The 71,576-nt window shown below is 46.9% G+C and overlaps 1 protein-coding gene across 1 annotated transcript; it reads left to right on the forward strand.

Moving 5' to 3' along the window:
• Nucleotides 1–11,864: 11,864 nt before the first annotated feature.
• Nucleotides 11,865–56,343, forward strand: LOC142313077 (oocyte zinc finger protein XlCOF7.1-like). Its single transcript, XM_075352062.1, has 5 exons — nucleotides 11,865–11,997; nucleotides 12,081–12,178; nucleotides 12,376–12,466; nucleotides 19,423–19,878; nucleotides 56,309–56,343. The coding sequence occupies exons 1-5, from the start codon at nucleotides 11,865–11,867 to the stop codon at nucleotides 56,341–56,343; spliced, it is 813 nt and encodes a 270-aa protein (XP_075208177.1).
• The last annotated feature ends 15,233 nt before the right edge of the window (nucleotides 56,344–71,576 follow it).

A 71,576-nucleotide genomic window follows, 5' to 3' on the forward strand; every position in this document is an offset into this window, starting at 1 on the left:
ACAGCCGCTCTGTATAGAGAAAGCTAAACCCCAGTGGCTACAAGGACCTGGACCCTCTGCCCCCTGGGAATCAGCCGCTCTGTATAGAGATAGCTAAACCCCAGTGGCTACAAGGACCTGGTCCCTCTGCCCCCTGGGAAACAGCCACTCTGTATAGAGAAAGCTAAACCCCAGTGGCTACAAGGGCCTGGTCCCTCTGCCCCCTGGGAAACAGCCGCTCTATATAGAGATAGCTAAACCCCAGTGGCTACAAGGACCTGGTCCCTCTGCCACCTGGAAACAGCCGCTCTGTATAGAGAAAGCTAAACCCCAGTGGCTACAAGGACCTGGTCCCTCTGCCCCCTGGGAATCAGCCGCTCTGTATAGAGATAGCTAAATCCCAGTGGCTACAAGGACCTGGTCCCTCTGCCCCCTGGGAAACAGCCGCTCTGTATAGAGAAAGCTAAATCCCAGTGGCTACAAGGACCTGGTCCCTCTGCCACCTGGAAACAGCCGCTCTGTATAGAGAAAGCTAAATCCCAGTGGCTACAAGGACCTGGTCCCTCTGCCCCCTGGGAAACACCTGCTCTGTATAGAGAAAGCTAAATCCCAGTGGCTACAAGGACCTGGTCCCTCTGCCCCCTGGGAAACAGCCGCTCTGTATAGAGAAAGCTAAATCCCAGTGGTTACAAGGACCTGGTCCCTTTGCCCCCTGGAAACAGCCGCTCTGTATAGAGAAAGCTAAATCCCAGTGGTTACAAGGACCTGGTCCCTCTGCCACCTGGGAAACAGCCGCTCTGTATAGAGAAAGCTAAATCCCAGTGGTTACAAGGACCTGGTCCCTCTGCCCCCTGGGAAACAGCCGCTCTGTATAGAGAAAGCTAAATCCCAGTGGCTACAAGAACCCGGTCCCTCTGCCCCCTGGGAAACAGCCGCTCTGTATAGAGAAAGCTAAATCCCAGTGGCTACAAGGACCCGGTCCCTCTGCCACCTGGGAAACAGACGCTCTGTATACAGAATGCTAAATCCCAGTGGCTACAAGGACCTGGTCCCTCTGCCCCCTGGGAAACAGCCGCTCTGTATAGAGAAAGCTAAATCCCAGTGGCTACAAGGACCTGGTCCCTCTGCCCCCTGGGAAACAGCCGCTCTGTATAGAGAAAGCTAAATCCCAGTGGCTACAAGGACCTGGTCCCTCTGCCCCCTGGGAAACAGCCGCTCTGTATAGAGAAAGCTAAATCCCAGTGGTTACAAGGACCTGGTCCCTCTGCCCCCTGGGAAACAGCCACTCTGTATAGAGAAAGCTAAATCCCAGTGGTTACAAGGACCTGGTCCCTCTGCCCCCTGGGAAATAGCCGCTCTGTATAGAGAAAGCTAAATCCCAGTGGCTACAAGGACCTGGTCCCTCTGCCCCCTGGGAAACAGCCGCTCTGTATAGAGAAAGCTAAATCCCAGTGGTTACAAGGACCTGGTCCCTCTACCCCTTGGGAAACAGCCGCTCTGTATAGAGAAAGCTAAATCCCAGTGGTTACAAGGACCTGGTCCCTCTGCCCCCTGGGAAACAGCCGCTCTGTATAGAGAAAGCTAAACCCCAGTGGTTACAAGGACCTGGTCCCTCTGCCCCCTGGGAAACAGCCGCTCTGTATAGAGAAAGCTAAACTCCAGTGGTTACAAGGACCTGGTCCCTCTGCCCCCTGGAAACAGCCGACTCTGAATAGAGAAAGCTAAATCCCAGTGGCTACAAGGACCTGGTCCCTCTGCCCCCTGGGAATCAGCCGCTCTGTATAGAGATAGCTAAACCCCAGTGGCTACAAGGACCTGGTCCCTCTGCCACCTGGAAACAGCCGCTCTGTATAGAGAAAGCTAAATCCCAGTGGCTACAAGGACCTGGTCCCTCTGCCCCCTGGGAAACAGCCGCTCTGTATAGAGAAAGCTAAATCCCAGTGGCTACAAGGACCTGGTCCCTCTGCCCACTGGGAAACAGCCGCTCTGTATAGAGAAAGCTAAATCCCAGTGGCTACAAGGACCTGGTCCCTCTGCCCCCTGGGAAACAGCCGCTCTGTATAGAGAAAGCTAAATCCCAGTGGTTACAAGGACCTGGTCCCTCTGCCCCTTGGGAAACAGCCGCTCTGTATAGAGAAAGCTAAATCCCAGTGGTTACAAGGACCTGGTCCCTCTGCCCCCTGGGAAACAGCCGCTCTGTATAGAGAAAGCTAAACCCCAGTGGTTACAAGGACCTGGTCCCTCTGCCCTCTGGGAAACAGCTGCTCTGTATAGAGAAAGCTAAATCCCAGTGGCTACAAGGACCTGGTCCCTCTGCCCCCTGGGAATCAGCCCCTCTGTATAGAGATAGCTAAACCCCAGTGGCTACAAGGACCTGGTCCCTCTGCCACCTGGAAACAGCCGCTCTGTATAGAGAAAGCTAAATCCCAGTGGCTACAAGGACCTGGTCCCTCTGCCCCCTGGGAAACAGCCGCTCTGTATAGAGAAAGCTAAATCCCAGTGGCTACAAGGACCTGGTCCCTCTGCCCCCTGGGAAACAGCCGCTCTGTATAGAGAAAGCTAAATCCCAGTGGTTACAAGGACCTGGTCCCTTTGCCCCCTGGAAACAGCCGCTCTGTATAGAGAAAGCTAAATCCCAGTGGTTACAAGGACCTGGTCCCTCTGCCACCTGGGAAACAGCCGCTCTGTATAGAGAAAGCTAAATCCCAGTGGTTACAAGGACCTGGTCCCTCTGCCCCCTGGGAAACAGCCGCTCTGTATAGAGAAAGCTAAATCCCAGTGGCTACAAGGACCTGGTCCCTCTGCCCCCTGGGAAACAGCCGCTCTGTATAGAGAAAGCTAAATCCCAGTGGCTACAAGGACCCGGTCCCTCTGCCACCTGGGAAACAGACGCTCTGTATACAGAATGCTAAATCCCAGTGGCTACAAGGACCTGGTCCCTCTGCCCCCTGGGAAACAGCCGCTCTGTATAGAGAAAGCTAAATCCCAGTGGCTACAAGGACCTGGTCCCTCTGCCCCCTGGGAAACAGCCGCTCTGTATAGAGAAAGCTAAATCCCAGTGGCTACAAGGACCTGGTCCCTCTGCCCCCTGGAAACAGCCGCTCTGTATAGAGAAAGCTAAACCCCAGTGGCTACAAGGACCTGGTCCCTCTGCCCCTTGGGAAACAGCCGCTCTGTATAGAGAAAGCTAAATCCCAGTGGCTACAAGGACCTGGTCCCTCTGCCCCTTGGGAAACAGCCGCTCTGTATAGAGAAAGCTAAATCCCAGTGGTTACAAGGACCTGGTCCTTCTGCCCCTTGGGAAACAGCTGCTCTGTATAGAGAAAGCTAAATCCCAGTGGTTACAAGGACCTGGTCCCTCTGCCCCTTGGGAAACAGCCGCTCTGTATAGAGAAAGCTAAATCCCAGTGGCTACAAGGACCTGGTCCCTCTGCCCCCTGGGAAACAGCCGCTCTGTATACAGAATGCTAAATCCCAGTGGCTACAAGGACCTGGTCCCTCTGCCCCCTGGGAAACAGCCGCTCTGTATAGAGAAAGCTAAATCCCAGTGGCTACAAGGACCTGGTCCCTCTGCCCCCTGGGAAACAGCCGCTCTGTATAGAGAAAGCTAAATCCCAGTGGCTACAAGGACCTGGTCCCTCTGCCCCCTGGGAAACAGCCGCTCTGTATAGAGAAAGCTAAATCCCAGTGGTTACAAGGACCTGGTCCCTCTGCCCCCTGGGAAACAGCCGCTCTGTATAGAGAAAGCTAAATCCCAGTGGTTACAAGGACCTGGTCCCTCTGCCCCCTGGGAAATAGCCGCTCTGTATAGAGAAAGCTAAATCCCAGTGGCTACAAGGACCTGGTCCCTCTGCCCCCTGGGAAACAGCCGCTCTGTATAGAGAAAGCTAAATCCCAGTGGTTACAAGGACCTGGTCCCTCTACCCCTTGGGAAACAGCCGCTCTGTATAGAGAAAGCTAAATCCCAGTGGTTACAAGGACCTGGTCCCTCTGCCCCCTGGGAAACAGCCGCTCTGTATAGAGAAAGCTAAACCCCAGTGGTTACAAGGACCTGGTCCCTCTGCCCCCTGGGAAACAGCCGCTCTGTATAGAGAAAGCTAAACTCCAGTGGTTACAAGGACCTGGTCCCTCTGCCCCCTGGAAACAGCCGACTCTGAATAGAGAAAGCTAAATCCCAGTGGCTACAAGGACCTGGTCCCTCTGCCCCCTGGGAATCAGCCGCTCTGTATAGAGATAGCTAAACCCCAGTGGCTACAAGGACCTGGTCCCTCTGCCACCTGGAAACAGCCGCTCTGTATAGAGAAAGCTAAATCCCAGTGGCTACAAGGACCTGGTCCCTCTGCCCCCTGGGAAACAGCCGCTCTGTATAGAGAAAGCTAAATCCCAGTGGCTACAAGGACCTGGTCCCTCTGCCCACTGGGAAACAGCCGCTCTGTATAGAGAAAGCTAAATCCCAGTGGCTACAAGGACCTGGTCCCTCTGCCCCCTGGGAAACAGCCGCTCTGTATAGAGAAAGCTAAATCCCAGTGGTTACAAGGACCTGGTCCCTCTGCCCCTTGGGAAACAGCCGCTCTGTATAGAGAAAGCTAAATCCCAGTGGTTACAAGGACCTGGTCCCTCTGCCCCCTGGAAAACAGCCGCTCTGTATAGAGAAAGCTAAATCCCAGTGGCTACAAGGACCTGGTCCCTCTGCCCCCTGGGAATCAGCCCCTCTGTATAGAGATAGCTAAACCCCAGTGGCTACAAGGACCTGGTCCCTCTGCCACCTGGAAACAGCCGCTCTGTATAGAGAAAGCTAAATCCCAGTGGCTACAAGGACCTGGTCCCTCTGCCCCCTGGGAAACAGCCGCTCTGTATAGAGAAAGCTAAATCCCAGTGGCTACAAGGACCTGGTCCCTCTGCCCCCTGGGAAACAGCCGCTCTGTATAGAGAAAGCTAAATCCCAGTGGTTACAAGGACCTGGTCCCTTTGCCCCCTGGAAACAGCCGCTCTGTATAGAGAAAGCTAAATCCCAGTGGTTACAAGGACCTGGTCCCTCTGCCACCTGGGAAACAGCCGCTCTGTATAGAGAAAGCTAAATCCCAGTGGTTACAAGGACCTGGTCCCTCTGCCCCCTGGGAAACAGCCGCTCTGTATAGAGAAAGCTAAATCCCAGTGGCTACAAGGACCTGGTCCCTCTGCCCCCTGGGAAACAGCCGCTCTGTATAGAGAAAGCTAAATCCCAGTGGCTACAAGGACCCGGTCCCTCTGCCACCTGGGAAATAGCTGCTCTGTATAGAGAAAGCTAAATCCCAGTGGCTACAAGGACCTGGTCCCTCTGCCCCCTGGGAAACAGCCGCTCTGTATAGAGAAAGCTAAATCCCAGTGGCTACAAGGACCTGGTCCCTCTGCCCCCTGGAAACAGCCGCTCTGTATAGAGAAAGCTAAACCCCAGTGGCTACAAGGACCTGGTCCCTCTGCCCCTTGGGAAACAGCCGCTCTGTATAGAGAAAGCTAAATCCCAGTGGCTACAAGGACCTGGTCCCTCTGCCCCTTGGGAAACAGCCGCTCTGTATAGAGAAAGCTAAATCCCAGTGGTTACAAGGACCTGGTCCTTCTGCCCCTTGGGAAACAGCTGCTCTGTATAGAGAAAGCTAAATCCCAGTGGTTACAAGGACCTGGTCCCTCTGCCCCTTGGGAAACAGCCGCTCTGTATAGAGAAAGCTAAACCCCAGTGGCTACAAGGACCTGGACCCTCTGCCCCCTGGGAATCAGCCGCTCTGTATAGAGATAGCTAAACCCCAGTGGCTACAAGGACCTGGTCCCTCTGCCCCCTGGGAAACAGCCACTCTGTATAGAGAAAGCTAAACCCCAGTGGCTACAAGGGCCTGGTCCCTCTGCCCCCTGGGAAACAGCCGCTCTATATAGAGATAGCTAAACCCCAGTGGCTACAAGGACCTGGTCCCTCTGCCACCTGGAAACAGCCGCTCTGTATAGAGAAAGCTAAACCCCAGTGGCTACAAGGACCTGGTCCCTCTGCCCCCTGGGAATCAGCCGCTCTGTATAGAGATAGCTAAATCCCAGTGGCTACAAGGACCTGGTCCCTCTGCCCCCTGGGAAACAGCCGCTCTGTATAGAGAAAGCTAAATCCCAGTGGCTACAAGGACCTGGTCCCTCTGCCCCCTGGGAAACAGCCGCTCTGTATAGAGAAAGCTAAATCCCAGTGGTTACAAGGACCTGGTCCCTCTGCCCCCTGGGAAACAGCCACTCTGTATAGAGAGAGCTAAACCCCAGTGGTTACAAGGACCTGGTCCCTCTGCCCCTTGGGAAACAGCCGCTCTGTATAGAGAAAGCTAAATCCCAGTGGTTACAAGGACCTGGTCCCTCTGCCCCCTGGGAAACAGCCGCTCTGTATAGAGAAAGCTAAACCCCAGTGGTTACAAGGACCTGGTCCCTCTGCCCCCTGGGAAACAGCCGCTCTGTATAGAGAAAGCTAAATCCCAGTGGCTACAAGGACCTGGTCCCTCTGCCCCCTGGAAACAGCCGTTCTGTATAGAGAAAGCTAAACCCCAGTGGCTACAAGGACCTGGTCCCTCTGCCACCTGGGAAACAGCCGCTCTGTATAGAGAAAGCTAAATCCCAGTGGCTACAAGGACCTGGTCCCTCTGCCCCGTGGGAAACAGCCGCTCTGTATAGAGAGAAAGCTAAATCCCAGTGGCTACAAGGACCTGGTCCCTCTGCCCCTTGGGAAACAGCCGCTCTGTATAGAGAAATCTAAATCCCAGTGGTTACAAGGACCTGGTCCCTCTGCCTTTTGGGAAACAGCTGCTCTGTATAGAGAAAGCTAAATCCCAGTGGCTACAAGGACCTGGTCTCTCTGCCCCCTGGAAACAGCCGCTCTGTATAGAGAGAAAGCTAAATCCCAGTGGCTACAAGGACCTGGTCTCTCTGCCCCCTGGAAACAGCCGCTCTGTATAGAGAAAGCTAAACCCCAGTGGCTACAAGGACCTGGTCCCTCTGCCCCCTGGGAAACAGCCGCTCTGTATAGAGAAAGCTAAATCCCAGTGGCTACAAGGACCTGGTCCCTCTGCCACCTGGGAAACAGCCGCTCTGTAGAGAGAAAGCTAAATCCCAGTGGCTACAAGGACCTGGTCCCTCTGCCCCCTGGGAAACAGCCGCTCTGTATAGAGAAAGCTAAACCCCAGTGGCTACAAGGACCTGGTCCCTCTGCCACCTGGGAAACAGCCGCTCTGTATAGAGAAAGCTAAACCCCAGTGGCTACAAGGACCTGGTCTCTCTGCCCCCTGGGAAACAGCCGCTCTGTATAGAGAAAGCTAAACCCCAGTGGCTACAAGGACCTGGTCCCTCTGCCACCTGGGAAACAGCCGCTCTGTATAGAGAAAGCTAAATCCCAGTGGCTACAAGGACCTGGTCCCTCTGCCCCCTGGGAAACAGCCGCTCTGTATAGAGAAAGCTAAATCCCAGTGGCTACAAGGACCTGGTCCCTCTGCCCCCTGGGAATCAGCCGCTCTGTATAGAGATAGCTAAATCCCAGTGGCTACAAGGACCTGGTCCCTCTGCCACCTGGAAACAGCCGCTCTGTATAGAGAAAGCTAAATCCCAGTGGCTACCAGGACCTGGTCCCTCTGCCCCCTGGGAAACAGCCGCTCTGTATAGAGAAAGCTAAATCCCAGTGGCTACAAGGACCTGGTCCCTCTGCCCCCTGGGAAACAGCCGCTCTGTATAGAGAAAGCTAAACCCCAGTGGCTACAAGGACCTGGTCCCTCTGCCCCCTGGGAAACAGCCGCTCTGTATAGAGAAAGCTAAACCCCAGTGGCTACAAGGACCTGGTCCCTCTGCCCCCTGGGAAACAGCCGCTCTGTATAGAGAAAGCTAAACCCCAGTGGCTACAAGGACTTGGTCCTTGTAGCCACTGGGATTTAGCCACAACCAGTCCTGCATACAGTGAGGAGCTGATCATGTGACCCCTGACTCCTCCCCTCCATGTGACATCATCACAGGTCCTGTAAGCACAGAGCAGCCATATATCTAGTGTGCGGCTCTGCAGGTGGGTGTTTCTCCATGTGTATGGGCACATATTGTATATAGGAGGGTATATGGAGATCAGGTATATAGGAGGCTATGTGGGGCTCACAGAGTATACAGAAAGCTATCTGGGGTCATAAAGTCTATGAGGCTATATGGGGCTCATGCTGTATATAGGAGACTTACAATTTTTGGCTATAAGTAAAGACTTTTTTTCTGGCCACTCTTCCATAAAGGCCGGCTCTATGGAGTGTACGGCTTATTGTGGTTGTATGGGCAGATACTCCGGTCTCTGCTTGGGAACTCTGTAGCTCCTTCAAGGTCATCTTTGGTCTCTGCGCTGCCTCTGATTAATGCCCTCCTTGTCTGGGCTGAGAGGTTTGGTGGGCAGCCTCTCTTGTTGTGGTAACATTTTCTTTCCATTTGATGATTAGAACCCAACCCTGACTTGTACTTGTCACCACTTTATCTCTGACTTGTGTGGAGATCTCCTTGGTCTTCGTGGTGTTTGGAGATCGCCTTGGTCTTCGTGGTGTTGTTTGGAGATTTCCTTGGTCTTCGTGGTGTTGTTTGGAGATCTCCTTGGTCTCCGTGGTGTTGTTTGGAGATCTCCTTGGTCTCCGTGGTGTTGTTTGGAGATCTCCTTGGTCTCCGTGGTGTTGTTTGGAGATCTCCTTGGTCTTCGTGGTGTTGTTTGGAGATCTCCTTGGTCTCCGTGGTGTTGTTTGGAGATCTCCTTGGTCTTCGTGGTGTTGTTTTGGAGATCTCCTTGGTCTTCGTCGTCTTGTTTGGAGATCTCCTTGGTCTTCGTGGTGTTGTTTGGAGATCTCCTTGGTCTTCGTGGTGTTGTTTTGGAGATCGCCTTGGTCTCCGTGGTGTTGTTTGGAGATCTCCTTGGTCTCCGTGGTGTTGTTTGGAGATCTCCTTGGTCTCCGTGGTGTTGTTTGGAGATCTCCTTGGTCTCCGTGGTGTTGTTTGGAGATCTCCTTGGTCTCCGTGGTGTTGTTTTGGAGATCTCCTTGGTCTCCGTGGCGTTGTTTGGAGATCTCCTTGGTCTCCGTGGTGTTGTTTGGAGATCTCCTTGGTCTCCGTGGTGTTGTTTGGAGATCTCCTTGGTCTCCGTGGTGTTGTTTGGAGATCTCCTTGGTCTCCGTGGTGTTGTTTGGAGATCTCCTTGGTCTCCGTGGTGTTGTTTGGAGATCTCCTTGGTCTCCGTGGTGTTGTTTGGAGATCTCCTTGGTCTCCGTGGTGTTGTTTGGAGATCTCCTTGGTCTCCGTGGTGTTGTTTGGAGATCTCCTTGGTCTCCGTGGTGTTGTTTGGAGATCTCCTTGGTCTCCGTGGTGTTGTTTGGAGATCTCCTTGGTCTCCGTGGTGTTGTTTGGAGATCTCCTTGGTCTCCGTGGTGTTGTTTGGAGATCTCCTTGGTCTCCGTGGTGTTGTTTGGAGATCTCCTTGGTCTCCGTGGTGTTGTTTGGAGATCTCCTTGGTCTCCGTGGTGTTGTTTGGAGATCTCCTTGGTCTCCGTGGTGTTGTTTGGAGATCTCCTTGGTCTCCGTGGTGTTGTTTGGAGATCTCCTTGGTCTCCGTGGTGTTGTTTGGAGATCTCCTTGGTCTCCGTGGTGTTGTTTGGAGATCTCCTTGGTCTCCGTGGTGTTGTTTGGAGATCTCCTTGGTCTCCGTGGTGTTGTTTGGAGATCTCCTTGGTCTCCGTGGTGTTGTTTGGAGATCTCCTTGGTCTCCGTGGTGTTGTTTGGAGATCTCCTTGGTCTCCGTGGTGTTGTTTGGAGATCTCCTTGGTCTCCGTGGTGTTGTTTGGAGATCTCCTTGGTCTCCGTGGTGTTGTTTGGAGATCTCCTTGGTCTCCGTGGTGTTGTTTGGAGATCTCCTTGGTCTCCGTGGTGTTGTTTGGAGATCTCCTTGGTCTCCGTGGTGTTGTTTGGAGATCTCCTTGGTCTCCGTGGTGTTGTTTGGAGATCTCCTTGGTCTCCGTGGTGTTGTTTGGAGATCTCCTTGGTCTCCGTGGTGTTGTTTGTTTAGTGGTGTCTCTTTCTTAATGATGTTGCATCCTCTGTGGTCTTTCAAAGGAGGTGTGTATATACTGACAGACCCCGGGACACTTAGATTGCACAGATGGTGCTGACGGCTTCTCCCCTGACTCCCCCATACACCAACACTCCAGCTTTCCTGTGTTCTCTATGAGAGAGACGCTTCCAGACTCCTGGAGCGGAGGATTATCTCCAGGAAGAAGAAACGGATCAGTCTGTGAAGTTCAGCATGCCGGACCCTTCTCTGCCCTGACGTCATCTGTCGGGAGGCTCCATATATATTATACAACGACCGATGCCCTCCACAATCAGCAGCCGCCGCTGACTTTAGTCTGATGTGTTTGGGGCCTAAGAGCTTATTGGACGCAGCCTCTGGCAGAGATTAATAGACTTTGTACATTGCAGACCCAAAAAACATTATTAGGCCTCTAACTATATTAACAACAAAGCAGTTCCCCCCCCCAGAATCAAGAAAGGATGGGATAAGGGGAGCAGTGAGAACCTGCTTAATTTTCTGGCCTTTACCATGTAATATACAGAAGCCTAAAGGGAAAATGCCTTCCACAAAACATAACATGGGTTAGAAAAAAAAAAGAAAAATGCCTAAACTAAACCCACGTCCATGTAGACATTTTCCTCTCTATTTAGTGGTGGTGATGGAGTCAGTGACGGACTCCGGCCAGATATCTTTATAGAGACGCAGTAGAGGATGAAGATGTTGTCCTCATCATGGAGTCGTTATTTCTCCTCTCACGTGTAATGAATTTCTCCTGCAGTTTTGCTGATGCCGATTCCAGTGTCGGTAAATGAGAGGAGAATTAGTGATATGGAAGATGAGTCTGAGAAACGTATTCAGCTGCCGACTCCGAGGAGGAAACTGCTTGTTGTGTGTGGCCTAAATATATAAGATTTATTAGTAGATAGAAAGAACTGACTACTGTAAAATACTAACAATAGTGACACATAACGCTCCCCCATTACTCCTGGGCCCCGCTGCTTGGGTCCCCCGCCAGTCTCTGGATTTCCTGTCAGTTTAGTCACTGATAACAAACGTGATCTCTGCCGTCAATCAATAGCTGAAGCATTGACCAAAATTACCAGTGATTGGGAGCGGAGGAGACGTCTTAGTCAGGAATTCAATTTATGTTCCAGTCCATACGATACAAGAGCGAACAACTTCTACACGTTCTGTCTCCTCATATGTTTCCCCTTATTATCTCCAGTAATCATATTATTACAGCGGATTCTTTATGATGTTACATCGTCATCTTCTCCCCATTCAGGTCTCTACAATATCGGATCCTCTCAGTGGAGATCTTCTATAGAAGAGAATTGTCCTGATTGCCCCGTGAAGGATGGATATGGACAGGGACAAGATGGCGGAGAGGATATTACACCTCACCCTAGAGATCCTCTTCCGGCTTACTGGAGAGGTGAGAGATTCTGATGACGTCACATTACATCATTCTTATCTATGGGAATAACAGATGGACAGAACTGGAGAGGTGAGGACTCTGGAAATGTCTGGAGTGAGATTTATTACTGTGTCTCTCTATAACCAGGATTACACAGTAGTGAAGAAGACCACTAGTGAGCGCTGTCAGGCCCCTGTGTCTGAGGGATGGGGAAGACCCCTGAGCCCAATCACGGGGCCTCCACCTCATCCCCCGATACATGAGGACATCAATGACCAGAAGATCCTAGAACTCACCTACAAGATGATTGAGCTGCTGACTGGAGAGGTGACACTGCTGGGAATGCTGGGACATTATACAGTAACGCTATGAAGGGATCGGGGGTGACGCTATCATTGTATGTGTCAGGTTCCTATAAGGTGTCAGGACGTCACCGTCTATTTCTCCATGGAGGAGTGGGAGTATTTAGAAGGACACAAAGATCTGTACAAGGACGTCATGATGGAGGTTCCCCAGCCCCTCACATCACCAGGTAATAGACAGGACTAAATACACACGGCCTATAATTATCTGTATGTAAGGAATTAATTCAGTCCCTGTATGTGTCTCCTCCAGGTCTATCCAGTAAGAGGACAACACCAGAGAGATGTCCCCGTCCTCTTCTCCCACAGGACTGTAAACAAGAAGATCCCGATGTTCCTCAGGATCATCAGGTAGATGGAGAGAAGGTGCCATGAAATCTCCCTATGATGTGTAGACGGCTGTGAAGGTCTTGTGCTCAGTCTTGTTTTATCCTCCAGTATTATATGTGTTATACTTGTGTAATGAGAGCGGTGGAGATGGCAGGATTAGAGCTGATCATAGATGGGACTTCTCCATCTGTCTGTGACTTTTACAATATTTGTTTCAGGGGGAAGATCTGCCCCATATTAATACTACAGAGACATATGTGAGGGGTTATGGGCGGAGTAAAGAGGAGATTCCTACAGATAACCGCCCAGGTGAGTAGTGAGCACTATATGCAGAGAAGTCACAGATTCTTCTCAGTCACCGGCTGTGGCTGCTTTATCAGGGTTGTAGTCCGGCCATATCAAATGGTCACCATTTTGCTGCTAGACCACCACATGCTCCTCCACCCAAAATTGCCCCATTATTTTGGGCATTGGACGCCCTTCTGTTGGAGTCAGATCTGTTTTATCCAGACCTTACAGGTAGGATCCATTCTATCCCCTGAAATTAGAAGATTTTGACCCTTAGCTGCCCAGATCTCTAATCTGCAAAGCCAAATGACAGCATACGTAGAATGTGCAGACAACAGAAAATCATGGGAAGAAGAATCTAATCTGTATGGTGGACCCCTAAGAGAAAGCGGAGGGTAGTGATGATGGTGACTTTTTACAATCTCGGCATCTTATTGATGAATCTTCCTTCCCTCCCTTTTGCTGAATGTGCTGATTGGATCGTTACAAAGGTCCAGTCTTTCTTGCCAAACTTCCCTTTTATGACGAGACACCATTCCATGAGCGGTGAAATTCCTACTTTCCGGGCAGTCGCAATACATGTGAGATAGATCTGCAGCCTCTGAGTTACACATGGGACATTTAGTAGATTTAATATTTCTGATCTCGGGCATAAAAGCTGAGGACGGCGTAACCTGAGAATTACCGTAAATCAAAACCTTCTATTATTTTCTTAGACAGGAGAACATTAGCAGCATTTTATTCTTATTGTTTAACAAATATTTTTGTATAATCATATATTGAAATCGAAAACATGAGACACAATAATGTCATACAAATGGTGCTAGGGGGTAGGAAGAAGAACACAGACCATAAAACATAAAATAGGGAAACACATTAGGAAGCAAAATAGGGGAAGAAAAGCCCCAATTCAAGTACAAAAAGCCTTATATCATTACGAGATGTAACATGGATTGGTTACCAAGTCCCAAAGTCAGAAGAGCTAAAGGAAGACCGGGGTAACCGTGTCCTCATATTCATATTACTCAGAACGGAGACAATCATATGAAATTATTACATTTTCTATCCGTAATAAAAAGTCCACAGATTCAACCCATTCCAGCTTAGAGGGGAGAGGATGATCTCCAGTGTCTAGGGATGACTTGCCTCATTGCTGTCAAAAATATTCAAAAGAGATCTTTCTTGATAGACAAAATTGACATTGGAAATACTGAAAGTAACACTGCTTCTGGAAAGTTCTGTAGTGTTGTACTAAAGAATTTATTAATGAGGTCAAAGATTCAGTCCCAAAGAGTTTATTAAAGTGGTCAAACATTGAGTCCTGAAGTTGGTTAATACCCGGACAGGCCCACAGCTGAGTCACATCTCCAACCCATATCAGATGTACCAGGGAACATGTGATGTATGCGCTCTGGGGTCTTATACCAACAGGACAAGATCTCATAGTTCATCTCTTGGATATGACAAGATACGGAGATTTTATGAGTTGAGGGTATGGTTCCACTTGCATATGACTCGTGCGAGTCTCGCATCGGCATCACCCGGCAGCGGCACGGCTCACACTCTCCTGACAGGAGCGAGTCGGCTACATGTATTTCCATGCAGCGGAGGCGTTCCTGTCAGGAGAGTGTGCGCTGTGCTGGGTGATACCAATGCGAGACTCACACGAGTTATACGCAAGTGCAACCATACCCTGAGGTTAAAGGTCTCAACCAACTTAGCAGGAGAAAATGAACTATTAAGCTCCCATTACTACGCCTCGAGAAATGGAGCCAGGAGGGTGTTTAAAGTATGACCATGATTTTAATTTTTATATCATAAATAATTAGTGCACATGAAAATAAGCAATTTTGTGATATATTTTATTCTCTGGAGGAATTGATCAGTTAAAATTCTCAATCCTGAGGTAAAATCTGTATTCAGTGAATACTTTCCCATTTCTGAGATAGGAGATGGCGGTTGTTACTGATGAGGCAGAGGGAGGAGCTTGGGGTAGTGGGAGGATCTAGAGGCGGAGGGAGATAGAGGCAGAGCTCCTCCCTCTTTTATCTACATAGTATCTCATCAGAATGATAGAGGAACCCCTGGTGAACTCAGTAGTGACTGTAAAACTTTGATCCCAAATGGTCTTTGTTCTGTGTTGAGTAAATGTTACAATACACACAGTAAGGAAAATGTATGTACTGTCCGGATCAACTCGCGACTCCAAAATCCGGTGGGGAAGGGATTTGTGGAAAGCAATAGAAACACTCTTCGATTTATTATTTGGGTTAGTAGAAAGGGAACAGGCATTGTAGTATCTATTTGAATACTTAAAAACTGAAGAGAACTTAATGTATGTTTCCTGAAGCATAGCTATTGAGACCCTTTTTATGTAGATACTAATATATCTGACTTTTTCATAGGACTATTTACAATACAAGATGTAAATATTAACTTGGCCATAGTCACAATTAGAGAAAGGGAGGGAGAACGCCTAAGATAGGATATAGACGAGACGAACCTGGGGAGAAATGCGAAATTGGAAGAGACAACTTCCATAGGCCACACTAAACTATTAACTCCTAGCAGGAGAAAACTGGACCTTACCAACAGGTCCCAATACCTAAGTGGGGTTAAAGAAGCCAAGACAGGGATAGTCTCCACAAGAGACCCGTAATACTCAAATATCCAAAATATGTATAGTATACCCACCAATATAGAGAGAGTAAAGGTGAAAGAGAGAAAGCAGAAAAAAAGATAATAGAAGTAGGAAAAGGAAGTGACAATGATAGATTAGGAGTAAAAAAAAGTACAAATATTTCCTTTTACAAATATTCATATCAAACTCCCGGCCACCATTTATAGGCATCAATAATGACCGAATTGTAAATCTAGTGATGGTAATAAGTACAGATCAGTCATCCTGGAGAAGTCCTCATGTCTCTGAGATGTACATCACTGAGGGATAAGTGTTGCGATTTTGGTGACCGCTCTGTCTCGCAATTACCATGTGGGATCAAAGGAGGTAGAGTACAAAGCGCCGGCCATTCTGGCAGATGGATCTGAGGCAAGTCGAAGGTAGATAATTTGGTCGGGAGGTCCCCCAAGTTCTTGAATTCTGCGGAGCGGCCATCTTGTTTTGCAAAAAGTTGAAATGAGGAAACGCCCATTGTTAGGAGAACCCTTTGGTCTCGAAGTAACTGAGTGAGTACTCATTAGGCTTTACAAAGTTGAAGTGTGCTCCTGGCCAGATCTGGGAGGATAACAATGTCACAGCCTTCCAGTTGTATAGTTAGATATAGTTACATAGGTTGAAAAAAGACCTAGGTCCATCTAGTTCAACCTTCCTCCACCAATTATACATTTTGTCATTAAGTCATTTATAACCAACAATGTTGTGTGTACTGAGGAAATCATCCAGCCCTTTTTTAAAAGCTGTTATAGTATCTGCCATTACTACCTCTTGTGGTGGGCATGCCACAGTCTGACTGCTCTAACTGTAAAGAACCATTTCCTATTTAGCTGCCGGAATCGCTTTTCTTCCACTCGCAGTGTATGCCCCCTGGTCCTTAGTACTGTCTTTGGAAGAAATAAGTCATGTGCCAGTCATGGTAATTTATTACCGGGACAACGAAGCATAACGGTTACACGCTTATGACCCAGCGTAATGGCGCGGGATCCGCCGAGAGACCGGAACCATTGCCACTTCCGGGTTCCGGTCCTTGGAACGCACTGAGCGCTCCATCTACATGGCACCCATTGCCATGGTGACAGAGCACACACATGCACCCCCCGTGGTCCGTACTGTCGGAAATCGCGTTCGTATCCCATAGAGGTCCCGCGCACAGTAAGTGCACTCGGAATCATAGGAGCAGATATCGAACAATACATATTACTATATCTTATTACTATATCTAAGTGGCTACGTACACCATGCCTAGAGTCATAAGGAATATACTAAATTTGCAGGACTGCTTGGACATGTGCCTTGTGAATTTGTGTGTCATTTTTGTATATATATATATATATATATATATATATATATATATATATATATATATTATAAAATAATGTGTGAATTTAAAACATGAAGATTATTATAATTAAAATTATGTGAAGGAAAAAGGGACTTAATAATTAGTCTGAAAAAATTTGATGAGTTATACATACTTATATGTGATGATGCAACTATATAAAGGAAATTAGGGGGACTTGAATAATTAATCTGAAAAAATTTGATGTGCCCTATGTGTGATGATACTACTCTGTGAAGGACAATAGGGGGGTTTAATAATCTGGAAATTTATTTATTTATTTATTTTTTAATGTGCTATATAGACTTATGCGTGATGATGCAAGTGTGTATGAATTGAATTAAAACTAACTAATCTGTGAGGAAAAAACCCCAAAAACACATAACTTATTCATGTGAAAAAGTCCAAGCACGGTCCTTTTTTCGTCAATCTTGCTTTTGAATATCTTGTTGTCCACTTCACTTCCATAATAAAATAGTCCATGTCTTAAACCGATCCTACGTTCCCAAAACCATTCAGGACCAAGTTGTTAATCAACTCATCGTCTTGTGACTTATGAGTATCTATAATTGTAAAATCAACAGTCAAATATACGAACATGCAACTTTACCATAAATAAATATATATATATATATATATATATATATATATATATATATATATATATATATATATAAAGAAATTATATATATATATATATATATATATATATATATATATATATATATATATATATATATATTTCTATTTTTTTTGCTGATATAGCTATGGTAATTATTGTTGTGAGATAATGATTATATATTTTGCAAATGCACTTTATTTATTGTGGATAAATTGAGTCCCACAAGTGGATCCTCTGTTTGGAAAATTACATTGTATAATTGGTTTTATATGTTTGTAATATTAATTTTATGGGAATATTTTGCACTGTTTTTTCCTTAGGGATTGGTGGTAATGAAATGTTATTGGGTGCTTTTCACAATACTATATTATGGTCAGAAAGTAGAGAATTAGAATGCAAAAGACGCACACCTGGTAGCATTCTCCATGGAGCCGCTATTAAATGGGGATAAACAGTACAGAAAAAAGTAGGAAAACAAGGAAAAACAAATGGGAAACTTATAGGGATAAATTCAAACTATTCTCTTGTGTCAAACTATGAACTTGTGCTAAACTATGCACTTACCTGCACCCTTGCACTTCACTGCAGACCCTCGCACACTCAGCCAGACCCTCACACACTCAGTATGTTCTATTTAGATATTGCAGCTTGCAAAATAGTTTACTTCTCCTTGTAAAAATGAATGCAGGACACAACATCATGTGGTCTTCAGGGCAAGGTGGATTTGGGATCAATATCTTTGTGAATTATATCCATTTCCATACGCGAGTCCTCTTTTCTCCCAAGTAAATCACAGGATAAAGTATTAATGGTTTTCTCCCACATAAGGGAAGAGATTTCTTCAGACAGGCTACAAATACAGAGATGGCTTGATCTTTTCTCTGTCATCTATAAATGTTAGAATACCTGAGATCTGAGTGGTGTGTTCAGATATAAGATATTAGTCCTCTATTGTTAGATATGAAGTCGCTGTGTCAGACTCTAGGTCATCTACTCTGATGCTCACTTGTGTGATGTCCTGTTTAACAGAATACAGGGCCCAGGTCTGAGTCTCCACTATAAACTAGGGGCGTTTATATCCAAAGTTCGGCACAGGGTAACTGTAACATATGAGGGGGGTTAAAATTATCCCACAGTGGGTACATGGAGGCCGGGCAGCCCACCCACAAGATTTCCAAAATGTAATTAGAGAAAAAAGGAAAGTAATTAACACATAAAGATCTGATATTTTTACCTTGAAGAGCCTGAAAGATATTTTCTCTGAATTGTACAAATGTCCATTATATAAGACCTTGTACTGGAGCCGTCCATTGTGGAGTCCGAGAGGAAGAAAGTAAATGTCTAATATTTCTTCAAGAAACTCACCTGACAGAAGATATTGATCCCTACAATAGTTTGGATTGCCGAGAGCCCCGGAGCCACATACTGTAATTACTCCAGATGTGTCACCTCTAGTTACTAAATCACTGACGGTGAAGGCTGTCCGGTGGAGGGCGGTCATTTTAGTAGATGTGTTATTGTTTATAGTCACAGTTTCCTCTATAGTAGTTAGTACAAAGCCGCTCTTATTTCATGGCTTTCCACTGCAGCCAGTTTTCTGCTCCTATCCAGGCCCCATTTCTCCAATCTGACATCTGTCACTTTACATGATAACACCTTTGTAATGCTGAATCTGATCCCAGTGTTTCTCAGATTTTTTGTGACACATTGTACTTTATCTTAGCTGTAATTTAAGCTTAATTTGTTTCCTGTTCTCTTAAAAAAAAGTCTACAATTCGCTTGAAACATTGCATTTGATGCTCTTAAAAAAAATTGAGATACCGCAACATATAGACAATAAATAGCATTTACCGTGTTCTACTTTAGCCTAAATGACTATTTTTGACTCCAGAGGCAGTCTCTGCAAATTAGCAGAGTGGATGTTGTAGAGTGAAAATTGCAAATATGCCATTATACTGCCCAATACATAGCAGCCAGCTTGGGCTTCAGGAAACAAGCAAACCATAAATGATTATGTGGGTTCTTCCCTGTAGCAATGCCAAACATGGATAGTAACAGTGTTTGGGCCATTGCAACTCTGCAAAGCATTGAGGACATTTGGCTTTGGGATTTTTCCGAATTGGATTATGCAGCCATATTGTTTTGCAAAATGAACAAAGAGGGTTTAATCATGGCCTACTGATTGCTGCTCTGAGGTCTACTGTTAAATTAGGAACATTTTTGTTTCAGTAAATTATTCTAATTATAGATTCCTACATAACTTGCACTTTTTTAGCTATATTAAAAATCATATCCTTTCATTTTTATATATTATTAAAAATAATTTTTATTCTTGGCAGATGACTGTACCAGGAGATCAGAGGCACAGCTGACATCTTCACTTTTTAAATCAGATGACCTTGATATCACACAAGATATAACTGAAGCGAATGCCTCTATTCCAGATATAGCATCATCTCTTCAAAGCAAAGATGTATCATCTCATTCTTTTGAACAGGTCCTACCTTATGATTTATCACAGACTATTAAGAAAACTAAAAGTCACAAAACAAGCATTCAAAATAGAAATGCTCTTAGAGTAAAAAATTCATTTTCAAATTTAGAATCTGAAAAAATACATAAAATTCACGCAGGGGAGAAAAGATTGTCTTCAGAGTCTGTTAGTTACCAGAGAACTCACATGGTGGAGAAGCCATTTTCATGTTCAGAATGTGGGAAATGCTTTGCACATAAATCACATTTTGTGACACATCAAAGAACTCACACAGGAGAAAAGCTATTTTCATGTTCAGAATGTGCGAAATGTTTTGCACGGAAATCACATCTTGTTATACATCAGAGAACTCATACAGAAGAGAAGCCTTTTTCATGCTCAGAATGTGGGAAATGTTTTGCTCATAAATCACATTTTGTTACACATCAGAGAACTCACACAGGGGAGAAGCCATATTCCTGTTCAGAATGTGGGAAATGTTTTATCCAAAAATCACGTCTTGTTGGACACCAGAGAACTCACACAGGGGAGAAGCCGTTTTCATGTTCAAAATGTGGGAAATGTTTTGCACATAAATCACATTTTGTTACACATCAGAGAACTCACACAGGGGAAAAGCCTTTTTCATGTTCAGAATGTGGGAAATGTTTTATCCAAAAATCACGTCTTGTTGGACACCAGAGAACTCACATAGGGGAGAAGTCTTTTTCATGTTCAGAATGTGGGAAATGTTTTGCACATAAATCACATTTTGTTACACATCAAAGAACTCACACAGGGGAGAAGCCTTTTTCATGTTCAGAATGTGGGAAATGTTTTATCGAAAAATCACGTCTTGTTGGACACCAGAGAACTCACACATGAGAGAAGTCTTTTTCATGATAGAATGTGGGAAATATTTTACATACAAATGCAATCTTTTTGAACATCCCATAAATCACACGGGTGGAATCCATTATCATACCTAGAAGTTTTAGAAATGTTTTACATGAAAATTATAATTTGTTGACCATTAAGAAAAATTCACACAGGGTGAAACAATATACAGGTGCATCTCAGTAACTTTAAATATCATCAAAAAGTTAATTTATTTCAGTAATTTAATACAAAAAGTGAAACAGATATATTATATAGTCATTATAAAAACGGTGATATAGTTAAATTGTTTATTTCTGTTGATTATGACTTAAAGCCAATGAAAACGCAAAAGTCATTATCTCAGAAAATTAGAATAATTACTAGGGCTGAGCGGACCCGGACTGTAAAAATCCGGATCCGCGCGGTTTCAAAGTTGCCCGGGTGCTGGACCCAGGCCCAGGATGTTTGACCAAACTGGGTGTTTGATCCGGATCTGGCACTTGAAAAAATAATTAATTTAAAAAATAAAGGAAGAATAAAGCAAATAAGAATGAAGCAAGAGCTTTATACTTACCCAAGCTCTGGCCGCCTTTACCCTGTTCCTGCTGCCTCCCTGTGCCGCTCATTTGATATGCTCGGCTTTTCCTGCCCACTGGCCAGCCTGGCGTCTGTGATTGGTGCAGTCAGACGTGCCCCCAGCCTTTGTAACAATGTCTGACTGCTTCCGTTCACAGACGCTGTCTGCGGGTCATCGCCGGCATAGTTCATCCTGGGCCTCCTGGTGCACAATTCATGCACCAGGAGGCCCAGGCTGAGTAGAGGAGGGAACATTGCCAGCGCGTCTCATCCTGGGCCTCCCGGTGCACGATTCATGCACTGGGAGGCCCAGGCTGAGCAGAGGAAGAAATATAGCTGGCGCAGCTCATCCTGGGTCTCCCGTTGCACGATTCATGCACCAGGAGGCCCAGGCTGATCAGAGGAGTACACATCGCAGGTGCAGCTCATCCTGGGATGCCTGCTTCATGAAGCAGGCCACATCACGGGCTACATTTTGAACACGCCCCCTATCACATGACATATTATGTCATACCTGGAAGGAGCCCATACTTTCTAGCATCATGCACGATCTGGACCCACGCAGCTTCGGAAGTGATTGCGCGACCCAGAAACAGCTTGCCGCCATGACACGAAGCGTGGGTAAGTACACCGCGCGCGCTCCTATCCCTCTAACCAACATTTTTAACCCTTTCACAACCGACCGATTTTTGCGCTTTCCGTTTTTTTTTCGCCATTCTTTTTACGAGAGACTTAACTTTTTTATTGTTCAGTTAATATGGTCATGTGAGGGCCCGTTTGTTGCGGAACTAATTGTATTTTTAAACTTTTAACCATAAGTTTAACCTATAGTTTACGGGAAAATGGCAAAAAAATCCAAATGCGGAAAAATTGCAAAAAAAGTGCAATTGCACTATAGTTTTTGAAATATTTTATTCAGTATATTCACTATATGGTAAAACTAATGTATCGGTGTGATGCCTCAGGTCGGTGCGAGTTCGTAGACACCAAACATGAATAGGTTTTGTGAGACTGTGACCGGGGTTATCTATGACGGCCGGTATGTCTCGCCCCGGTTGTGCTCACTCCATGATAGAAAGTAAATCCACTCTAGGGTTAATCCTGTTTCCCTACAGGCTGAAGGAAGGGTTAAATGGAAACAGGAACGAGGGCTGGTGTGCCGGGTGTGAGGGAGTGAACACAACTCCCTGAGTTCTCTGCTGGAGAGGCACATGTATATATTGTTGTGGACTTTTTTTTGTTTGGACATTAAAACCGTGTGCTGTGAACCTTAATGCCTGGATCCCGTGTCTTCTGCAGCGCAGCCGACCGTGCTACCTCACATATGGTGGAGAATGCGGGCATGACAGCCGGTGAGGTGTAGCATCATCCCTGGTGACCCAGCAGCACATGTCCTGGATCCGAGCGGCTATACTACAGCCCAAACCCGGTGACGCCATGGAGGACATACTAAGGCAGCAGCAACAGACTAATGCACAGCTACAAGAGGCTAATGCACAGCAACAACAGGCTAATGCACAGCAGCAACAGACCAATGCACACCTGCTCCGGGCGTTGGAACGTCAGCAGCAATCCTTGCAAGCGCAGAAAAAAAGGCACCAAGAACAGATGGTTCTCCTGGCCAAGTCGATCCGTGCCGGACCGGCAGCAACAACCCCGGGACCGGGTGATGACGGCAGCGTCCGGAAAGCGGTGAGACAAGCGTTGCAAAAGATGACCCCGGGGGATGATGTGGAAGCGTTCCTGGCGGTGTTTGAGCGGGTGGCCGAGCGGGAAAAGCTGCCGACCCCCCAGTGGGCTGAGGTATTGTCGCCCTATCTGACGGGGGAACCCCAAAAAGCGTACCTGGACCTCTGTACCGAGGATGCCATTGACTATGTGACCCTAAAAGCCGAAATACTGGCACGGTTGGGGGTGAATACCTATGTACGGGCTCAGCGGGTAAATCAGTGGTTCTATGAGGAAGCCAAACCCGTACGCTCCCAGGCCTATGACTTGTTGCATCTTGTAAAAAAATGGTTGCAGCCTGACACTCTGAGCCCGGCGCAGATGGTGGAAAGGGTAGTAGTGGATCGTTTTGTGCGCACTTTACCCGTCACCGTTCAATGGTGGGTAGGACAGGGTGACCCGAGTACCCTGGACCAGTTAGTGTCCCTGGTAGAGCGGCATGTGGCTACGCAGGACTTGATACGGGACACTGAGACTTTGCGTACCGCCCGTCGGTCCGGCCCCTCCAAGCCTAGGGCCAAGGACCCACCGCCGACAACGGTGCAGGAGTTCCCTACCGTCCCGCCTGAGGCCGCGGCCGCCAATCCTGAGGTCCGGAAGGTTCTGTACCCTAAACGACAACCCGTCAAGGGGGTTTCCGTCCCCATTAGATGTTGGCGGTGCCAGCGGGTGGGACATATGGAAGCCCAGTGTCCACTCACCACGGAGCCCATGGATTGTGGGGTTACCCGGCGGGGTTCAATGTATGCTCAGGTGGTGTGTACCGCTGACCTGGTCTCCCCAGAGACGGAGCCCCACTTGTGCCAAATACAGGTGAATGGATGTCCGGTTACAGGATTGTTGGATTCCGGAAGCTTAGTGACCCTTGTGCGATCCACCTTGAGGGCTAAAGTAAAGGCCACAGGACGTACCGTGGGGGTGGTTTGCATACATGGGGACCGCCGAGACTATCCCACGGGGATTGTCACCATCACAGCACCTTGCGGTCAGGTGCAACATGAGGTGGGACTTCTTAACACTCTTCCTTATGACGTGATCCTAGGAAGGGATCTGCCCTATTTTTGGACTTTATGGAAGAGACCCCCTAAGTCTCCTCAGATATTGGTCAGTCCGGGACCTGAGCCCTACAATCCTGAATCCGGGACACCTGCCGTAGGGGTCCCCATGATAGGGACAGAATGTGAACCCGATAGGTCGCCCCTAGAGGTATTGGCAGGAGAGGCTGAGACGGTCGAACCCATCCCGGAGTTGGAGGCGTCCCCGGATACGTTTGGGACTGCCCAACTCCAGGACCCTACATTAATACATGCCCGGAGTCGGGTGACAGTAATTGACGGGGTGGCACAGCTGCCCGGTGCCCAGGTAAGGTACCCCCATTTCGCTCTTAAGCAGGATTTACTCTACCGGGTAGATGAAATACGGGGCGTGGGGGTAGAGCAGTTGGTGGTGCCCCAGCCGCATCGTCGGCGGGTCCTCGACTTGACTCATAAACACCTGATGAGTGGCCACCTAGGGGTCAAGAAAACGCAGGAGCGAATATTGCAAAGGTTTTATTGGCCCGGAGTCTTTGGGGAGGTAAAACGGTTCTGCGAAACCTGCCCGGAGTGTCAGCTTACCGCACCCCTGACCCAATTTCGCAGTCCGTTGGTACCGTTACCCATTATAGAAGTCCCTTTTGAACGGATAGGGATGGATCTGGTGGGGCCCCTCGTAAAGTCCGCTCGAGGGCACCAACACATCCTAGTGATCGTTGACTATGCCACCCGGTATCCCGAGGCGATACCTCTCAGACATACTGCAGCAAAGCTTATAGCTCGGGAGTTGTTTGCTGTGTTCTGCCGGGTGGGGTTGCCCAAGGAGATCCCTACGGATCAGGGGACCCCATTCATGTCTAAAGTGACCAAAGAGCTATGCCGGCTACTCCAGATCAAGCAGTTGCGTACGTCTGTGTATCATCCTCAAACGGACGGTTTAGTCGAGCGTTTCAATAAAACCCTGAAAACCATGCTAAAAAGGGTGATTTCAAAAGACGGGAAAGACTGGGATATGATGCTTCCCTATTTGATGTTTGCCATCCGTGAGGTGCCACAGGCATCCACGGGGTTTTCGCCTTTTGAGTTGTTATACGGGCGACATCCCCGGGGATTGTTGGACCTGGCAAAGGAAACATGGGAGCAAGAGCCCACCCCCCATAAAAGTGTGATTGAACACATTTTGGGTATGCAGAACCGCATAAGCGCGGTCATGCCAATTGTGAAGGAGCATTTACAGGAGGCTCAGGCCGCGCAAAGCGGCCGCTACAATAGACAAGCCACTGTGCGGACCTTTAAACCCGGGGATCGGGTGTTGGTATTAATCCCCACGGCGGAGAGTAAATTCCTGGCTCAGTGGCAAGGCCCCTACGAGATAAAGGAAAGAGTCGGGGTGGTTAACTATAAAGTTTTGCAGCCCGGTAGGCGGAAACCTGAACAAATATACCATGTCAACCTATTAAAACCCTGCCAGGAACGGGAAAGCCTGATGGCTGTTTTTTCCCCATCTCCCTCCTCTTCGGGTCGTTCACCTCCGGCTCCAGCGACCTCCGGAGAGGACGAACCGGAAGTAAGGATTGGAGAAGCCCTCACCAAGACTCAGAGGCGAGAGGCCAGACGGTTGGTTCAGCAGAACCCCGATGTCTTCTCCGAGCGGCCCGGTAGGACCAGTCTGATACGACATGATATTGTCACCGAGCCCCACCTGAAGGTACGCCTGAAGTCATACCGGGTACCGGAGGCTCGACGACAAGCCATATCGGAGGAAGTAAAGACAATGTTACGCCTGGGGGTCATCGAAAAATCCCGGAGTGAATGGGCTAGTCCGATTGTCCTAATACCAAAACCCGATGGCTCCTTAAGGTTCTGCAATGACTTTAGGAGATTGAACGAAATATCCAAGTTCGATCTCTACCCCATGCCCAGAGTGGATGAGCTGATTGATAGGCTGGGACAGGCGCGGTATTTTACCACGCTCGACCTGACCAAGGGGTACTGGCAGGTGCCACTGACGGAGTCCGCCAAGGAGAAAACCGCTTTTGTTACGCCGGAGGGTCTCTTCCACTATGTTGTCTTGCCTTTTGGGTTACATGGCGCTCCGGCCACGTTCCAGAGGTTGATGGACTTAGTGCTGGAACCCCACCAGGCGTATGCATCAGCGTACCTTGATGACATCATTATTTACAGCTCCGATTGGCAGACCCACTTGGAACAGGTACAAGCGGTGGTGGACGCTCTTCGAACAGCCGGATTGACAGCCAATCCCAAGAAATGTGCGTTGGGACTCACGGAAGCCCGCTACTTGGGCTACGTGATAGGCCAAGGAGTGATTAAGCCCCAAATTAACAAGGTTGAGGCGATCCAGAAGTGGCCTAGACCCCTGACGACGAAGCAGGTTAGGGCCTTCCTGGGTATCGTGGGATACTACAGGAGGTTTGTAAAGGATTTTGCGGGACTATCAGCCCCCTTGACGGACCTTCTCAAAGGCAAGAAGTCCGTCATGGTGCGCTGGACTCCGCAGGCCGAGGACTCCTTCCGGGCCCTGAAGGGGGTCCTGTGCGGACAGCCCGTTCTTGTACACCCTGATTTCCGGAAGGAGTTCATAGTACAGACTGACGCCTCAGAGGTCGGCCTGGGGGCAGTGCTGTCTCAGGTGGTTCAGGGGGAGGAACACCCCGTCACCTTCTTAAGTAGGAAGCTCACCCCTCCCGAGCGGAATTATAGCGTAGTGGAGAAGGAGTGCCTGGCGATCAAGTGGGCCTTGGAGTCCCTACGCTATTACCTGCTGAGACGGCAGTTTCGCTTGGTGACGGATCACTCTCCACTGGTCTGGATGAGGTCCGCCAAGGAACGGAATGCCCGGGTTACCCGGTGGTTCCTTTCTCTGCAGAACTTCCGGTTTACGGTTGAACATAGGGCCGGTGGGTTGCAGGGCAACGCCGATGCCTTGTCCCGCGGGCCGTGTTTGATGGCGGGAGTTCAAACCCGCACGCTTGAACTGAGGGGGGGGTATGTGAGACTGTGACCGGGGTTATCTATGACGGCCGGTATGTCTCGCCCCGGTTGTGCTCACTCCATGATAGAAAGTAAATCCACTCTAGGGTTAATCCTGTTTCCCTACAGGCTGAAGGAAGGGTTAAATGGAAACAGGAACGAGGGCAGGTGTGCCGGGTGTGAGGGAGTGAACACAACTCCCTGAGTTCTCTGCTGGAGAGGCACATGTATATATTGTTGTGGACTTTTTTTTGTTTGGACATTAAAACCGTGTGCTGTGAACCTTAATGCCTGGATCCCGTGTCTTCTGCAGCGCAGCCGACCGTGCTACCTCACAGTTTACTTTTAGCTAAGGGGTTAAAAAAAATCAGACATTTGTACAAAATAAGTGGCTTACGTTTTGTGCTATTTTTCATGATCTGTAGCGTTCTCATTTTTTGGATCTATGACTCAGTGACTGCTTATTTTTTGCGTCTCAGGCTAGTTTCACACTTGCATTGAACGGCATCCGTTGCATTGCGCTGTGTGACGGATGCAACAGATGCGTTGCATATAATGGCACAACGGATGCAACGGATTGTACAAAACAACGGAAAGCTTTTCTTCTTTTTTTTACCGGCAGCAGACTATTGTGAACGATCAGCTGATCACCCGACTGTCGGGCGCTCTGCTGAGCGCTCTCAAAAGACGCGCTCTCAATAGCCGGCTGCCGGGCGCTCTGCTGAGCGCTCGCAAAAGCCGCGCTCTCAATAGCCAGGCGCTCTGCTGAGCTCTCTCAAAAGCCGCGCTCTCAAAAGCCGGCTGCCGGGCGCTCAGCTGAACGTTCGGCCACCGAGAGACAAAATAAAGTTTCTGTAATTAAAAAAATTAAAAAAAATAAAAATGAGCATACGCAGTGAAAATTAAAGGATTCCGCCGCTCAAAAAACGTTACATGCTGCGTTCCTTCCGCCCGGCGAAAGCAACGCAGCGTCGGCCAGTAGAGGCAACGCAGGTACTTTTGGCACAATTCATCATCCATACAAGTCTATGGGAAACAGCGGAATCCGTTAACGGATTCCGCTGTTTTCCAAAATGGCGGATTGCGCCAGAAGGAAATTAACACAAGTGTGAAAGTACCCTCAGGCTGTCGTTTTTAATGATACCATTTTTGCGCAGATGCTACGTTTTGATCGCCTGTTATTGCATTTTGCGCAAAATTTGTAGCGACCAAAAAACGTAATTTTGGCGTTTGGAATTTTTTTGCTGCTACGCCGTTTACCTATCATATCAATTGATTTTATATTTTGATAGATCGGGCATTTCTGAACACGGCGATACCAAACATGTGTATATTTTTTATTTTTTCTAACCCTTTTAATTTTCAATTGGGCGAATGGGGGGTGATTTGAACTTTTAGGTTTTTTTATTTTTTTTTTTAATTTTTCAAAACTTTTTTTTTATTTTACTAGACCCCCCCCAGGGTGTTATAGCGATCAGCAGTCTGATCGCGCATATATTTCTCCCGATCAGAGCAGGACTGATCATATCGGGAGAAATGCTAATCTCTTGTAACAGCCAGCACTCGGCTGGTTTTTACAGGACCTGAGTCTTGTGAGCACTGGAGTAATCACATGACCCTGTGCTACCATGACAACCACCGGATCCATGTGATCACGTTACGTGACTTCCGGTATCGGGCGGTGAGTAAAGTTCCAGCGCGATTGCGATTATAATGGCGCTGTCACTTCTTGACAGTGCCATTTAAGGATTTAAAAGGCATGGGCGGATAACGATTCCGCTCGTGCCTGGCAGACATGTAAAATCAGCTGATATGTGCGCTGATCGCTGCAAGCTGATGGCAGCAGACCGCGGGCATTAACACTATGACCACTAGGATATAAGATTACTGCTCGCGGTCGTTAAGTGGTTAATCTCCGGATTCTGATTCCCTTAGACTTATATGGGTACCAGATTTTGGATTTTTAAAGAAAATGGGCACTTTTTTGTGAGTCCGCTCAGCTCTAATAATTACCACAAAACCTGCAAAGACTTCCTAAGCATTCAAAATGGTCCCTTAATCTGGTTCAGTAGCTACATAATCATGGGGAAGACTGCTGACTTGACAGATGTCCAGAAGGCAGTCATTGACACACTCCACAAGGAGGGTAAGTCACAAAAGGTCATTGCTACTGAAGCTGGCTGTTCACAGAGTGCTGTAGCCAAGCATATTAATGGAAAGTTGAGTGGAAGGAAAAATTGTATTAGAAAAATGTGCACAAGCAACCGGAATAACCGCAGCCATGATAGGATTGTTGAGAAAAGTTCATTCAAAAATTTGGAGGAGACTCACAAGGAACGGACTGCTGCTGCTTCAAGGGCCACCACACACAGACGTATCCAGGACATGGGCTACAAGTGTCGCATTCCTTGTGTTAAGCCGCTCATGACCAATAGATAACGCCAGAAGCGTCTTACCGGGGCCAAGTAGAAAGAGAACTGGACTGTTCTCAGTGGTCCAAGGTGCTGTTTTCAGATGAAAGTAAATTTTGCATTTAATTTGGAAATCGCGGTCCCAGAGTCTGGAGGATGAGCGGAGAGGCCACAATCCAAGCTGCTTGAGGTCTAGTGTGAAATTTCCACAATCAGTGATGGTTTGGGGAGCCATGTCATCTGCTGGTGTAGCTTCACTTTGTTTTATCAAGACCAAAGTCAGCGCAGCCGTCTACCAGGAAATTTTCGAGCACTTCAGGCTTCCCTCTGCTGACAAGCATTTTGGAGATGGAGATTTCATTTTCCAACCGGCCTTGACACCTGTCCACACTGCCAAAAGTACCAATACCTGGTTTACTAACCACAGTATCACTGTGCTTGTTTGGCCAGCAAGCTCTCCTGACCTAAACCCCATAGAAATTCTATGGGAGACACCAGACCCAACAATGCAGGTCGAGCTGAAGGCGGCTATTAAAGCAACCTGGGCTTCCATAACACCTCAGCAGTGCCACAGGCTGATCGTCTCCATGCCACATTGCCGCATTGATGCAAAAATTCATGCAAAAGGACCCGACCAAGTATTGAGTAGATTTAGTGTAAAAACATTTTTTCAGTTGGTCTTAGATAATCTACTTTTCTGAGATAATTACTTTTGGGCTTTTATTGGCTGTAAGCCATAATCATCAACATGAACAGAAATAAACACGTGAAATAGATCCCTCTGTGTGTAATGACTCTATATAATATATGTGTTTCACTTTTTGTATTGAATTACTGAAATAAATTAACTGTTTGATGATATTCTAATTTATTGAGATGCACCTGTAGTTGACAAAGTGTTGAAGAAAACACAAAAGAGACGGTCAAAGTAAAGGCAGTAAGAAATCAAGAAAGGCAAAGCATGTTAGAAGTTACAATTACAATTCTAATATATACAGTTACTAATAGACATCTGTTTTCTAAAAATCAAAAACAATATTCCATGTGTGTAGAACATTTCGCATTTTTAGACACTGATGAGCAAAAGCGTAAAAATGTTTTTAACCTTTTACTTTCAGGCTCCATTTTTTCCCCATCCACTACTGTTTTGAAGTTGAGACTATCATCATTTCATAAACAATCATCTTGGCTATCTCATACATAAATTTGACTTGTGACTATTTAGCACTTGATTAGTGATGCAGATTCTTGTCATGTCACTGCATTTTTCTGTTTTGCTCCTAAAAATCTAATTTTTTTATTAATTTGTTAGGGTTTTGTAACTCTACGTTTTGGCTTTCAACAATGGCCTGAATTCTTCTCTGCTTGTTCTTGATCAGATTCAAACATGTCTCGACCGAAATCTAAACCCAGGTCTCTTCTACACAGTCCCAATGTTTGTGCAAACTGGTTTACTCTTTTGGATATGTATATAGCTTTTTCTTCAACTTTACCCACAAATGTTCAATTGGATTGAGGACTGAGGACTGTGGGGGTCAATCCAGCACCTATACTTTGTCATTGAACCATTTCTTCACCAGTCTCGAAGTATGCTTCGAGTCATTGTCCTGCTGCAACACTGTCGTCCTTCTCATACCAATAGTACTCGAGTGTACAAAGTAACTTGTAGGATACTCACATATAGCTCAACATTGAGATCACCATTGATCCCGATCAAGTATGCAATGCCTTTGTGAAACAACCCCATGTCTTCAGGTTTCCTCCACCGAACTTGATAGTTCCCTCAATTTCTCCATCCATTACCCCATTTTTTTCCTTGTTTCTTCCAGACTCTTTTGTTCCCATCAGAGCTTAGTCTATTGACTTTTATTTCATCACTCCAAATCACCAGTTTCCAATTTTCTGCTGTCCACTTTTCGTACTTGTTTGCAAACTCAAGGTGACACTTCTTATGACGATATTGAAGTACAGGCTTCTTCACCTTTTTTTTAATTTGCGTTACACGATACTTGCATGGATGTCTGTAATCTCACTATTACGAAACGTATGAACCACCTCCACTAACGTGTTTGTTGCACCAGAACTGGTAGACCTTGTGATGAGCCGACTTGTTGACTCTGATATTTTTTCCTGGACGTCTACCTCTTGGCTTTTGCAGTTTGGCAGTTTTCTTGGCCAATAGACTACTATTGATGAGCTGGATAATGCTGTTTCTCTTTTCTTGGGATATCTTCATGGCTGCTCCTCGATTCAAACCAGTGATCTTTTGCTTTGGAATCAACCTATAACACACTGAGCTATAAAGGAATATGAGAAGCGGTTGTAATATATAGTATATCAAACAGTGTTTACTGATAAGTAGGGAATATGTATAAGTAATAAATTAAGAAAATTCTTTTATTCCCAAAGTGCAAAATTTATTAATAATAAAATGCTGTACACAGCCAAAAACTTGAAGTGATCTCTTCACAACCGTAACAAGCGGGATAACCTCAAGGTCTGTTCCTGAATATCAGGGGCAGACCAAGGAATCCTAAATATAACCTATGGCAGATTTACATCACATAGTAATGGTTTGATACAAACAAAATCACCAAGCTCAATTAAAGCCAATACTCAGCAGTATTCCTATAGATAGTATATGATCAATTGACCATCCCACTTCAGTGGATAGGTAAAAGTTGCTGTTGGCAATGATGTGGCAGTCCTTTTGTGCATAAATACACCATTATATAAAGAGATGGTACTCCTGGTGATTTCGCCTTTTGTTTGCCTCAAGGCAGTGGGATGGTCAGTTGATCATATACTATCTATAGGAATACTGCTGAGTATTGGCTTTAATTGAGCTTGGTGATTTTGTTTGTATCAAACCATTACTATGTGATGTAAATGATCTGCCATAGGTTATATTTAGGATTCCTTGGTCTGCCCCTGATATTCAGGAACAGACCTTGAGGTTATCCCGCTTGTTACGGTTGTAAAGAGATCAATTCAGGTTTTTGGCTTTGTACAGCATTTTATTATTAATAAATTTTGCACTTTGGGAATAAAAGAATTTTCTTAATGTAATATATAGTATACAAACACCAGGAGCAAAACAGTAACCAAGCAGTCACCTGACAAAAATCTATATAACTAATCATATGCTAAATAGTTGTAAGTCAAATTTATGTGTGAGATAGCTGAGATGATTATCTATAAAATGATGGTACTCTCATTCTCAAATATGTAGTGGATGGGGAGATATGGGGAGATATGGAGCCTGAAAGTCACACGTTCAAACATTGTTACCCTTTTGCTCATTAGTGCATATTTTATTTATTCACTATATGGAGAAGAGTATTACAACCCTCCCCCCTAAAATACCCAACATTCCTCCTCCCTCTTCTTCCTAACTCCCAATCTCAGCGATCTACCATTCATTACAGTTACTTTCAGCGCACAATCTCCATGTTTGAACAATGTCTGTAACTTCTCTATACTACAATAATAAACATGTTCAGATTACACATTACTATTTCCATCTACGATCCATTCCTTCTTTGTGGGAACATCTGATGTGATCGAGTTTTTAAAATTTTATTCCATGCTAAGTTTAAAATCCTAATGATAGGTTCTCTATAAAGCATGATACTGACATATGATACAGGGCGGCACGGTGGCTCAGTGGTGACAAACTCCTTGCAGATATCAGCAAAGACAACATCTACTAGGAAATTGTATGTTCTCCCCATGTTTGTGTGGGTTTCCTCCAGGTTCTCCACTTTCCCCCACACTCCAAAGACATCCTGATGGGGAATTTAGATTGTGAGTCCCAATGGGGACAGTGTTGTTGCTGATATAAAGCAGTGTAAAACGCTGTGGAATATGTTGGCGCTACAGTCAGGGCCAGAAATATTTGGACAGTGACACAAGTTTTGTTATTTTAGCTGTTTACAAAAACATGTTCAGAAATACAATTATATATATAATATGGGCTGAAAGTGCACACTCCCAGCTGCAATATGAGAGTTTTCACATCCAAATCGGAGAAAGGGTTTAGGAATCATAGCTCTGTAATGCATAGCCTCCTCTTTTTCAAGGGACAAAAAGTAATTGGACAAGGGACTCTAAGGGCTGCAATTAACTCTGAAGGCGTCTCCCTCGTTAACCTGTAATCAGTGAAGTAGTTAAAAGGTCTGGGGTTGATTACAGGTGTGTGGTTTTGCATTTGGAAGCTGTTGCTGTGACCAGACAACATGCGGTCTAAGGAACTCTCAATTGAGGTGAAGCAGAACATCCTGAGGCTGAAAAACAGCAGACAAGAGAAGCCGGATGAATTCTGAAGTGTACCGGGATATACTTTCAGCCCATATTCAGCCAAATGCCGCAAAGTTGTTCGGACAGTGCTTCATAGTACAGATGGACAATGACCCCAAGCATACAGCCAAAGCTACCCAGGAGTTCATGAGTGCAAAAAAGTGGAACATTCTGCAATGGCCAAGTCAATCACCAGATCGTAACCCAATTGAACATGCATTTCACTTGCTCAAATCCAGACTTAAGACGGAAAGACACACAAACAAGCAAGACCTGAAGGCTGCGGCTGTAAAGGCCTGGCAAAGCATTAAGAAGGAGGAAACCCAGCGTTTGGTGATGTCCATGGGTTACAAACTTAAGGCAGTGATTGCCTCCAAAGGATTCGCAACAAAATATTGAAAATAAAAATATTTTGTTTGGGTTTGGTTTATTTGTCCAATTACTTTTGACCTCCTAAAATGTGGAGTGTTTGTAAAGAAATGTGTACAATTCCTACAATTTCTATCAGATATTTTTGTTCAAACCTTCAAATTAAACGTTACAATCTGCACTTGAATTCTGTTGTAGAGGTTTCATTTCAAATCCAATGTGGTGGCATGCAGAGCCCAACTCGCGAAAATTGTGTCACTGTCCAAATATTTCTGGACCTAACTGTATATAAAGATAAATATTATTATACATGTCCTCCAACCTAATCAGACACTTAGGATACTCAGGGTCCGTTTTGTTACGCATCTTTGATAATATCTCTGGTGTTAAATAATATACTGAACAATTATGAAATTCTATATCCTGGATTTTTACTGTAGCTCATAAAGTCTGAGTATCTAAACTAATGTTCTTCATTTCTTCTTCCTCCATTTCCTTTTTGCTGGAGCAGAGGTCGCCCAACCTGTTCCCTCATTATGGCATTATATATCTTGGATACAATACTCTTATTACTGAAATTTTGAAATTTCTCACTAACAAAGCTTTAGCTGCTAATTTCCCTAAAAGTATTCATTTGTCCTCTGTAAGGCTCGACATAACAATTTAAGAATATATTCTTGATCTTTCTTTTATTTTTAATATAATATGACCTCCTCATCCTTTTCCTTCCTTTCCTCGGCTGTACTGATACCTGATGAAATCCATTTCTCACACCCATCTAGATGTAGGAATTCAGGAAGAGTCTTCCAAAAATGGAAAGGATTGGAGGCACGCACCGTCATAGCAAGTAGATGCTTCATTCACACTTCATGCATCCGGGGAGGGAGTGAGGGCAGAGCACATCCGGACTACGGCTGCCATTTCTCACCAGCTGTGGTGCTTCAACGGGTCCATACTGATTAGTGTCAGTTGTGCTCCCTTTATGGGATTTCAGAAACGTGACAATTTAAAAACACAATAATATATACAAACATCGACAAAAACACTAACAGAATGCAACATTGTATATCCTACACTATTTATTAAATTCAAAGGAATACTATCATATCATTTTTATCATTTAACCCTAGAGGTCCCATTGCTCTCTTTTCAATGATCCAGCAGGACTCTTTTCTTAGTAGGGCTTTATGAGTGTCTTCCCCTGCTGGGGAAGGAATCATTTTTTTCTAAACCAGCAAAAGACAACATTTTTCTGTTTCCTGCGTGCACCTCCTGAACATGTTTAATTAGACACAACGCACTTATTCCCGTTATAATGGAATTTAGGTGTTCTCTAAACCTTACAAACATAGGTCTTATTATCTTGCCTATGTAGTAGTGCCCGCAGGGACAGAGAACGGCATATACTACATTCTTAATTTTGCAGGTTATAAAATGTCTCATAGTGTGCTGCTTATCTCTTTGATTTCCATGAGTCTTCTCTGGACTTGATGTCCATATTGGCCTGAAAAGACTGTAAGGATACAGATAATTAGACGAAACCAAAAAGAATGGCCAAATCTCATTCACAATGGTAACTCCTAATCAACAACATCTATGAAAACAAGCCCAGTTTGAAGCCAGAAAAGATGTCTTCTCTTTTATAAAAATCTACTAGAAGGTGGCGCGATTCTAACGCATCGAGTATTCTAGAATTTATTGTGTAGTTAATGTATGATTTTTGTTCTATACATATATATATAGATGTTGTGTGTAGTTGCCAAGTATTTGTGTAGGGCACTGTAAATGTTCTGGGTGTGGGGGTGTGTGAGAGCGGTGTTGTTTGTATGTGTTGCATTGTTTGTGGAGCGCTGTGTGTCTTCAGCGTTGTGTGTGGTGCTGTGTGTGTTGTGCGGTTTGTGTGTGTGGGGTGCGTGTGTGTGTTTTGGGGTGAGTTATGTTTTGTGCAGTGTGCGTGTGTTGCGTGGTGTGTCTATATTTGTCTGTGTGTGCCGCGGTGTTTGGGTGTGTGTGGCGTTTTATGTGTTGGGTGTTGTGTGTGTGCAGCGTTGTCTGTGTGTGTGAGTGTCTGTGTAGGGGTGATGTTTGTGGTTCTCAGTGTGTGTGGTGTGCGGTGCGTGTGTGGCAGTCTCTGTGTGTGTTTTGGGGGGAGGTGTGCACCCCCATCGTGCTCAATCCCCCATGCTGCGCACCCCCTATCGTGCTCCTTCCCCCATGCTGCACACCCCCCATCGTGCTCCATCCCCCATGCTGCGCACCCCCATCGTGCTCCATCCCCCATGCTGCGCACCCCCCATCGTGCTCCATCCCCCATGCTGCGCACCCCCCATCGTGCTCCATCCCCCATTTTGCGCACCCCCCATCGTGCTCCTTCCCCCCCATACTGCGCACCCCCATAGTGCTAGGAGGACTATAATAGGAGGAGTATAATAGGAGTATAATAGGAGTAGTAGTCCTGGGGAGAGAGGAGGATAATAGGAGTAGTCCTGGGGGGAGAGGAGGATAATAGGAGGAGTGGAACTGGGGGGAGAGGAGTATAATAGGAGGAGTAGTCCTGGGGGAGAGGAGGAGAATAGGAGGAGTAGTCCTGGGGGGAGATTAGTATAATAGGAGGAGTAGTCCTGGGGGAGAGGAATATAATAGGAGGAGTAGTCCTGGGGAGAGAGGAGGATAATAGGCGGAGTAGTCCTGGGGGGAGAGGAGGATAATAGGAGGAGTAGTCCTGGGGGAGAGGAGTATAATAGGTAGAGTAGTCCTGGGGAGAGAGGAGTATAATAGGAGGAGTAGTCCTGGGGGGAGAGGAGTATAATAAGAGGAGTAGTCCTGGGGGGAGAGGAGGATAATAGGAGGAGTAGTCCTGGGGGGAGAGGAGTATAATAGGAGGAGTAGTCCTGGGGGGGGGGAGTATAATAGGTAGAGTAGTCCTGGGGAGAGAGGAGTATAATAGGAGGAGTGGTCCTAGGGGAGAGGAGTAAAATAGGAGGAGTAGTCCGGGGGGAAAGGAGTATAATAGGAGGAATAGTCCTGGGGGGAGAGGAGTATAATAGGAGGAGTAGTCCTGGGGGGAGAGGAGGATAATAGTAGGAGTAGTCCTGGAGGTGAGGAGTATAATAGGAGGAGGAGTCCTGGGGGGAGAGGAGGATAATAGGAGGAGGAGTCCTGGGGGGAGAGGATTATAATAGGAGTAGTCCTGGGGGAGAGGGGGATAATAAGAGGAGTAGTCCTGGGAGAGAGGAGTATAATAGGAGGAGGAGTCCTGGGAGGAGAAGAGTATAATAGGAGTAGTAGTTCTGGGGGGAGAGGAGTATAATAGGAGGAGTAGTCCTGGGGGGAGAGGAGTATAATAGGAGGAGTAGTCCTGGGGCAAGAGGAGCATAATAGGAGTAGTAGTTCTGGGGGAAAAGGAGTATAATAGGAGGAGGAGTCCTGGGGGTAGAAAAGTATAATAGGAGGAGGAGTCCTAGGGTGAGAGGAGTATAATAGGAGGAGTAGTCCTGGGGGGAGAGGAGTATAATAGGAGGAGTAGTCCTGGGGCAAGAGGAGCATAATAGGAGGAGTAGTCCGGGGGGAGAGGAGTAGAATAGGAGTAGTAGTCCTGGGGAGAGAGGAGTATAATAGGAGGAGTAGTCCAGGGGGAGGGCAGGATAATAGGAGGAGTAGTCCTGGGGAGAGGAGTATAATAGGAGTAGTCCTGGGGGAGAGGGGGATAATAGAAGGAGTAGTCCTGGGTGGAGAGAGGAGAAAAATAGGAGGAGTAGTCCTGGGGAGAGAGGAGAAAAATAGGAGGAGTAGTCCTGGGGAGAGAGGAGGATAATGGGAGGAGTAGTCCTGGGGGGAGAGGAGGATAATAGGAGGAGTAGTCCTTAGGAGAGAGGAGTATAATAGGAGGAGTAGTTCTGGGGGGAGAGGAGGATAATAGGAGGAGTAGTCCTGGGGAGAGAGGAGTATAATAGGAGGAGTAGTCCTGGGGAGAGAGGAGGATAATAGGAGGAGAAGTCCTTGGGAGAGAGGAGTATAAAAGGAGGAGTAGTCCTGGGGAGAGAGGAGTATAGTAGGAGGAGTAGTTCTGGGGGGAGAGTAGTATAATAGAAGGAGTAGTCCTAAGGGGAGAGGCGTATAATAGGAGGAGTAGTCCTGGGGGGAGAGGAGGATAATAGGAGGAGTAGTCCTGGGGATAGAGGAGGATAATAAGAGGAGAAGTCCTGGGGGGAGAGGAGGATAATAGGAGTAGTCCTGGGGGGAGGGGAGTATAATAGGAGTAGTAGTCCTGGGGAGAGAGTAGTATAATAGGAGGAGTAGTCCTGGGAGAGAGGAGTATAATAGGAGGAGTAATCCTGGGGGGAGAGGAGTATAATAGGAGGAGTAGTCCTTGGGGGGGGGTATAATAGGAGGAGTAGTCCTGGGGAGAGAGGAGTATAATAGGAGGAGTAGTCCTGGAGAGAGAGGAGGATAATAGAAGGAGTAGTCCTGGGGGGAGAGGAGGATAATAGGAGGAGTAGTCCTGGGGGGAGAGGAGTGTATAATAGGAGGAGTAGTCCTGGAGAGAGAGGAGGATAATAGAAGGAATAGTCCTGGGGAGAGAGGAGTATAATAGGAGGAGTAGTCCTGGGGGGAGGGGAGTATAATAGGAGGAGTAGTTCTGGGGAGAGAGGAGTATAATAGGAGGAGTAGTCCTGGGGAGAGAGGAGTATAATAGGAGGAGTAGTTCTGGGGAGAGAGGAGTATAATAGGAGGAGTAGTCCTGGGGAGAGAGGAGTAAAATAGGAGGAGTAGTCCTGGGGGGTGAGGAGTATAACAGGAGGAGTAGTTCTGGGGAAAGAGGAGTATAATATGAGGAGTAATCCTGGGGGTAGAGGAGTATAATAGGAGGAGTAGATCCGGGGGGGGGAGAGGAGTATAATAGGAGGAATAGTCCTGGGGGAGAGAAGTATAATAAGAGCAGTAATCCTGGGGGGAGAAGAGTATAATAGGAGGAGTAGTCCTGGGGGGAGAGGAGTATAATAGGAGGAGTAGTCCTGGGGTGAGAGGAGTATAATAGGAGGAGTAGTCCTGGGGTGAGAGGAGTATAATAGGAGGAGTAGTCCTGGGGCAAGAGGAGCATAATAGGAGGAGTAGTCCGGGGGGAGAGGAGTAGAATAGGAGTAGTAGTCCTGGGGAGAGAGGAGTATAATAGGAGGAGTAGTCCAGGGGGAGGGCAGGATAATAGAAGGAGTAGTCCTGGGGAGAGGAGTATAATAGGAGTAGTCCTGGGGGAGAGGGGGATAATAGAAGGAGTAGTCCTGGGTGGAGAGGAGTATAAAAGGGGGAGTAGTCCTGGGGGAGAGAGGAGAAAAATAGGAGGAGTAGTCCTGGGGAGAGAGGAGGATAATGGGAGGAGTAGTCCTGGGGGGAGAGGAGGATAATAGGAGGAGTAGTCCTTAGGAGAGAGGAGTATAATAGGAGGAGTAGTTCTGGGGGGAGAGGAGGATAATGGGAGGAGTAGTCCTGGGGGGAGAGGAGGATAATAGGAGGAGCAGTCCTGGGGAGAGAGGAGTATAATAGGAGGAGTAGTCCTGGGGAGAGAGGAGGATAATAAGTCCTTGGGAGAGAGGAGTATAAAAGGAGGAGTAGTCCTGGGGAGAGAGGAGTATAGTAGGAGGAGTAGTTCTGGGGGGAGAGTAGTATAATAGAAGGAGTAGTCCTAAGGGGAGAGGCGTATAATAGGAGGAGTAGTCCTGGGGGGAGAGAAGGATAAAAGAAGGAGTAGTCCTGGGGGGAGAGGAGGATAATAGGAGGAGTAGTCCTGGGGATAGAGGAGGATAATAAGAGGAGAAGTCCTGGGGGGAGAGGAGGATAATAGGAGGAGTAGTCCTGGGGGGAGGGGAGTATAATAGGAGGAGTAGTCCTGGGGAGAGAGTAGTATAATAGGAGGAGTAGTCCTGGGGAGAGAGGAGTATAATAGGAGGAGTAGTCCTGGGGAGAGAGGAGTATAATAGGAGGAGTAGTCCTGGGGAGAGAGGAGTATAATAGGAGGAGTAGTCCTGGGGAGAGAGGAGTATAGTAGGAGGAGTAGTTCTGGGGGGAGAGTAGTATAATAGAAGGAGTAGTCCTAAGGGGAGAGGCGTATAATAGGAGGAGTAGTCCTGGGGGGAGAGAAGGATAAAAGAAGGAGTAGTCCTGGGGGGAGAGGAGGATAATAGGAGGAGTAGTCCTGGGGATAGAGGAGGATAATAAGAGGAGAAGTCCTGGGGGGAGAGGAGGATAATAGGAGGAGTAGTCCTGGGGGGAGGGGAGTATAATAGGAGGAGTAGTTCTGGGGAGAGAGGAGTATAATAGGAGGAGTAGTCCTGGGGAGAGAGGAGTATAATAGGAGGAGTAGTTCTGGGGAGAGAGGAGTATAATAGGAGGAGTAGTCCTGGGGAGAGAGGAGTAAAATAGGAGGAGTAGTCCTGGGGGGTGAGGAGTATAACAGGAGGAGTAGTTCTGGGGAAAGAGGAGTATAATATGAGGAGTAATCCTGGGGGTAGAGGAGTATAATAGGAGGAGTAGATCCGGGGGGGGGAGAGGAGTATAATAGGAGGAATAGTCCTGGGGGAGAGAAGTATAATAAGAGCAGTAATCCTGGGGGGAGAAGAGTATAATAGGAGGAGTAGTCCTGGGGGGAGAGGAGTATAATAGGAGGAGTAGTCCTGGGGTGAGAGGAGTATAATAGGAGGAGTAGTCCTGGGGTGAGAGGAGTATAATAGGAGGAGTAGTCCTGGGGCAAGAGGAGCATAATAGGAGGAGTAGTCCGGGGGGAGAGGAGTAGAATAGGAGTAGTAGTCCTGGGGAGAGAGGAGTATAATAGGAGGAGTAGTCCAGGGGGAGGGCAGGATAATAGAAGGAGTAGTCCTGGGGAGAGGAGTATAATAGGAGTAGTCCTGGGGGAGAGGGGGATAATAGAAGGAGTAGTCCTGGGTGGAGAGGAGTATAAAAGGGGGAGTAGTCCTGGGGGAGAGAGGAGAAAAATAGGAGGAGTAGTCCTGGGGAGAGAGGAGGATAATGGGAGGAGTAGTCCTGGGGGGAGAGGAGGATAATAGGAGGAGTAGTCCTTAGGAGAGAGGAGTATAATAGGAGGAGTAGTTCTGGGGGGAGAGGAGGATAATGGGAGGAGTAGTCCTGGGGGGAGAGGAGGATAATAGGAGGAGCAGTCCTGGGGAGAGAGGAGTATAATAGGAGGAGTAGTCCTGGGGAGAGAGGAGGATAATAAGTCCTTGGGAGAGAGGAGTATAAAAGGAGGAGTAGTCCTGGGGAGAGAGGAGTATAGTAGGAGGAGTAGTTCTGGGGGGAGAGTAGTATAATAGAAGGAGTAGTCCTAAGGGGAGAGGCGTATAATAGGAGGAGTAGTCCTGGGGGGAGAGAAGGATAAAAGAAGGAGTAGTCCTGGGGGGAGAGGAGGATAATAGGAGGAGTAGTCCTGGGGATAGAGGAGGATAATAAGAGGAGAAGTCCTGGGGGGAGAGGAGGATAATAGGAGGAGTAGTCCTGGGGGGAGGGGAGTATAATAGGAGGAGTAGTCCTGGGGAGAGAGTAGTATAATAGGAGGAGTAGTCCTGGGGAGAGAGGAGTATAATAGGAGGAGTAGTCCTGGGGAGAGAGGAGTATAATAGGAGGAGTAGTCCTGGGGAGAGAGGAGTATAATAGGAGGAGTAGTCCTGTGGGGAGAGGAGTATAATAGGAGGAGTAGTCCGGGTTGAGGGGAGTAGAATAGGAGGAGTAGTCCTGGGGAGAGAGGAGTATAATAGAAGGAGTAGTCCTGGGGAGAGAGGAGTATAATAGAAGAAGTAGTCCTGGGGGGAGGGCAGGATAATAGGAGGAGTAGTCCTGGGGGGAGAGGAGTATAATAGGAGGAGTAGTCCTGGGGAGACGAGTATAATAGGAGTAGTCCTGGGGGAGAGGGGGATAATAGAAAGAGTAGTCCTGGGTGGAGAGGAGTATAAAAGGGGGAGTAGTCCTTGGGAGAGAGGAGTATAATAGGAAGAATAGTCCTGGGGGGAGAGGAGGATAATAGGAGGAGTAGTCCTGGGGGGGGGTATAATAGGAGGAGTAATCCTGGGGGGAGAGGAGTATAATAGGAGGAGTAGTCCTGGGGGGAGAGGAGGATAATAGGAGGAGTAGTCCTGGGGTGAGAGGAGGATAATAGTAGGAGTAGTCCTGGGGGGAGAGGAGTGTATAATAGGAGGAGTAGTCCTGGAGAGAGAGGAGGATAATAGAAGGAATAGTCCTGGGGAGAGAGGAGTATAATAGGAGGAGTAGTCCTGGGGGGAGGGGAGTATAATAGGAGGAGGAGTTCTGGGGAGAGAGGAGTATAATAGGAGGAGTAGTCCTGGGGAGAGAGGAGTATAATAGGAGGAGTAGTTCTGGGGAGAGAGGAGTATAATAGGAGGAGTAGTCCTGGGGAGAGAGGAGTAAAATAGGAGGAGTAGTTCTGGGGAAAGAGGAGTATAATATGAGGAGTAATCCTGGGGGAGAGGAGTATAATAGGAGGAGTAGTCCTGGGGGAGAGGAGGATAATAGGAGGAGTAGTCCTGGGGTGAGAGGAGTATAATAGGAGGAGTAGTCCTGGGGCAAGAGGAGCATAATAGGAGGAGTAGTCCGGGGGGAGAGGAGTAGAATAGGAGTAGTAGTCCTGGGGAGAGAGGAGTATAATAGGAGGAGTAGTCCAGGGGGAGGGCAGGATAATAGGAGGAGTAGTCCTGGGGAGAGGAGTATAATAGGAGTAGTCCTGGGGGAGAGGGGGATAATAGAAGGAGTAGTCCTGGGTGGAGAGGAGTATAAAAGGGGGAGTAGTCCTGGGGGAGAGAGGAGAAAAATAGGAGGAGTAGTCCTGGGGAGAGAGGAGGATAATGGGAGGAGTAGTCCTGGGGGGAGAGGAGGATAATAGGAGGAGTAGTCCTTAGGAGAGAGGAGGATAATAGGAGGAGTAGTCCTGGGGGGAGAGGAGTATAATAAGAGGAGTAGTCCTGGGGGGAGAGGAGTATAATAGGAGGAGTAGTTCTGGGGGGAGAGGAGGATAATAGGAGGAGTAGTCCTGGGGGGAGAGGAGGATAATAGGAGGAGTAGTCCTGGGGAGAGAGGAGTAAAATAGGAGGAGTAGTCCTGGGGAGAGAGGAGGATAATAGGAGGAGAAGTCCTTGGGAGAGAGGAGTATAAAAGGAGGAGTAGTCCTGGGGAGAGAGGAGTATAGTAGGAGGAGTAGTTCTGGGGGGAGAGTAGTATAATAGAAGGAGTAGTCCTGGGGGGAGAGAAGGATAATAAGAGGAGAAGTCCTGGGGGGAGAGGAGGATAATAGGAGGAGTAGTCCTGGGGATAGAGGAGGATAATAAGAGGAGAAGTCCTGGGGGGAGAGGAGGATAATAGGAGTAGTAGTCCTGGGGGGAGGGGAGTATAATAGGAGGAGTAGTCCTGGGGAGAGAGTAGTATAATAGGAGGAGTAGTCCTGGGGAGAGAGGAGTATAATAGGAGGAGTAGTCCTGGGGAGAGAGGAGTATAATAGGAGGAGTAGTCCTGGGGAGAGAGGAGTATAATAGGAGGAGTAGTCCGGGTTGAGGGGAGTAGAATAGGAGGAGTAGTCCTGGGGAGAGAGGAGTATAATAGAAGAAGTAGTCCTGGGGGGAGGGCAGGATAATAGGAGGAGTAGTCCTGGGGGGAGAGGAGGATAATAGGAGGAGTAGTCCTGGGGAGACGAGTATAATAGGAGTAGTCCTGGGGGAGAGGGGGATAATAGAAAGAGTAGTCCTGGGTGGAGAGGAGTATAAAAGGGGAGTAGTCCTGGAGAGAGAGGAGTATAATAGGAGGAGTAGTCCTTGGGAGAGAGGAGAAAAATAGGAAGAATAGTCCTGGGGGGAGAGGAGGATAATAGGAGGAGTAGTCCTGGGGAGAGAGGAGTATAATAGGAGGAGTAATCCTGGAGGGAGAGGAGTATAATAGGAGGAGTAGTCCTGGGGGGAGAGGAGGATAATAGGAGGAGTAGTTCTGGGAGAGAGGAGTATAATAGGAGGAGTAATCCTGGAGGGAGAGGAGTATAATAGGAGGAGTAGTCCTGGGGGGAGAGGAGGATAATAGGAGGAGTAGTCCTGGGGTGAGAGGAGGATAATAGTAGGAGTAGTCCTGGGGGGAGAGGAGTATAATAGGAGGAGTAGTCCTGGGGGAGAGGAGTATAATAGGTAGAGTAGTCCTGGGGAGAGAGGAGGATGATAGGAGGAGTAGTCCTAGGGGAGAGGAGTAAAATAGGAGGAGTAGTCCTGGGGTGAGAGGAGCATAATAGGAGGAGTATTCCTGGGGGGAGAGGAGTATAATAGGAGGAGTAGTCCTGGGGGGAGAGGAGTATAATAGGAGGAGTAGTCCTGGGGGGAGAGGAGTAAAATAGGAGGAGTAGTCCGGGGAGAAAGGAGTATAATAGGAGGAATAGTCCTGGGGGGAGAGGAGTAAAATAGGAGTAGTCCTGGGGGGAGAGGAGGATAATAGGAGGAGTAGTCCTGGAGGGAGAGGAGTATAATAGGAGGAGGAGTCCTGGGGGGAGAGGAGGATAATAGGAGGAGTAGTCCTGGAGGGAGAAGAGTATAATAGGAGGAGGAGTCCTGGGGGGAGAGGAGTATAATAGGAGGAGTAGTCCTGGGGAGAGGAGTATAATAGGAGTAGTCCTGGGGGAGAGGGGGATAATAGGAGGAGTAGTCCTTGGGAGAGAGGAGAAAAATAGGAAGAATAGTCCTGGGGGGAGAGGAGGATAATAGGAGGAGTAGTCCTGGGGAGAGAGGAGTATAATAGGAGGAGTAGTTCTGGGGAGAGAGGAGTATAATAGGAGGCTTAGTCCTGGGGTGAGAGGAGGATAATAGTAGGAGTAGTCCTGGGGGGAGAGGAGTATAATAGGAGGAGTAGTCCTGGGGGAGAGGAGTATAATAGGTAGAGTAGTCCTGGGGAGAGAGGAGGATGATAGGAGGAGTAGTCCTAGGGGAGAGGAGTAAAATAGGAGGAGTAGTCCTGGGGTGAGAGGAGTATAATAGGAGGAGTATTCCTGGGGGGAGAGGAGTATAATAGGAGGAGTAGTCCTGGGGGGAGAGGAGTATAATAGGAGGAGTAGTCCTGGGGGGAGAGGAGTAAAATAGGAGGAGTAGTCCGGGGAGAAAGGAGTATAATAGGAGGAATAGTCCTGGGGGGAGAGGAGTAAAATAGGAGTAGTCCTGGGGGGAGAGGAGGATAATAGGAGGAGTAGTCCTGGAGGTGAGGAGTATAATAGGAGGAGTAGTCCTGGGGAGAGGAGTATAATAGGAGTAGTCCTGGGGGAGAGGGGAATAATAAGAGGAGTAGTCCTGGGAGGAGAAGAGTATAATAGGAGTAGTAGTTCTGGGGGGAGAGGAGTATAATAGGAGGAGTAGTCCTGGGGAGAGAGGAGTATAATAGGAGGAGTAGTCCTGGGGGGAGAGGAGGATAATAGGAGTAGTAGTCCTGGGGGGAGAGGAGGATAATAGGAGGAGTAGTCCTGGAGGTGAGGAGTATAATAGGAGGAGTAGTCCTGGAGGGAGAGGAGTATAATAGGAGGAGGAGTCTTGGGGGGAGAGGAGGATAATAGGAGGAGTAGTCCTGGAGGGAGAGGAGTATAATAGGAGGAGGAGTCCTGGGGGGAAAGGAGTATAATAGGAGGAGTAGTCCTGGGGAGAGGAGTATAATAGGAGTAGTCCTGGGGGAGAGGGGAATAATAAGAGGAGTAGTCCTGGGAGGAGAAGAGTATAATAGGAGTAGTAGTTCTGGGGGGAGAGGAGTATAATAGGAGGAGTAGTCCTGGGGGGAGAGGAGTATAATAGGAGGAGGAGTCCTGGGGGTAGAAAAGTATAATAGGAGGAGGAGTCCTGGGGGAAAAGGAGTATAATAGGAGGAGGAGTCCTGGGGGTAGAAAAGTATAATAGGAGGAGGAGTCCTGGGGGGAGAGGAGTATAATAGGAGGAGTAGTCCTGGGGCAAGAGGAGCATAATAGGAGGAGTAGTCCGGGGGGAGAGGAGTATAATAGGAGGAGTAGTCCTGGGGGGAGAGGAGTATAATAGGAGGAGTAGTCCTGGGGCAAGAGGAGCATAATAGGAGGAGTAGTCCGGGGGGAGAGGAGTAGAATAGGAGTAGTAGTCCTGGGGAGAGAGGAGTATAATAGGAGGAGTAGTCCAGGGGGAGGGCAGGATAATAGGAGGAGTAGTCCTGGGGAGAGGAGTATAATAGGAGTAGTCCTGGGGGAGAGGGGGATAATAGAAGGAGTAGTCCTGGGTGGAGAGGAGTATAAAAGGGGGAGTAGTCCTGGGGGAGAGAGGAGAAAAATAGGAGGAGTAGTCCTGGGGAGAGAGGAGGATAATGGGAGGAGTAGTCCTGGGGGGAGAGGAGGATAATAGGAGGAGTAGTCCTTAGGAGAGAGGAGTATAATAGGAGGAGTAGTTCTGGGGGGAGAGGAGGATAATAGGAGGAGTAGTCCTGGGGGGAGAGGAGGATAATAGGAGGAGTAGTCCTGGGGAGAGAGGAGTATAATAGGAGGAGTAGTCCTGGGGAGAGAGGAGGATAATAGGAGGAGAAGTCCTTGGGAGAGAGGAGTATAATAGGAGGAGTAGTCCTGGGGAGAGAGGAGTATAATAGAAGGAGTAGTCCTGGGGGGAGAGGCGTATAATAGGAGGAGTAGTCCTGGGGGGAGAGTAGTATAATAGAAGGAGTAGTCCTAAGGGGAGAGGCGTATAATAGGAGGAGTAGTCCTGGGGGGAGAGGAGGATAATAGGAGGAGTAGTCCTGGGGATAGAGGAGGATAATAAGAAGAGAAGTCCTGGGGGGAGAGGAGGATAATAGGAGTAGTAGTCCTGGGGGGAGGGGAGTATAATAGGAGGAGTAGTCCTGGGGAGAGAGTAGTATAATAGGAGGAGTAGTCCTGGGGAGAGAGGAGTATAATAGGAGGAGTAGTCCTGGGGAGAGAGGAGGATAATAGGAGGAGTAGTCCTGGGAGAGAGGAGTATAATAGGAGGAGTAGTCCTGGGGGGGGGTATAATAGGAGGAGTAGTCCTGGGGAGAGAGGAGTATAATAGGAGGAGTAGTCCTGGAGAGAGAGGAGGATAATAGAAGGAGTAGTCCTGGGGGGAGAGGAGGATAATAGGAGGAGTAGTCCTGGGGGGAGAGGAGTGTATAATAGGACGAGTAGTCCTGGAGAGAGAGGAGGATAATAGAAGGAATAGTCCTGGGGAGAGAGGAGTATAATAGGAGGAGTAGTCCTGGATGGAGAGTAGGATAATAGGAGGAGTAGTCCTGGGGGAGAGGAGTATAATAGGAGGAGTAGTCCTGGGGTGAGAGGAGTACAATAGCAGTACTCCTGGGGGGAGAGGAGTATAATAGGAGGAGTAGTCCTGGGGAGAGAGGAGTATAATAGGAGGAGTAGTCCTAGGGGGAGGGCAGGATAATAGGAGGAGTAGTCCTGGGGGGAGAGGAGTATAATAGGTAGAGTAGCTCTGGGGAGAGAGGAGGATAATAGGAGGAGTAGTCCTGGGGGGAGGAGTATAATAGGTAGAGTAGTCCTGGAGAGAGAGGAGTATAATAGGAGGAGTAGTCCTGGGGGAGAGAGGAGTATAATAGGAGGAGTAGTCCTGGTGAGAGAGGAGGATAATAGGAGGAGTAGTCCTGGGGGGAGAGGAGTATAATAGGTAGAGTAGCTCTGGGGAGAGAGGAGTATAATAGGAGGAGCAGTCCTGGGGGAGAGGAGTATAATAGGTAGAGTAGTCCTGGAGAGAGAGGAGTATAATAGGAGGAGTAGTCCTGGGGGAGAGAGGAGTATAATAGGAGGAGTAGTCCTGGTGAGAGAGGAGGATAATAGGAGGAGTAGTCCTGGGGGGAGAGGAGGATAATAGGAGGAGTAGTCCTGGGGGGGAGAGGAGTGTATAATAGGAGGAGTAGTCCTGGAGAGAGAGGAGGATAATAGAAGGAATAGTCCTGGGGAAAGAGGAGTATAATAGGAGGAGTAATCCTGGGGGAGAGGAGTATAATAGGAGGAGTAGTCCTGGGGGGAGAGGAGTATAATAGGAGGAGTAGTCCTGGGGTGAGAGGAGTACAATAGCAGTACTCCTGGGGGGAGAGGAGTATAATAGGAGGAGTAGTCCTGGGGAGAGAGGAGTATAATAGGATGAGTACTCCTGGGTGGAGAGGAGGATAATAGGAGGAGTAGTCCTGGGGAGAGAGGAGTATAATAGGAGGAGTAGTCCTAGGGGGAGGGCAGGATAATAGGAGGAGTAGTCCTGGGGGGAGAGGAGTATAATAGGTAGAGTAGCTCTGGGGAGAGAGGAGTATAATAGGTAGAGTAGTCCTGGAGAGAGAGGAGTATAATAGGAGGAGTAGTCCTGGGGAGAGGAGTATAATAGGTGTAGTCCTGGGGGAGAGAGGAGTATAATAGGAGGAGTAGTCCTGGTGAGAGAGGAGGATAATAGGAGGAGTAGTCCTGGGTGGAGAGGAGGATAATAGGAGGAATAGTCCTGGGGGGAGAGGAGTATAATAGGAGTAGTAGTCCTGGGGGGAGAGGAGTATAATAGGAGGAGAAGTCCTGTGGGGAGAGGAGTATAATAGGAGGAGGAGTCCTGGGGGGAGAGGAGTATAATAGGAGGAGGAGTCCTGGGGGGAGAGGAGTATAATAGGAGGAGGAGTCCTGGGGGGAGGGGAGTATAATAGGAGGAGTAGTCCTGGGGCAAGAGGAGCATAATAGGAGGAGTAGTCTGGGGGGAGAGCATGATAATAGGAGGAGTAGTCCTGGAGGAGAGGAGTATAATAGGAGTAGTAGTCCTGGGAAAAGGAGTATAATAGGAGTAGTCCTGGGGAGAGAGGAGTATAATAGGAGGAGTAGTCCTGGGGGGAGAGGAGTATAATAGGAGGAGTAGTCCTGGGGGGAGGGCAGGATAATAGGAGGAGTAGTCCTGGGGGGGGAGGAGGATAATAGGAGGAGTAGTCCTGGGGGGAGAGGAGTATAATAGGAGGAGTAGTCCTGGGGGGGGGAGGATAATAAGAGGAGTAGTCCTAGGGAGAGAGGAGGATAATAGGAGGAGTAGTCCTGGGGGAGAGGAGTATAATAGGAGGAGTAGTCCTGGGGTAGAGGAGTATAATAGGTGGAGTAGTCCTGGGGAGAGAGGAGTATAATAGGAGGAGTAGTCCTGGGGGGAGGGCAGGATAATAGGAGGAGTAGTCCTGGGGGGGAGGAGGATAATAGGAGGAGTAGTCCTGGGGGGAGAGGAGTATAATAGGAGGAGTAGTCCTGGGGGGGGAGGATAATAAGAGGAGTAGTCCTAGGGAGAGAGGAGTATAATAGGAGGAGTAGTCCTGGGGGGAGAGGAGTATAATAGGAGGAGTAGTCCTGGGGGGGGAGGATAATAAGAGGAGTAGTCCTAGGGAGAGAGGAGGATAATAGGAGTAGTCCTGAGGTGAGAAGAGTATAATAGGAGGAGTAGTCCTGGGGAGAAAGGAGTATAATAGGAGTAGTCCTGGGTAGAGAGGACTATAGTAGGAGGAGTAATCCTGGGGGGAGAGGAGTATAATAGGAGGAGTAGTCCTGGGGGGGTATAATAGGAGGAGTAGTCCTGGAGGGAGAGGAGGAAAATACAAGGAGTAGTTCTGGGGGGAGAGGAGGATAATAGGAGGAGTAGTCCTGGGGGGAGAGGAGTATAATAGGTAGAGTAGTTCTGGTGAGAGAGGAGTATAATAGGAGTAGTAGTCCTGGGGGGAGGGGAGTATAATAGGAGGAGTAGTCCTGGGGAGAGAGGAGTATAATAGAAGGAGTAGTCCTGGGGGGAGAGAGGAGTATAATAGGAGAAGTAGTCTTGGAGGGAGAGGAGGATAATAGAAGGAGTAGTCCTGGGGGGAGAGGAGGATAATAGGTAGAGTAGTTCTGGTGAGAGAGGAGTATAATAGGAGGAGTAGTCCTGGGGGGAGGGGAGTATAATAGGAGGAGTAGTCCTGGGGAGAGAGGAGTATAATAGAAGGAGTAGTCCTGGGGAGAGAGGAGTATAATAGGAGTAGTTCTGGGGAGAGAGGAGTATAATAGGAAGAGTAGTCCTGGGGAGAGAGGAGGATAATAGGAGGAATAGTCCTGGGGGAGATGAGTATAATAGGAGGAGTAGTCCTGGGGGGAGAGGAGTATAATAGGAGGAGTAGTCCTGGGGAGAGAGGAGGATAATAGGAGGAATAGTCCTGGGGGAGATGAGTATAATAGGAGGAGTAGTCCTGGGGGGAGAGGAGTATAATAGGAGGAGTAGTCCTGGGGGGAGAGGAGTATAATAGGAGGAGTAGTCCTTGGGGGGAGAGGAGTATAATAGGAGGAGTAGTCCTGGGGAGAGAGGAGGATAATAGGAGGAGTAGTCCTGGGGGGAGAGGAGTATGAGAGGAGTATAATAGGAGGAGTAGTCCTGGGGAGAGAGGAGTAAAATAGGAGGAGTAGTCCTGGGGGGTGAGGAGTATAATAGGAGGAATAGTCCTGGGGGGAGTGGAGTATAATAGGAGGAGTAGTCCTGGGAAAGGGGAGTATAATAGGAGGAGTAGTCCTGGGGGGAGAGGAGTATAATAGGAGAAGTAGTCCTGGTGGCAGAGGAGTATAATAGGAGGAGTAGTCCTGGAGAGAGAGGCGTATAATAGGAAGAGTAGTCCTGGGCAGAGAGGAGGATAGTAGGAGGAATAGTCCTGGGGGAAGAGGAGTATAATAGGAAGAGTAGTCCTGGGCAGAGAGGAGGATAGTAGGAGGAGTAGTCCTGGGGAGAGAGGAGTATAATAGGAGGAATAGTTCTGGGGAGAGAGATTATAATAGGAGGAGTAGTCCTGGGGGAGAGGAGTATAATAGGAGGAGTAGTCCTGGGGGGAGAGGAGGATAATAGGAGTAGTAGTCCTGGGGGGGAGAGGAGTATAATAGGAGGAGTAATCCTGGGGTGAGAGGAGTATAATAGGAGTAGTCCTGGGGGGAGAGGAGCATAATAGGAGGAGTAGTCCTGGGCGGAGAGGAGTATAATAGGAGGAGTAGTCCTGGGAGAGAGGAGTATAATAGGAGGAGTAGTCCTGGGGAGAGAGGAGTATAATAGGAGGAGTAGTCCTGGGGAGAGAGGAGTATAATAGGAGGAGTAGTCCTGGGGGGAGAGGAGGATAATAGGAGGAGTAGTCCTAGGGAGAGAGGAGTATAATATGAGGAGTAGTCCTGGGGAGAGAGGAGTATAATAGGAGGAGTAGTCCTGGGGGGAGAGGAGGATAATAGGAGGAGTAGTTCTAGGGAGAGAGGAGTATAATAGGAGGAGTAGTCCTGGGGAGAGAGGCGTATAATAGGTAGAGTAGTCCTGGGGAGAAAGGAGTATAATAGGAGGAGTAGTCCTGGGGTGAGAGGAGTATAATAGGAGTAGTCCTGGGGGAAGAGGAGTATAATAGGAGGAGTAGTCCTTGGGAGAGAGGAGTATAATAGGAGGAGTAGTCCTAGGGAGAGAGGAGTATAATATGAGGAGTAGTCCTGGGGAGAGAAGAGTATAATAGGAGGAGTGGTCCTGGGGAGAGAGTAGTATAATAGGAGGAGTAGTCCTGGGGGGAGAGGAGGATAATAGGAGGAGTAGTTCTAGGGAGAGAGGAGTATAATAGGAGGAGTAGTCCTGGGGAGAGAGGAGTAATCCTGGGGGGGAGGAGGATAATAGGAGGAGTAGTCCTAGGGAGAGAGGAGTATAATAGGAGGAGTAGTCCTGGGGAGAGAGGAGTATAATAGGTAGAGTAGTCCTGGGGAGAAAGGAGTATAATAGGTAGAGTAGCTCTGGGGAGAGAGGATGATAATAGGAGGAATAGTCCTGGGGGAGAGGAGTATAATAGGAGGAGTAATCTTGGGGGAGAGGAGTGTAATAGGAGGAGTAGTCCTGGGGGAGAGGAGTTTAATAGGAGGAGTAGTCCTGGGTGGAGAGGAGGATAATAGGAAGAGTAGTCCTGGGGGAGAGGAATATAATAGGAGGAGTAGTCCTGGGGGGGGAGGAGTATAATAGGAGGAGTAGTTCTGGGGGGAGAGGAGTATAATAGGAGGAGTAGTCCTGGGGAGAGAGGAGTATAATAGGAGAAGTAGTCTTGGGGGGAGAGGAGTATAATAGGAGGAGTAGTCCTGGCGGGAGAGGTATACTCTAAGGTTTTCTAGCATGAGGGGAAGTATAAGAGCCCCCTGTCCCTCATTATCCTTCAGTCACATTGCGACAATCAATCAGAATATTTGCTGTAGCACATTCCAGAGAACTGGTGTTAAGGCCCCGTCACACTAAGCAACATCGCTAGCAACATCGCTAGCAACATCGCTGCTAACGAACAACTTTTGTGACGTATCAGCGATGTTGCTAGTGATGTCGCTGTGTGTGACATCCAGCAACAACCTGGCCCCTGCTGTGAGGTCGTTGGTTGTTGCTGAATGTCCTGGGCCATTTTTTAGTTGTTGCTGTCCCGCTGTGAAGCACAGATCGCTGTGTGTGACAGCGAGACAGCAACAACTAAATGTGCAGGCAGCAGGAGCCGGCTTCTGCGGAGGCTGGTAACCACAGTAAACATCGGGTAACCAAGAAGCCCTGTCCTTGGTTACCCGATATTTACCTTCGTTACCAGCGTCCGCCGCTCTCACTGTCAGTGCCGGCTCCTGCTCTGTGCACATGTAGCTGCAGCACACATCGGGTTAATTAACCCGATGTGTGCTGTAGCTAGGAGAGCAGGGAGCCAGCGCTAAGCGGTGTGCGCTGCTCCCTGCTCTCTGCACGTGTAGCTGTGTGCGCTGGTAACCAAGGTAAATATCGGGTTGGTTACCCGATATTTACCTTAGTTACTAAGCGCAGCATCTTCCACGCGGCGCTGGGGGCTGGTCACTGGTTGCTGGTGAGCTCACCAGCAACTCATGTAGCGACGCTCCAGCGATCCCTGCCAGGTCAGGTTGCTGGTGGGATCGCTGGAGCGTCGCAGTGTGACATCTCACCAGCAACCTCCTAGCAAATTACCAGTGATCCCTATCGTTGTTGGGATCGCTGGTAAGTTGTTTAGTGTGACTGGACCTTTAGGCATGGGAGATTCGAATTAACGAAGATTTAACTCTTAGATCTCGAAATTGGAAAACAGATTCAGAATAGATTGTTTCCTAATTTAATTTCTAATATTATGGTTTAAAAAAATAAATATACTTTCAAAATGATATCCTTAAAAAATAATAACTGTTTATTTTTAGCAGATGACTGTAACAGGAGTTCAGATGGAAATCTAAAATCTTCAGAATTTAAAACAGATGATCAAACGATCACACATGATATATATGAAGAGCATGCTGCTTTCCCAGATATACCTCCAGTCCTTCCTTGGAAAGCTCTATCATCTGATCTTTTCAAACAAGTCCAAAATTACAATTTATCACAGAATTGTAAGCAAAATAAATGTTACAGAAGCGATGTGGAACATGAAACGGCTCCTACAAGAGAGAAACCATTTTCATGTTCAGAGTGTGGGAAATGTTTTATTCAGAAAAGAAACCTTGTTAAACATCAGAAAATTCACAAAGGGGAGAAGCCATTTTCATGTTCAGAATGTGAGAAATGTTTTATTCGGAAATCATATCTTGTTTGGCATCAAATATCTCACACAGGGGAGAAGCCATTTTCATGTTCAGAATGTGGGAAATGTTTTATTCAGAAATAAGACCTTGTTGTTCATCAAAGATTTCACACAGGGGAGAAGCCGTTTTCATGTTCAGAGTGTGTGAAATGTTTTATTCGGAAATCACACCTTGTTGTTCATCAAAGATCTCACACAGAGTAGAAGCCGTTTTCATGTTCAGAGTGCGGGAAATGTTTTATTCAGAAAATAAACCTTGTTACACATCAGAAAATTCACACAGGGGTGAAGCCATTTTCATGTTCAGAATGTGGGATATGTTTTATTGGAAAATTAGATCTTGTTTGTCATCAAAGATCTCACACAGGGGAGAAGCCATTTTCATGTTTAGAATGTGGGAAATGTTTTATTCAGAAATCATATCTTGTTTGGCATCAAATATCTCACACAGGGGAGAAGCCATTTTCATGTTCAGAATGTGGGAAATGTTTTATTCAGAAATCATATCTTGTTTGTCATCAAAGATCTCACACAGGGGAGAAGCCATTTTCATGTTCAGAATGTGGGAAATGTTTTATTCAGAAATCAGACCCTGTTGTTCATCAAAGATCTCACACAGGGGAGAAGCCATTTTCATGTTCAGAACGTGGGAAATGTTTTATTCGGAAATCACACCTTGTTAGACATCAGACAAATCACACAGGAGAGAAGCTGTTTTCATGCCCAGAATGTGGTAAATGTTTTACTAGGAAATCATATCTTGTTGACCTTCAAAAAAATCACACAAAATTAAACCATTTTTAAGTTCTGGAAGTGGAAAATGTAATTCTCAGAAACCAGATCTTGTTAAACATGTGAAGAAGCCGCTCAGGGAAGGAGCTTTTTTCATGTTGTGAATAATTGAAATGTTTAACTGGTAAATCAAGTCTTGCCGACCATCAGAAAACCAAGAGAGCGGAGCAGCCATTCGTGCTTTCAGAATTTGCCAATTTTTTTTTTTATCATTAATCAGGTCCTGTTGTCAGATGAGTCACACGGGAGAAGCCATCATGATGTACCATAATTCAAAGGGTTTTATCAAAAAATCAGCAACAATTGCTCAAGTAAGAATTGGTGAGGGAAAGAACCATTTTTTCTCTTTTTAAATTTATCGTATTTTTCAAACCATAAGAATGTGGTCATGATGCACTGTTATGGGGTGTATCTGCTGCTGACACTGTTACAGGGGTAATATATCCCAGTTTCTAGTGCAATGTGTTTGATGACTTTCCTTTTAAATAGTGCTTATAACAAATCTGTGGCTGTCTTTATTATTTACTAAAACAGTGAAGATTCGCAGATTAGTGATTTTTTTTATAAATATAATCCAGTACCAAAACTTTTGGAAGTGTCCCTAATGTCCCCAAATGGAACTTCCAGGTTGTGAGATCCCACAACCATCAGCGATCACTCTCACAGTGAACGAGTGAACTCTTCGACTCCAGCTCTGCGGCATCCTTCTTAAGCAGTTCAGTAAAACCTTAAAAAGTATGTGACAGTGCTGGATTAGTTGAGAGAGCAATATCTCATGCTTAGAGCAGCCGCAGAGACTTGTGGGATCCCGCTCTGCATACTGAGATCCCACAAAATGGAAATTCGAGCTCCACTTTGCTAGTAAGTTGGGTATTTCGAGAGCCTTTATGAACATTTGTGAAAGGTTTTGATACTGGATTATGTTTAGATAATTTGCTAATCTCCGGTTGCCCACTGCTTTATTTACTAAAAAGCGCAGCCCCAGATTGGAGATAGGAACTCATAAGTATATCATATTGTAAATAATTGCATTTCAAAACTTGTTTTGTTAATAAATGCTTGTAAATGTACAGTATATTCTCCATGCCGGTCTTTCTCTATTATTTAGATGTGATGATTTTGCCTCCAAACCTCTGGAGTTGAGGCAGATCTGTAGGCATTTAGCACACAAAATAGTGAGGGGATGTCACAGAGTTGTCACAGCTGGCAGAAAATCCAATGGCAGAAGTGTTGGATAATCTCAGAGATATGCAGAACGTGTTGTTAACTGACAGTTTTCTGTTTCTGCAGCAGTGGACTCTTTGACTGTGGGAAACTATCAGTTTTTCCTCTGTTGCGAGCCTCTGACTTTCTTTATAAACTTCACCCTGGGGTGCTTTGGGTGAGGTTTATAGTTGTTCCTGGTTGTGGTTTACAGCGGTCGTCTCCTCTTGTTGTTCCACAGACGTCTGTGGTAGCTACTCCTAAGATAAGTGTTTGAATTTTGCTATGTACCTGGGCTCAGGTGGTAGCATTTGTGTCTCCCTTGTATTGTTTCCTTTTGTCTCCCTTAGCGTAGTGATGTTGCCGAAGCGCTCATACCTGCCATTCTTACTTAGGCCCAGATCAGGGTTTTCCTAGGGTGAGGTATTCCTGCTCGGCGACAGGTGCAGAACCTATATAGGGTTGGTGAGGGCACTGAGGGTGAGCTGTATTGTGAGGGGTCACCACTTCCCCCTTTCCCTAGTGATAGGGCATTCTTTTCCCGTTCCCTTTTGTATTGTAATATACGGCTGGTATAGCTTCTATCCCCAGCCGTGACTGTTCTAGCATGACACTAAGAGGCACATGCCACTCGTCAAATGCTCCAGATTCATGAAGAGGCATACACCACTTCATGAATCAGGAGTGGCTCCCGCAGAAATTGGGCTCTTTATGTTATAAAAATGATCCCTTTACAAATGATAATTATTTTAATTAAAAAAACTAAAGGATTTTATATGTCTGATATCTAATGGATTATTTTTTTGTGGGTCTACCCACAAAAAGAGATAAGTAGACCCGTTGAAGTTTGCGTTCAGCTTTTTCTGTTATATTTTAGATAAAGTTCAGTTCGGGGAACCAGACTGGTCCTGAACCCTGTTGGAAGTCACTGATTGGGCAGTTTGGGTCTCCGCCCACATGCATCCAGCCATTAACAGTATTTATTACCGGTGGAGGGATGACTGGGTTTTTTCCTTAAACACAATACATCCTCTAACAATGTTTTTACCTCCCCGTGAAAGCCATTCAAACACTGCAAGCGGCTCGCACTGGGCCGAGCACTGAGTGTACCCGAGCACTGCGATGCTAGATCAAGTGGTTAGGATACATAAAGCACCCGAACTCCAAACTCTAACACTGATTCTTTTTATAAAGTCTGTATTTGGTACAAACCCCGAACTTTACTCTTTATCCCTCATCTCTGACCACAGACCTTTTATTAGTTCTGGTCTCTTCTACACCCATAATCTAAACTGTAATAAAAGGTCTGTGGTCAGAGATGAGGGATAAATAGTCATACGTAACGTGCATGTACACTAATGCCCGAAGCCTCACAAATAAGGTGGAGGAATTAGAATTAATATTGTTGGAAAAAAATTATGATATAGTTGGGATATCAGAGACATGGCTGGATGAGAGGTATGACTGGGCTGTTAATTTACAGGGTTATAGCCTATTCAAGAATGACCGTACAAATAAGCGAGGGGGAGCTGTGTGTGTCTATATGTAAAATCATCCTTAAAACCCATCCTGCGTGACAACATATGTGAGGGTACTGAGAATGTAGAGTTCCTATGGGTGGAGATAAGGGGGGGAGAATGAATAATAAAATATTGATAGGGGTGTGTTATAAAACACCGAATATTATGGAAGAGGTAGAGAATTTCCTCATAAAGCAAATTGATATAGCAGCGAGTCTCGGAGAGGTAATTATTATGGGGGACTTTAACTATCCTGATATAATTTGGGTTACAGAAACTTGCCGTTCCAGCAAAGGAAATAGATTTTTGATAACAATGAAAGATAATTACCTTTCACAAATGGTACCGGACCCCACAAGAGGGGGAGCACTACTAGACCTTGTACTAACCAATAGGCCAGACCACATATCAAATATACAAGTTGGGGGTTACTTGGGGAATAGTGATCACAAAATAATAAGTTTTCATGTATTCTTTAGTAAGATGTATAGTAGAGGGGGTACAAGGACACTAAACTTCAGGAAAGCAAATTTTAAACGGTTGAGAGATGATCTTAGTGCAATAAACTGGGATGATGTACTAAGTAATAAAAGTACACAAAGCAAATGGGAGACTTTTATGAGCATCCTGAATAGGGCTTGTGCAGAAAATATACCCTATGGGAACAAACATGCTAGAAATAGGAGGAAACCCCTATGGCTAAATAGAGCTGTAAGGGAAGCAATAAAAGAAAAACAGAAAGCCTAAAAAGAATTAAAGAGGGTAGGTAGTGATGAGACATTATATAATTATAGAAAATTAAATAAAATATGTAAAAAGCAAATTAAGTTAGCTAAGTTTGAGACCGAGAGACTCATTGTGAGAGAAAGTAAAAATAATCCTAAAATATTCTTTAACTACATAAACAGTAAAAAACTGAAAAGCGATAGTGTTGGCCCCCTTAAACATAGTCTTGGTGAAATGGTGAAGGGGGATGAGGGTAAAGCCAACCTGCTGAATGAGTTTTTTTCTACGGTTTTTATACAAGAAAATGCCATGGCAGATGACATGACCAGTGATAGCATAAATTCACCCTTGAATATTACCTGCTTAACCCAGCAGGAAGTACGCCGCCGCCTCGAAATCACTAAGGTTGACAAATCTCCGGGCCCGGATGTCATACACCCCAGAGTACTACAGGAATTGAGTTCTGTGATAGACCATTATTTTTAATCTTCTCAGATTCCTTAATTACAGGGTCGGTACCGCAGGACTGGCGCATAGCAAATGTGTTGTGCCAATATTCAAAAAGGGGACAAAAACTGAGCTGGGAAATTATAGGCCAGTAAGTTTAACCTCTACGGTTGGAAAAAATCCTTGACGGTTTCTTGAGAGATGCTATAATGGAGTATCTCAAGAAAAATAACCTTATGACAGTGTATTAACATGGGTTTATGAGGGATCGATCCTGTCAAACTAATTTGATCAGCTTCTATGAAGAGGTAAGTTCAAGCCTGGACCAGGGAAATGCAGTGGATGTTGTGGATATGGACTTTTCAAAAGCTTTTGATACAGTGCCACACAAAAGGTTGGTACATAAAATGAGAATAATGGGGATAGGGGAAAATATGTGTAACTGGGTTAAAAACTGGCTCAGTGATAGGAAACAAAGGGTGGTTATTAATGGTACCTACTCGGACTGGGTCTCAGTTCATAGTGGGGTACCACAGGGGTCAGTATTGGGCCCGCTTCTTTTCAACATATTTATTAATGACCTTGTTGGGGGCATGCGGAGTAGAATTTCAATATTTGCAGATGATACTAAACTCTGCAGGGTAATCAATACAGAGGAGGATAATTTTATATTACAGGAAGATTTATGTAAATTGGAGGATTGGACTGAGAAGTGGCAATTGAAGTTTAATGTAGATAAATGTTAGGTCATGCACTTGGGTAGAGGAAATAAAATTTAATTGTAGAACACTGGGTAAAACAGACACAGAAAAAGACTTGGGTGTATGGGTGGATGGTAAACTTCACTTTAGTGGCCAGTGTCAGGCAACTGCTGCCAGGGCTAATAAAATAATGGGATGTATTAAAAGAGGTATCTGTGCGCACTAGACCATTTGGTGCGGATTTTTTCCGGAGGTCCGGAAATCTTCCACTCCCAGAAGTTTCTCAAGAAATTTTCTTGAGAAACTTCACATTTCTAGTGTGCACAAAGCCTAAGTGTTCATGAAAAAAATATAGTCCTACCTCTGTACAAGTCACTAGTGCAACCGCACTTAGAATACTGTGTACAATTCTGGTCACCGATATATAAGAAGGACATAGCTGAACTGGAGAGGGTGCAGAGAAGAGCCACCAAGATTATTAGAGGAATGGGTGGGCTGCAATACCAAGACAGGTTATTAAACTTGGGGTTATTTAGTTTGGAAAGTCGAAGGCTTAGGGGGGATCTAATCACAATGTATAAATATGTGAGGGGACAGTACAGAGACCTTTCCAAAGATCTTTTTACACCTAGGCCTGTGACTGGAACACGGGAGCATCCGCTACGTCTTGAGGAAAGAAAGATTAATCATAATCACAGACGAGGATTCTTTACTGTGCGAGCAGTGAGACTATGGAACTCTCTGCCGCATGATGTAGTAATGAGTGATTCACTACTAACATTTAAGCAGAGCCTGGACGCCTTTCTTGAAAAATGTAATATACCAGTTATGTATATTCAAAAACAGAAGAAAAAAATCAGCTCACCGAGTTGCTGTAGTCCGCTGTGTGTCCAGGGCTGCGCACGGAAGGCTAGGCTGCCATAGAAGAATCAGGAAAGAAAAATTTCCAGCGCGGTCCAAGTTCTCATATAAAAATTAATCTTTATTGGTCAATCCATAAAATAGGGGTTTACAGGCGGTCAGCAAGATAATGCATAGATATTATTCAGACTCCACAAAGCTACGCGTTTCGACGTGAGTCTTAATCATGCGCTGAGAGCATGATTAAGACTCACGTCGAAACGCGTAGCTTTGTGGGGTCTGAATAATATCTATGCATTATCTTGCTGACCGCCTGTAAACCCCTATTTTATGGATTGACCAATAAAGATGAATTTTTATATGAGAACTTGGACCGCGCTGGAAATTTTTCTTTCCAGTTATGTATATTAGATTTTATGACAGGGTGTTGATCCAGGGAACTAGTCTGATTGCCGTATGTGGAGTCAGGAAGGAATTTTTTTCCCCATTGGAACTTGTTTGCCACATTGGGTTTTTTTTTGCCTTCCTCTGGATCAACATGTTAGGCTACGGGTTGAACTAGATGGACTTAGAGTCTCCCCTCAACCTTAAAAACTATGTTACTATGATACCTATGCTGGGGTTTTGTGGACTCAATGGGATTCGGTCACTAAGTGTTTACCACTTAATTAAAAATCAGAATAATGTAGAGACAGTGTCACACTAGGAACGGTGAAGTACCAAGCGAACGGCGAAAGAGAAGGGAAACCCTGTGCCTAGGGTAAGGGGAGATGAGAAAGAAAACAAAGAGAAAAATTGTATATAAAACTCCCTGACTATAAATAAATAAATTGCAAGTGCTTAATAACAGTGTGCTTAGTATATACATTTTTGCAAAAAGGTAAGAAGCTGTCCCACCTCGTCACGCTGTACCCATCTGGGACAGTCCCTAACCAACTAAAGTTAAAAACATTTTCTGTACCTGACTTGTGTTTATCAAAACTCCAATGTGAATGGTAACAAGTGGTCAGCTGGGTCCCAGATTAAATACACCGCAAAGTGGGAAGCAAATTGATTGCCCAGTCTCAGTATAAGGAGGGCTGCGCCCCCATCTTGCACTAAAGCAAGAAAACAGACAAAAAGCACCAAAAGAAACTGAGCTGTAACAAATGTTCAGTAAACATGCAACATTACAAGCATGTGAATGGCAGCATACAAGACTAGAAAAAAACAAAGAGAAAAATTGTATGAAAAACACCCTGACTATAAATAAATTGCAAGTGCTTAATAACAGGGTATTGAGGCTGCCATTCACATGCTTGTAATGTTGCATGTTTACTGAACATTTATTACTTTTTCTTTTGGTGCTTTTTGTCTGTTTTCTTGCTTTAGTGCAAGATGGGGGCGCAGTCCTCCTTAGGCTGGACTCACACGAGCGTATGGCATCCGATGCGAGAGCATCGGATGCGATATGCTAATGTCCCCCGGCTCAGGCTCTGCTGCGTGCGTGAGCCGAGTGTCATGCGACTGTAACCCGATCTTGCGATCGGGTCACAGCTGTGAAGCTGAGTGCGGGCGCAGCGGAGGAGAGGGAGGGGTTAATTCTCCCATCTCCTCCACTGTCAGCCTGTGCGTATATCGCACTGCACTGGGATAACATCCGAGTGCAGTCCGATGTATCTCTCGCATCCATTCACTTGAAGAAGGGCCACTTCAGGGCCACTGGAAGAGTTGAATACAGCGCCTGAAGATGGCGCTTCTATGAAAGCGCCATTTTCTGTGGCAGCTGTGGACTGCAATTCGCAGTGGGGGGCCAGAAAGTTTGGGCACCCTGCACTGTGGATTCCAATCCCCAGCTGCCTAGTTGTACCTGGCTGGACTCAAAAATTTGGCGAAGCCCACATCATTTTTTTTTTTTTAATTATTTCATGAAATTCATGAAAAAAAAGGGCTTCTCTATATTTTTGGTTCCCAGCCGGGTACAACTAGGCAGCTGGGGGTTGGGGGCAGCCCGTAGCTGCCCCTGCTGTACCTGGCTAGCATACAAAAATATGGCGAAGCCCACGTCATTTTCTTAAAAACGTTTTCAGGGAAAAACCTTTATAAAAAAAAATGCTTCCCTGCATTTCTATTGCCAGTGAAAGTAACACCAAGCAGCGGGGGCTAGCAGCCAGTAGCTGCTTTGGTTACCCTTAGCAATAGAAAATGCAGCGGGAGCCCACAAACAATGTGATTTTTTTGTTTTTTTATTTTTAATGAATTTTTTTAAAAAAAAATCGGCATGGGCTTCGCCCATCAAGCACCAGAGCATTTTACTTCTCATTCATCCCAAGTAATCAGATGACTCCAGTGTCGGCCGATTACTTGTTCTGTGTCCCCCTGCATCCATCGCAGCGTGTACGGGTTGTGAGGTCAGCGGAGTGGAGACAGTGACATGCTCTGCTCTGACACATAGTGTGCTGCATGTCACTATCTTTCTCCACTCTGGTACTTGTTGTGCAGGTGACCGGATGCTACATGTCACTAACTGTCTCCACTATGGGACTTGTTGGGCAGGTGAGAGTGTATACAGTTGGTACTATGCAGCAGAAATCACAGAGTGGGGCAGTTAGTGACATGTATCATCCGGTCACCTGCACAACAAGTCCCAGAGTGGAGACAGTGACATGCTCTGCTCTGACACATAGTGTGCTGCATGTCACTATCTTTCACCACTCTGGTACTTGTTGTGCAGGTGACCGGATGCTGCATTTCACTAACTGTCTCCACTCCGGGACTTGTTGTGCAGGTGACCGGATGATACATGTCACTAACTGCCCCACTCTGAGACTTGTTCAGGTGAGAGTGTATACAGTTGGAACAATGCAGCAGAAGTCACAGAGTGGAGCAAGTTAGTGACATGTATCATCCCGGTCACCTGCACAACAAGTCCCAGAGTGGATACAGTGACATGCAGCACACTATGTGTCAGAGCAGAGCATGTCACCAACTTGCTCTGCTCTGTCACCTGCGGTGCTGCATGTCACGTTTTTGCCGCGATTTGGTGCGTTTTTAATCAGTGCACAATGCCATTAAAGATTGTTGATGAAAAAAAAAAAAAGGTCTGATGTCATTTCCTTATTCAAAATGTTCATTGTATGCAGGAGAGCAGACAGCAGCTGCAGAACTACAAGGCTCAGCATCCTCCATTCACTAGTGTATGCAGGAGAGCAGACAGCAGCTGCAGAACTACAAGGCTCAGCATCCTCCATTCACTAGTGTATGCAGGAGAGCAGACAGCAGCTGCAGAACTACAAGGCTCAGCATCCTCCATTCACTAGTGTATGCAGGAGAGCAGACAGCAGCTGCAGAACTACAAGGCTCAGCATCCTCCATTCACTAGTGTATGCAGGAGAGCAGACAGCAGCTGCAGAACTACAAGGCTCAGCATCCTCCATTCACTAGTGTATGCAGGAGAGCAGACAGCAACTGCAGAACTACAAGGCTCAGCATCCTCCATTCACTAGTGTATGCAGGAGAGTAGACAGCAGCTGCAGAACTACAAGGCTCAGCATCCTCCATTCACTAGTGTATGCAGGAGAGCAGACAGCAGCTGCAGAACTACAAGGCTCAGCATCCTCCATCCAGGACTGTATGCAGTTTTTTACCCAAAAAGAAAAAAAAATGACATGGGCTTCGCCATATTTTTGTATGCTAGCCGGGTACAGCAGGCAGGTACGGGCTGCCCCCAACCCCCAGCTGCCTATTTGTACCCGGCTGGGAACCAAAAATATAGAGAAGCCCTTTTTTTTTAATTATTTCATGAATTTCATGAAATAATTTAAAAAAAAAATGACGTAAGCTTCGCCTAATTTTGGTGTCCAGCCGGGTACAACTAGGCAGCTGGGGATTGGAATCCACAGTGAAGGGTGCCCAAGCTTTCTGGGCACCCCCACTGCGAATTGCAGTCCGCAGCCACCCCAGAAAATGGCGCTTTCATAGAAGCGCCATCTTCTGGCGCTGTATCCAACTCTTCCAGCTGCCCTGATGCCGGGTGGCTCACTGGGTAATAATGGAGTTAAAGCTAGCTGTATATTATCAGCTAGCCCTAAGCCCGAAATTCATGGTGTCACGCCAATATTAGACATGGCCACCATGAATTTCTAGTAATGATAAAAAAAAAACCACAACAACCAGAAAAATATTTTTATTAGAAATAAAACACAACACAATTAGTGACTCCATCTTTATTGAAATAAACCCCCCTCCGCAGTAATCCTGGGTTAGGGTCCCGCGCCGTCCAATCCGGATCCAATATCATCTGATCGGTTTGCTGGAAGGCAAAGCGATCAGATGATGTGTCAGGTTAAACTACGTGAATCACATGACACATCAGCTGATTGTATAAAAGCCAATTATACAATCAGCTGATGCATCAGTAGAAAAAAAATAAATAAATAAATAAATACTCACGTCTGTGCTGATTACCGGCAGCTCCTGCAGGGGAGTCTGATCCTGGCCCATCACTGCAGGAGCTGCCGGTAATCAGCTGATGAAGTCCCCTGACGGCAGGATCAGCTGATAGCCGGCCGGGCACGAAAAAGCCGGCGACACCACGAGAATCGATCAGCTGATGCGTCAGGTGACTGCATCAGGTGATCCACCGCCAGGTCCTGCAAGCTTCGTACGTGCCCCGGGGAGACTGCACACAGCCAGAGCGGTGGTACCGAGACAGGGGCTGGAAGCAGGCATGGCACCGGGACCCTGCAGACAAGTGAGTATGACATACACACACACATACACACACACACACTGTATATATACACACACACTGTATATATACACACACACACTGTATATACGCACACACACTGTATATACACACACACACTGTATATACGCGCACACATACACATACACTGTATATACGCATACACATACACTGTATATACGCGCACACATACACTGTATATACGCGCACACACACTTTCTTCCCCTGGCTGTGTAGAGCTGCTGCTGTCTCTGTGTGATTGCTCTCAGTGCACATCCACTGGGAAGAGGCAGGGAGGAGGGTTTGGGTGGGAGCAGAGTGGGTGTATTAGACACATTGGGTGTGTTAGATAAGCTAGACACCGCCCTGGAGCCACAAAGAATTCTGGGACTTGTAGGAACTGAACACAGGAAGTCAGAGGAGAGATTAACCCCATCAGAGCTGGAGCCAGCAATGAGCATGTGCTGCTAGTGCACAATAAAAGGTAATTTTGCTGAAAAAACATAATAGATGTGTTGAGGGGCACATATTAGCAAGATTTATCAGAAAAAAAATCAGTTTTGGTAACTGGACAACTTCTTTAATAAGCCATTATACTAGCAAACACTGAGTAAACTTAGTGGCATTCTAAAAGTGGCTGTTGGACTTCCATTAGTGTCCCACTGGTGCAAAGCTATTTGCAGCACCACTGTATTGCACACTCAAACTCATTGTTACTAAGCCATTATACTAGCAAACACTGAGTAAACTTAGTAGCATCCTAAAAGTGGCTGTTGGACTTCCATTAGTGTCCCACTAGTGCAAATCTATTTGCAGCACCTCTGCATTGCACACTCAAACTCATTGTTACTAAGCCATTATACTAGGAAACACTAAGTAAACTTAGTGGCATCCTAAAAGTGGCTGTTGGACTTCCATTAGTGTCCCACTGGTGCAAAGCTATTTGCAGCACCACTGCATTGCACACTCAAACTCATTGTTACTAAGCCATTATACTAGCAAACACTGAGTAAACTTAGTAGCATTCTAAAAGTGGCTGTTGGACTTCCATTAGTGTCCCACTAGTGCAAATCTATTTGCAGCACCTCTGCATTGCACACTCAAACTCATTGTTACTAAGCCATTATACTAGCAAACACTAAGTAAACTTAGTGGCATCCTAAAAGTGGCTGTTGGACTTCCATTAGTGTCCCACTGGTGCAAAGCTATTTGCAGCTCTACTGCATTGCACACTCAAACTCATTGTTACTAAGCCATTATACTAGCAAACACTGAGTAAACTTAGTAGCATCCTAAAAGTGGCTGTTGGACTTCCATTAGTGTCCCACTAGTGCAAATCTATTTGCAGCACCTCTGCATTGCACACTCAAACTCATTGTTACTAAGCCATTATACTAGCAAACACTAAGTAAACTTAGTGGCATCCTAAAAGTGGCTGTTGGACTTCCATTAGTGTCCCACTGGTGCAAAGCTTTTTGCAGCACGTCTGCATTGAACATCCAAGTTCATTGTCACTAAGCCATTATACTAGCAAACTATGCTGCCAGTTTAAGGGCCGTAGTTGCATTGTCAGGGATAGTTATTGTTGTTTATTCTGCTGTTAATAAAGATAGACCACCGCTGCAATCTACACCACCTCTCAATTTTTACTACCACATTTTAAGTGCACAATCTTGTCGCAATCAAAATGAGTGGCAAAATGACAGATGCTGGTGGAATGGGAAGAGGCGTGTTGGAAAAGGAAAAAAAGGGTTTGTCCGTGGGGAAGGTGGCAAGGCTCCATTAACATCTGCTGAAGATAGACCATCTTCCAGCAAAAGTAAGATGTCTACTACTTACCATGGACAATCCGATGTGCTCCCTTTTTTACGGACACGAACAACTGGAACAAAGGTAGATGATGGCCAAAAAAAGAAAATGCTTGAAGGGATCTCAAGTGGTCCAACAAGTGCCCTCTCCGCCACCTCAACTACCGCATCCAAAAAACACCAGTCCTCTGAGTTGTCATCCCAATCACACTTGCTTTCTCCCAGCTCTGAAGTCTCCATCCGCCCTGCACAGTATGGTGGAACTGAGATGGCTGAGTCTGCAGAGCTGTTCAGTCACACTATAGCCTGGGAATCAGAGGTCTGCTCCCAAGCTACAGTGAGTACAGACCAGGAAATGGTCTGCAGTGATGCCCAGAACCTTTGTGACTCAGATTCAGGCCGTGATGAACAAGTTTCTGAGCATAATGTTGACCCTTATTCACAAACTGAAAGACCTGTTGTAATAGACAATGAGGAACATACTGATGACGATGAGACGCAGATACCAGATTGGGATGACAACTTAAATATTCGGTCAGGGCAAGAAGAGGCTCGGTCTGAGGGTAAGGGGAGTGCAAACACAACAATTGATGAGGAAGTTCTAGATCCCACCTACTGTCAACCCACAGTCAGGCACTCGAGAAGGTCAACAGAGGCGGTGGAGGAGGATGCAACTGACGACGAAGTTACCTTGCGCCTTCCTGGACAAAGTCGGAGTACTGGTAGCACGTCTACAACTGCATCCTCAGCCACCACTGTGCCTCTGAGCACTAGTCGGGGTGGATCTGCAGGTCGCATGCCCTCTAAGCCTTGCTTAGCCTGGTCCTTTTTTGACATAGCCAAAGATCGCCCAAATTATGTGATCTGTAAAATTTGTTGTGATTCTGTTAGTAGAGGGCAAAACCTCAGCAGTTTGACAACTTCTTCCATGAATCGTCACATGAATAAGTATCATATATCCCAGTGGGAAGCTCACCGTGCTGCAATGCGGCCTAGCGGAGCGAACCATCCACCGCCTGTCCCTTCCAGTGCATCCGCGCGCTCTTCATCTTCTAGGACTGTGGGGACAGCTGTCACACCTGGTTTTCCACACACAACTTCCAGCACTGTAACCACAACAGGCAGTTTGCTTGGTAGGTCGTCAGGTGGTTTGGAAGGGGAAACAAGTGCGTGTGTACAGCTCTCTCAGACATTGATAGCACCAACGTTGGATGAAGGCAACATCATGTCTACGCCTGCACTTTCCTCACAAACTTGCAGTTTTCCAGGGACACCCTACTCAACACCGTCTACACACAGCAGCCAGATCTCTGTCCCTCAGATGTGCACAAATAAAAGGCCATTTCCTGCGACCCATGACAAAGCTAAGAGGTTGACTTTATCCCTCTGTAAGCTCTTGGCTACAGAAATGCTGTCTTTCCGCCTGGTGGACACACAGGATTTTAGAGACCTTATGTCTGTCGCTGTGCCCCAGTACCAGATGCCCAGTCACCACTACTTCTCTAAGAAAGGTGTGCCTGCGCTACACCATCATGTCACACACAACATCACCGCTTCCTTGAGAAACTCTGTGTGTGAACGGGTGCATTTCACCACCGATACTTGGACCAGTAAGCATGGATAGGGACGTTACGTGTCGCTGACTGGGCACTGGGTAACTATGGTGATAGATGGTGAAGGGTCTGCTGCACAAGTCTTGCCGTCCCCACGACTTGTGTGTCAATCCTCTGTCTGTCCATGTTCTGCCACTGCTTCTGCCTCCTCCACCTCGTCTGGGTCCTCCACCTCCGCCCCAAGCCTGCCTGGTCAGGCCAGCAGCGTTCTAACTGCGCAGAAGGAATCGCGCACCCCCTCATTACTATGCTGGCAGCAGAGCACAACGGTATCAGGCGGTCTTTAGCTTGACATGTCTTGGAAATAGGAGTCACACAGCGGCTGAGTTGTAGGCAGCTCTGGAGACTGACTTTAATAAATGGTTGTCTCCACTCAACCTGCAGCCTGGTAAGGCCGTGTGCGACAATGCTGCAAACCTGGGTGCGGCCCTTTGCCTGGGCAAGGTGACACACGTGCCTTGTATGGCTCACGTGTTGAACCTTGTTGTCCAGCAATTTTTAACACACTATCCCGGCCTAGATGGCCTTCTGAACAGGGCACGAAAACTGTCTGCTCACTTCCGCCGTTCAACCACCGCTGCTGAGCGACTTGCATGGCTCCAGAAGTCTTTCGGCCTGCCGGTTCATCGCCTGAAATGCGATGTGCCGACACGCTGGAATTCGACTCTCCACATGTTACAGTGACTGTGGTAGCACCGTCGAGCCCTGGTGCAATACGTCATGACGTATAGCCTGGGCCAACGAGATGCAGAGGTGGGGCAGATCACCCTGATGGAGTGGTCTCAGATCAAGGACTTATGCACCCTTCTGCACAGTTTCGACATGGCGACGAATATGTTTAGCGCTGACAATGCCATTATCAGCATGACAATTCCAGTCATTTACATGCTGGAGCACACGCTAAATACTACTCGGAGTCAGGGGGTGGGACAACAGGAAGGGGAGGAACTACAGGAGGATTCATATGCGCAAGACACAACAACATCACCAAGGTCCAGATGTTCATCATCACCAACGCGGCAGGCATGGGACCATGGGGGACAGGGATCAACAAGGGCGCATAGTAGCAGGCGAAATGTTGAGGAAGGTGCATGAGAACATGAAGAAATGGAGGACAAACTGTCCATGGACATGGAAGACTCAGCGGATGAGGGAGACCTTGGTCAAATTTCTGTTGAAAGAGGTTGGGGGGGAGATGTCAGAGGAAGAAAGAACGGTTAGTACCTCTATGCCACAAACACAGCGTGGACTTGGTCCGCATGGCTGCGCAAGACACATGAGCGCCTTCTTGCTGCACTACCTCCAACATGACCCTCGTATTGTCAAAATTAGAAGTGATGATGACTACTAGCTTGCCACACTATTAGATCCCCGGTACAAGTCCAAATTTTGTGACATAATTCCAGCCATAGAAATGGACGCACATATGCAGGAGTATCAGCAGAAGCTGTTACTCGATCTTATCTCGGCTTTTCCACCAAACAACCGTGGTGCAGGGAGTGAATCTCCCTGTTGTAACTTGACAAACATGGGACGGTCTCGTCATCTTCAACAGTCTACCTGTACCAGTAGCACCGTATCTGGTGCTGGTAACAGCAATTTTATTGAATCTTTTCATAAATTTTTTAGACCATCTTTTGCAAGGCCACCAGAGACAACAAGTCTGACACATAGTCAATGGCTGGAGAGGATGATACAGGAGTATCTCCAAATGAACATCCATCTCATGACTTTGCAAATGGAGCCTTGCTCATTTTGGGCTTCAAATCTTGAAAAATGGCCAGAGCTCTCCACTTACGCCTTGGAGATTTTGTCGTGTCCAGCTGCCAGCGTTGTCTCTGAACGTGTCTTCAGTGCTGCTGGGTGTGTGCTGACAGATAAGCGCACGCGTCTGTCCAGTGACAATGTGGACAGACTAACGTTCATCAAAATGAACAAGTCATGGATCCACAAGGAATTTACTACCCCTGTATCATCCTGGTGAGAGTAAATGCTTGTGGATTTTGAATGTGCTTGATGCAAATCTACCTGTGAAGTGTACAACTGGGGCACAAGTGCTGCCACTGAAGGGGTGGGTGTGTGTGGGGCCCAATTTTTGGAAAAAAGGGAGACTCCGCTTGGAGTAACCTTGCGGTGTTTTACATGATTTTAGAAGGGCATGCCATGCCTATATCTGTGTCTCCTCTTTTTCCTTGTCCAGCTCTTTTGCTCTTTTCTTTTCACATGTTTTAGTCACTTTCCCATGTGTTTGTGTTGTGTTGTGAGTTGTTTGTCACCTTTTGGACACCTTTGAGGGTGTTTTCTAGGTGTTTTTATGTGTTTGTGATTGCCTCCCATTGTTTCCTATGCAATTCGAGCAGTCCGCCGAACCGGTTCACCGTACCGAACTCGAACGAGACCTCCGTTCGGCGAACGAGACCTCCATTCGGCGAACTCGAGCCGAACCGCGACCGGTTTGCTCATCTCTACTCATGTCCTTACTGTCATAGTCAAACCTCAGTCGCTCCAGAGCTGCGGCATAGTCGCTGCCGTCTGTTTAGTAGTCTATGCTTGCGTCTTGAATCCGTCACTCTGATTATCTTGCTGTTCTCTCACCCATGGCTGAATGACCTGTATAAATTGCTCATACTCATGGTGCTCTAAATGTCCAGGGCCTTCTGCCTTGTGAACATGCACTTTGTTTATTAATGGATATTGCTTTGCCCACGAGTGGGGCCTAGGCCCTTCACAGGACAAAGAGACATCTTAGCTTGTAGGTTTTGTTGCCCACAATTGGGGCAAGTCTACCAGTCTAAATCTTTACTCTTGGTAATACAAAACTTAACCTCCGAGCAGCTTCACCGCTGAGCAATGAGCAATTTATCTGATGTATTGATCATGGCTCTTATGTCGTATTCAATCCCTCTTTCTGTCTCTCATGACTTATGTCAGTGTAGCTAGGCTTTCCAGCACCCGGGGCAAGAATTCAGTTTGGTGCCCCCCCACCAAGCAGTTTGGGTGGTTGTCATGTGACTGTTACGCTCACCGAGGGGCGGCGAGCGTCCGGGGGTGGACCCACTGGACCGTGCACCTGACTCCCTTGAGGAAGCAAGCAGCAGCAAACCCCTATACAGGGACTGTGTGGTGCTTCCCCCAAAGGGCCTAAATGCACGGCAGACAGGAACCAGTAGCGGTAGTCTCTTTAAGGCCAGGTACAGCCTCTTAGATGTCTGATTCCGGTGGTCCTGGTGAGGGACATCAGGGATGGTACTGATGCATTGTCATAGCAGGTATGACCCAGTTGTGAGGTCCACATCAGGTATGGCACAGGTGTGGCGTCCACAGGAGGTTTGGCACTAGGACGAGACACAGGTTAGGAATGGGTAGCAGGTGCAAAGATACAATACAATAGCACACAGGGGCCTGGATACTAGCAACGCACTATAAGTAGCGTTGCTCGGGCGCCTTCTGTCAGGGAAGGTGAACTTATATACCCATTAGGTAACAGATGACCTCGGAGGTCACTTCCAGGCAATGGGACGCTAACACTTTAAGAAAGTGGGTATGGCCTCGCATGCAGCCTAAGATCACTAACTGCAGACCTGTGTGTGGCCTGCAAGGAGGAAGAGGCTGCAGCAGACGCAGGAGCAGAGCACATGACCCGGGAGTGAGGGGGGACCCCATCAGAATCTGAATCAGGAGAAGAGCTGTGGGACAGGTAAGAGGAAGGACGCCACTGCCGGAGGCTGGGAGCAAGGGTG

The sequence above is a fragment of the Anomaloglossus baeobatrachus genome, chromosome 5 (genome assembly GCF_048569485.1).
Source record: "Anomaloglossus baeobatrachus isolate aAnoBae1 chromosome 5, aAnoBae1.hap1, whole genome shotgun sequence".
NCBI classification, from domain to species: domain Eukaryota; kingdom Metazoa; phylum Chordata; class Amphibia; order Anura; family Aromobatidae; genus Anomaloglossus; species Anomaloglossus baeobatrachus.

What these genes read in the sequence shown, in the direction of transcription:
- LOC142313077 (XM_075352062.1), top strand. Translation starts at nt 11,865, where the DNA reads ATGTGTCAGGTTCCTATAAGGTGTCAGGACGTCACCGTCTATTTCTCC. An exon ending in ATGTTCCTCAGGATCATCAG is followed by an intron (nt 12,179 to 12,375) that starts GTAGATGGAGAG and finishes TATTTGTTTCAG; the next exon opens with GGGGAAGATCTGCCCCATAT. An exon ending in TCCTACAGATAACCGCCCAG is followed by an intron (nt 12,467 to 19,422) that starts GTGAGTAGTGAG and finishes TATTCTTGGCAG; the next exon opens with ATGACTGTACCAGGAGATCA.